At 44.5% G+C, this 70,924-nt stretch overlaps 1 protein-coding gene and 1 non-coding gene across 5 annotated transcripts; one reads left to right on the plus strand and one right to left on the minus strand.

Moving 5' to 3' along the window:
* Positions 1 to 901: 901 nt before the first annotated feature.
* Tbc1d31 (TBC1 domain family member 31) lies at positions 902 to 54,914 on the plus strand. Of its 4 annotated transcripts, XM_048457093.3 has the most exons (22): positions 951 to 1,138; positions 5,348 to 5,494; positions 7,439 to 7,554; positions 10,725 to 10,903; positions 19,649 to 19,800; positions 22,643 to 22,802; positions 24,761 to 24,961; positions 28,108 to 28,284; positions 30,564 to 30,643; positions 30,727 to 30,873; positions 34,644 to 34,777; positions 36,484 to 36,617; positions 37,203 to 37,382; positions 38,272 to 38,504; positions 38,993 to 39,145; positions 41,102 to 41,237; positions 44,367 to 44,459; positions 46,647 to 46,784; positions 47,910 to 48,104; positions 49,498 to 49,636; positions 53,143 to 53,238; positions 54,572 to 54,914. In XM_048457093.3, the coding sequence occupies exons 1-22, from the start codon at positions 1,062 to 1,064 to the stop codon at positions 54,703 to 54,705; spliced, it is 3,201 nt and encodes a 1,066-aa protein (XP_048313050.3). In that variant the 5' UTR covers positions 951 to 1,061; the 3' UTR covers positions 54,706 to 54,914. The 4 variants fall into 4 exon arrangements, with proteins under 4 accessions (XP_048313052.3, XP_048313053.3, XP_048313051.3 ...); XM_048457095.3 differs by lacking the exons at positions 53,143 to 53,238; positions 54,572 to 54,914 and adding an exon at positions 50,866 to 51,284 and having other exon boundaries at positions 902 to 1,138; XM_048457096.3 differs by lacking the exons at positions 53,143 to 53,238; positions 54,572 to 54,914 and adding an exon at positions 50,890 to 51,284 and having other exon boundaries at positions 903 to 1,138.
* A 5,321-nt stretch (positions 54,915 to 60,235) lies between these two features.
* Trnam-cau (transfer RNA methionine (anticodon CAU)) lies at positions 60,236 to 60,308 on the minus strand. Its single transcript has one exon. It is a non-coding gene; the product is annotated as a tRNA-Met (tRNA).
* Between the last annotated feature and the right edge of the window lie 10,616 nt (positions 60,309 to 70,924).

The following is a 70,924-nucleotide window of genomic DNA, read 5'->3' on the forward strand; positions in this document are numbered from 1 at the left end:
AGCCCAAGATCTGTTTCCTTACAGATGTTTTTACTCTATTTTGAAAAACCTCATTTAATTTTTATTTTATTATGATTTTTCAATTTATTTTCACATATGAGAAAAGTACAGAGAGATTTACAACAAGCAGAAGGTGGGTATCCCAGACAACGAAGAAAATCTTTGTTGACAGATTCTTGACACTGAATGCTGAGAGAATATATTTCCGTTGTTTTATACACCAAATGTGGGACAATTTGAGCTGAAACAAATTCTCAACTTCATACAGCACTGAAGTGTTATTTAAATTAAGTTTTTCTCTGCAAATTAAGTTAGTATGCTAAGCACGCAGGAGAGTTACACATAGTAAGCACTAGATAAACACTTAGTGAATTTTGCAAGAAAAAAAAGATTTCTGATGTCGATGTATCTGGTTCTTGACAGCTTTGCTTTTCTAGATTGTAACTGGTAGACTGTAAACCATAATATGGGCGTTTCTTGTAAATTTATACAATTAAATCACGATGGCTATGGCCAAAAGAACAGAATATTTAGCTAGGAGGTTCTGCAGAGCCTAGAAGTTCTAGGAAAGGAACTCTGTAAATTCTCAACATACTTGTCCTTTTGCTTCTGCATTAGTTGTTTCCCTAAACCCCTTATTCTCTAAATGCAATTTAGAACGGAATGCAGGAGGCGGGCGTTCTCAGGAGAAAAACACTTCCGTTATCTATTTGAGCCTAGAGAGCAGGTTACTAGTTTTGTCTTCAGAAAACTACGACTCCCAGAAGCCTTTGGGTCTCAGGTTTGGAAGACGCCTCAGAAAAGGGGTGGAGTCTAGGGAAGAAGTCGTTGGTCGATCCCATTATCCTGAGTGGAGGGACCACCGGGGCGGATGTGGACGATGTGCATTCTGATTGGCTGTAACTAGAAAGGGCGTCCGCCGTGGGATTGGTACTGTCTTCGGGGGGTGGAGACCTCGCGGCGACCGCTCGAATTTCCCGGGTTGGGCGCGCGGAGCCTGCCGGGAAGCTCTCGGGACGGTTACCCACCCGGCCAGCAGTGGTCCCGAGTGGGGTTTCGACATGCAGAGCACTGACCTGGGCAACAAGGAGAGCGGCAAGATATGGCACCGCAAGCCTTCGCCGGCCACTCACGACGGGTGAGGCCGCGGGCTGTGGGAACCCGCGAGGGGGCGGGTCTGCGGGAGGCTGAGAGGGGAAGCGTGGCGGTGGAGTGCCGGCCCCGGGGTTCTGACTCTGGCCCAGCGCTGCATCCCTGGGTTGGGACCTCAGGAGGAGCAAGTAGCTCCGGAAGCCATTTAGGTTGCAGATGCGTCCCAGGTTCTGGTCCTGGGTCCCAGGGAGCGGGAGGAAGGAGGAGGCTCTTCGATTTATGCAAAAAGAGTTTACAGTTCTGCTAAGTGCCAGACTCCGCCTGCTTTGGTTTATTAATGACCGTTTCATCCGGGAAGAGACTCCAGGAGGTGATGGGAGCAAAGAAGGCAATGCACACCTATCGCTCCGAAAGCCGAAACTCGCCATCCTCCAGTCATTGCACACATCTGTAATGTTGAGAGCCTAGTGTGGGCTGAGCACTGTAGGACGGTGCTGGAACAAACCTAAGTTCTGCAGTTTACACAGAGGGGTGTGTATCGCGGGGGCTGTCAACTATGCGGGGGCCTTCTACAGCGCCTGCGCTTGTTTTAATTCTGTTTAGAGCTGTCCGCTGGGTTTGAGACTCGGCCTCTTGTGTGACGTCAGAGGGAGTCTTTGCCCCAGTGATACATTTGTTTGGTTTCCCTTGGTGCATGTCTTAGTGTTTCTGACTCCCTTGGCTTGCACGGACTTCGTGATATCACTTTGGGTTCAAGTCTCGAGGTTTGTTACTCCAGAGACTTTTCTGTTTATCTTTTAGTTGCTCCCCCAGAAATCAAAACATGTGTCTTTGTAGGCTGAAAACGCAGTTAAAAGTGTTGGGTTAGCCACTTACTTAACCACCTGGCCACTTTGGTTTCTGGTGGTTGTCCACCCTTTCTTTATCAATGCGATTGACCCACCAACCTATTGAATAAAAAAAATCTGGTCAATAGTGGAGATTCTTCAGCGTTCTCATTTCCAAATGTGAAGTTTGTTTAGTGGCACACTCTACCTCTGGCTTCTCTAAAACGTCTGAGAATTGTAGCCAACCTACCATTTCTTGCTGTTACAATCTAGATATAATCTTGCTGTTACATATCTAGGTAGGTATGTAAGATTGAAAAACAAAAAAACAGGCTATTTATTAATGTGCTTCTATGAAAACACAGCTTTCTTTTATTCATTTAAATTAGTGGTTCTCAACCTGTGGGTCAAATGGACCTCTCACGAGGGTCACCTAAGATCATTGGAAAACACAGTAGATATTTACATTATGATTCATAACAGTAGCAAATTTAGTTATGAAGTAGCAATGAAAATAATTTTATGGTTGGGGGTCCCCACTGTTTTAAAGGGTCACAACATTAGGAAGGTTTAAACCCATTGCTGGGTCAGGGAGATGGTTAGGTAGGTAAAGGTGCTTGCTGCACACATCTGGCTGCCTAAATTTAATCCCCAGAGTTCACATATTCCAGCTTCCTGCCTGCTGCTGTGTTAAAACACACTGACCAAAAGCAGCTTAGGATAGGAAAGGGTTCATTTCATTTGGCTTACGTTTCCAGGTCACAGGTCATCACTGAATGAAGTCAGGGCGGGAACATGAAACAGAAGCTACGAAGGAGCACAGCTTGCTGACCGGCCCTCTGGGTTAGGCTCAGGTAGCTTATTTGAAATACAGCTGAGGACTCCCTGCCCACGGAATGGTGCCACCCAATCAAGTCAGTCCCCTGCAGACATGCCACAGACCAGTCTAATCAAACCCTTCCTCAGCCGAGGCTTTGCTCTCAGATGACCTCCGCTTGTGTCAGATGGACAAGTAAAACTAGCAGGCGTGCACACAACTCTGCAGAGTTGTCCTCAGCCTCCACGTGTGCTGCATGGTGCACATACCCTGCACGTTGGCAATAATTACATTTGTCAAATAAAAAAAAAAAGTATTGCTGTGGGTTGAGAGAGACAAAGATGAGTCAGAAGATTTGTGAAGTAGTTCCAGGTTTGCCAGCCGTATCCTCAGAGCAGGAAATCAACCCTAGTCACACTGTGTTAGCCTGAGCACTGCCCTTGGTGACCTAGTTGCATTTGCTCTACTGTTATTTTGCCCCTGTTGTTTGGTTGGTTCTTGGTACTGGTTTCATTTGTTTGTTTCATTACATTTATTTGCCTGTTTTATTGCATGCCACAGTATACGTGTGGCAGTCAGAGGACAGCCTTGGGGAGATTCTCACCTCCCACCATTTTTTTTAATGAGATTTAATTTGTATTAAAACTCTACAAGAGGCTGAAGAGATGGCTCAGGGCTTAAGTGCATTGGCTGCTCTTATGGAGGATCCAGGTTTAATTCCAAGTTCCCACTTGGTAGCTCACAACCATCTGTAACTCCAGTCCCAGGAGAATCTAGCACCCTCTTCTGGCATCTGCAGGCACCATGCCTGAGCAGGGTGCTCAGACATACATTCAGTCAAAAGACCCATACACATGAAACAATTTTTGGTTTTTGCTTTGTTTTTCAAGACAGGATTTCTCCGTGTAGCTTTGGAGCTTTTCCTGGCTCTTGCTCTGTAGACCAGGCTGGCCTCGAACTCACAAAGATCCACCTGCCTCTGCCTCCCAAGTGCTAGGATTAAAGGCATGCACCACCAATGCCCAGCTAAGTAAAACAGTTTCTAAGAGATTCCAACGATAAAATCTTCATGATAAATACTATTGTTGAAATAAAGAAGGTAGTGCTGGCCAGAGGGCACAGAAGGTGAGGGAGTTGGCCACCAAGTTTGACCTCTTGAGCTTAAAGGCAAGAACTGATTCTTACAAGTTGTCCTGTGACCTCTACATGCCAGGCATGTGCACACTCACGCATGCTCATGGGCACACACACACACACACACACACACACACACGTACTGTTTTAAACAGGAAGGGATTGTACTGGTTCAAGACAAGAATGAGTGGCAAGCTTTGTTCTAGAGATAAGATCTCCCTGTGTGGCTCAAGGTGAGTTCAAGGCCTCCTGCTTCCACCCCGAGTCCTGGGATTATAGGTGTGCACCACTGTGCAACCATATATATATATATGTGTGTGTGTGTGTGTGTGTGTGTGTGTGTGTGTGTGTGTGTGTGTATGTATTGAAGAATCATTTTGTGCTGCAAGCTTTTTTTCTTACATATTTGGTGTGTGTGTGGAGGTCGGAGGGCACCTTGTGGATGTCATTTCTCCCTCTGTCATGTGGGCCTGGGGGTCAGACTCAGGTCACCAGGCTTGGTGGCTCTGCCTGCCAAGCCATCAACTCTGGCCCAGTGCTGTAAGTTTTATAAACAGTTTTTTAGCAACTTTATGGCACAAGAGTCCTCAAAAAATAGTAAATTTAAACAAATATTGCTATACATCCTTCACAAAGTTTGCCCATGAAAGTAGTGTATGACTATTAACAACTATACCAAATAGAACAGTAGAGTAGGAGAAAGTGACCTATGTCCCTGTTCTCTGCACACACCTAGCAGTGTTTATATGTGTGTATCTTCTTCCCATGTGTACACCTTTTCTTTTGCACTTTTATTTTAATTGTATGTTTGTGCTTGAATTTATGTATGGGCAATTTAAAGCTCATGGTTAAGATGTTTGAATTTTCACATAACTTTAATGCATGCTATGTGTTTCTATGCAATAATATTGAAGAGTAAACTCCATTTCTTACCATTTGAGAAGTGTGATTCATGGGGGTTATGAAGAAGCAACTCAAAGCACTCCACAGGCATGGTGAGAGTGTGTTGCGTGGTGAAGTCAGGTGCTGGAATGCAGTGAGGAGCAGGTCATCCTCACAGCACATACCCGCTAGGGTATTGTGTAGTCTCTTAGAGGCAGAGATACAGCTCATGCACATTTAGCTCATTTTGGAGCATTTTATATTACAGAGACAAACTCTTAGACCCTGCTGCCTGTTCACCATAACACATACTGTTAGTATGTATCTGTAAATGACGGGATGACAGTAACCTTGTCTGTCAGTTATTCCTAGTGTCTCGTTTCTTCAGTTCTGACAGTAAGTTTTAGAATAATTAATGAATAAATGAATGCTAGCTTCTCTCATAATAAGTGGCTTTCTGAACTGTTTAGAAGTCGTTAAATGACGGACTCTAGGGAAGAGAAGGGAGAATCACAGGAAGCCCTCAGTAGAACCCTATGTGTAAAAGCTGGTATGTGATGGAGAATGTAACATTTAGATTGACGTGTTTCGACAGAATTATAGTGAACATCATTCACAGCACTTCTGAATACCATCCGAAAGTTCTGCGGTTTTTGAATGTGGCTTTTGATGGCTCAGGCGATTCCTTTATTGCTGGGGATCACCAAGGAAACATCTATACTTTTGACGTGCATGGAAACAGGTAAGCCCAGATGCTTTGGGTGTGGACCTTTCCATTTAGGAAGTTACAGACTGTTGACTAGTTACCTACCACTGATTTACAGAGCACTGCTGAATTCTTGGGAAGCTACTGTAAGCCCTGATGGAGGATGGAGGAAACAAGGAATAAAGATTTTACAAAGTCTCATTATGTCCCGATTGGCCTTGACTTGCTGCAGTCCTGCCTCACCTCCCCATGGCTGGCAGCCACCATCCCGACTGCTTGCTTTTTCCTTTCATTAAAGAGAAATTATATTGCATTTTATTTATTTGGTGTGTGTCTGTGTGTGTGCATGCACGTCGTGCCGCAGCTTGCACGCACAGGTCAAGGATGACTAGCGCAGGTTGATGCTCGCCTTCCCGCGCGCAGGTCCCAGGGATTGAAATTGGCCCCTTTACCACTGAGGTATCTTGCCAGCTCTACTTGCTTTTTTCTTTTATTTAAATTTTTCATTGCTGCTAATTTATTGTTACGTTCTGGTACTTCGTTGGGCAATTTAGAAACTTGATTTCCCTTGAACAGTTTTGTTGTAGTGTATAGATCTAAGAACCACAAAAAATTGCCACCGTCCTCCTTGCTCTTCCATTTAGTGCAGAAGCGACTAAGTAGGCTCGGTCTCTAAGAATCCAGGAAGGTGGGAAGGGAATCACTGGCAACCGTCTTCTTGTTGTCCAGCACAGTGGTCTCTTCAGCTTCTTGTATATAAAGACTAAATACTTCCCTCCCCCCGCCCCCAGGCTTCAACTTACAGCTCTTCTGTTTTACCCACCTGCCTGATCCTTTCATCCCTGTCTTCTGGCCTCAGCCAATGTCTGCCCTGTACTTTGTGTTGCTCAGGCACCTGCCCTGGGATTGTCCTTCTGTATCCCAAGTGCTCTTTTTAATAATCTCATCCCCAGCAGAGCCTTGAGTGCTTACATGACCAGATATCATGTACATGCTATAAACTCCGATTTTACTTCTAGAAATTACTCAGTGCTTTGCTTTCTGATAACCACTAGCTACTAACAGCTCTTGAACCTTCAAGAAGTGACTAGAAAGATTCGGAGTGTAATGCTGGCATACACATTTGAGTTTGAAGACTTAGTGTAAAAAAGAAAATTTGATTATTCAGGTTTTGGATATTAAAATTAATTGTATCTTTTTCTTTACTGTGACATAGCTCCTAGAAAATTTTACATTACACATATGGCCCATGTACATGTTTTTTTTTTTTTTTTTGACAGCATGGCTCTAAATGTTGTACAGGGCCCTTATATTCAGCGTCTTTAAGATAACATTTAAGATTCCCTATCCTCAGGCTTGTGCCCTTTTCCCTATGCTCAGAAGCTTAATATTTTATAAATGAAATTCTAATTGTGTGCCAAGCTCTTGTAAGAACTCACTATGTATTATTTCATTTGATCACAACAAACTCTTAGGATTCCTATTCTTGTCTTTCTTTTACACTGATTCCTTCTCTTCCCCCATGGTTATTGCTTCCCAGGTCTCTTTTGGCTTGACGTAGCCTCCTCTGTGTCCCTTCCACTGTGTGCCTGTGTCTCTGGCTGATGTAGCTCGTAACTCTACAGTAACCTTTCTTCTCAGTACCTCTGTCTGTTGATTGCCATTGCTTCTATAAACATCTTCCCAAAGACTTGGCCGATTGTAATTCTGCTATGCTGAATTGACAGAGGCTTAACAATGGCTTCCCAATTGTGGCAGTAGAGTCCAGTCTCCCTAGCATGATTCTGAGAGGCAGTCCAGGCCCTGGCGTTTTCACATGATGGGAGTGCTTTCATCGTTCACAGTGGGTCTCTTAAACCTTCCTACCTATTTTTGGCCCACCATTTTCTGGGTCTCATTTTCTGCCCCAAGGACTCTGCCATTGTGCAGTTTATGATCACTGGAGGAATTTCTGACACTAATGCAGCTGTTTCTCAATAGGTTTGCTCTTGTTCAGCGAACAGCGCAGGCTTGCACAGCTCTGGCCTTTGATCTTCGCAGGAAGTCTGAGTTCCTTGTGGCGTTAGCTGACTATTCTATTAAATGTTTTGATACAGGTAAGAAGTTTGTCTTTTGAAGCAGAATAAAATATAGGCTAACAGACTGTGAGGCCCTTACCTGTCTGTGTAGTCTCAGGAGCAGTCTGATCAAGAACACTCTCACTTCAGATAGCCACAGTCTGGGGTCCATGGGCCATTCCTGCTTCAGGTTAGCTGCTCCCAGAGTCAGGGTTTCTAGTAACATAGAAAACTCAGGGGAACTTAGGAAAGCATTGTACATGTGACTGACTGCAGTCTTCTATATCATATACATTAGAGCCAGCCAGTAGGAGAGATGCATAGGGTAGTGCCTGGGAGGCTTCTAAAAGGATGCCTCTGTCGTCTTCAGTGATGAGTCCCAGCATCTGCATGCCTTGACGTGGCCAGTTCTTGCTGAGGCAAGGGGTTCACTCGAGCTTTGTTGTCAAGAACTTTCGCTGAGGTTCCGTCACACAGACTGAATTGACTGAATTATTGCGCATGTGTGAGTGTGAGGGCAGTCTGACGGTGACGCCTCTCACCCCATTATTGCCAGGGTGGAAGCATTGCCTATGTGGATGAATTCTTTTTCCAGTTCCCCCACCTTCCTAATGCTCAGTCTGCTAATGTTGCTGGTCTTTGTGGTGAGACCAGCCCCAACTCTGAGCCCTTAATGGAAGCCATTTATTTGTAACTGAAGGACGACTGAGTAATGAAGATATTTCTATCATGTGGGAAACCCCAAGAGTTCAAAGATTACTTTCCATGAATATGGACAAAAATGAGACCTCTCTTTTGAGGCCAAGTTTCTTACTATATAGTTATCCCCAAAAACCATGAACAAACAAACAAATAAAAATCCCATAAATTTCATACCACATTACTTACATTTTTTAAGTTGACATTCTGGAGGATTGTAGACTAAACCCTTTATTCTTCAATTGTAAGTGAAAAGAAAACAATTTTAATTGTATTTTTTTGTTACTAAATAACTAAATAACTGATGGTATATAATATATATATGACTTAATAATAGTGACAGTGAACATTTTATTGTATTTATTCTTTTCTAAGGACTATTTTCTGAATTTATATGTTCTCCTTTATTTTCATTCTAATAACTCACTGAGGTGGATATCGTTATCACCATTTTGCAGATGAGGAACCTGAGGCAGCAAGATAACTTGACCAGTGTTCCAGGTTTATAAAGTAAGGCAGCCAGAATTGGAACTTGGAATGTTTATAGTGCATTCCACCTGCAATAAGCAGAAATAATTATCATTTTTAGTAGTGGCTAGAAATCCAGTCAACACTGCTGGGACAAAAATTGTTTAAAAAGTTATATGCTTACAGTTAGCTTCTTTGGATGCCACCATTTTCTTCTGTCTTATCTCCATCTTTTTATAGCCTTGTTTCTCTCATTGAACCTGACACCCCATTAAGTTCCTTAGATGCTGTCTCCAGTTCCCAACTTCCTAGTCACCTTTTCTTTCTGTTTGTGGCAAATCCTGCTTCCTCACAGAATTCATTAACAGATGATGACTCTTGTGCCTCCTACACCACGATAACAAGACTCTGGTCTCCGAGGTCGTCAAGCCCCCGCCTGCCGTCCCACTCTCAGTAGCATGTAGAACTTGGGTTGAAGCTGGAGAGATGGCTCAGGTGGCGAAGTTCCGGTTTTGAGGCATGGGCACCTGAGTTCAGTTCCCATAATCCATATTTTAAAAATCCCAGCATTCGGGAGGCAGAGGCAGGCAGATCTGTTCCAGGCCGGCCAGGGAACAGGACCCTGTCTCTAAAAACCAAACAAACAAACAAAAAAACCTAGAGATTGACAAGGAAGTCTGCTGTGAGAGCAAGTCTCCTAGAAATGACAGGGAAGCTACTACACCCATGATACCTCAGCTATATGGCTGCCTAAAGAAGACCTGAGCAATGACAACACGAGACAGGCTATCCGGAAAGGATGTATCTCTCGGGCTCCACCCTAGAGACAAAGAACTGCAGCGCAGTTGACAGGCTTCTAGTTTTCTACTGTGAGGAGAAAAGAATTGCACTTCATATAAAAGGGGAGGGGCGATACTGAACAGGAAGCAGTGGCTTAAGTGGAACTTATGGGAGGCTCCCAGTGTGGTTGTCCCCTTCTTCATTTCACTGCGGGCCCACAGGAAGGAGGGAGAACAACCGCAGACAGCCGGCTGCTGTTTCCCTCAGGAGCTCGCTGCTCTGTCTTCAGTTCTGACCTACTTTGTTTCCAAGATTTATATCTCACTTTCTTTCTCTCCTTACTTCCATTTTTCTGGGAGGTAGAATTTGGGGTCACAAAAGTAATATGATATTGATGATTTAGAAACATTCAAACAAGTGTGAGAATAAAATAAAATTCACATTTAGTTACTCAGTGGTAATTATCATGAGTAGTTTTGCAATTTTCTCTACCAGACTGTTTTCTTTGTTCACACACACACACACACACACACACACACACACACACACACACGACTACCTCAAAGCCAAAACACTTGTTTATTTGTTTGTTTATTTGTTTGTTTATTTGTTTATAGTGCTGGAGTTTTGCTGTACAGCCCCCACTGACCTGGAAGTCACTGTATAGCCCAGGCTTCAAGCTCAGAGCTCTTCTGCTTTAGCCTGCCATGTGCTGAGATTATGGGCCACAACACGTGTGGCCTAAATTCATTTTAATTTTTATTATCTGTGTGGCTTGATTCACTTATTTCTTTTGAAATAGGATCTCTCTGTATGGTCAGAAATGGCCTCATAGTCACCATGTTTTCCAAGCTGACTTCAGGCTTACAGTCATCCCCCGACTCAATTCTTCCAAGTGCTCCCAGGTGACAGGTGTGTGTCTCTGTGCCTGGCAAAATTAATTATTTAAATCAATTTTTTTTAATCTAAGTGTGTTCTTTGTGCCTCAAACTATTTGTAAACTGCAACATAGAGCTGTTACCACGCCACGGGACTCAAACTCTAGTGCCCCTCAGTAGGGCTCACGAGATCTCCATGACTGTACGCTGCTAACACTCCTGTGGTAAATGTTAGCCGCAGGCTGCCAACTTTACATGTGTTAAAGGACATGCCTTTATGTCCCCGGTCCATTAGCTGAATCAGTCCTTGCATGGTGTTTATGTACAGTGTTTTACTAATCTATGACTGACGCTTTCCGTGTAACAATTTCACTGTCCCCACAGTCACCAAGGAGCTGGTTAGCTGGATGAGAGGGCATGAATCGTCAGTTAGTTCCATCTCTGTGCACGCATCCGGGAGATACGCCATCACTACTTCCTCAGACACTGCTCAGCTCTGGGACTTGGACACTTTCCAGAGGAAAAGAAAGCTGAACATCCGCCAGTCTGTGGGGATACAGAAGGTCAGCGATGGTGGCTTGTGCTCCTCCCACCGGTTATCGGTCACGGGATTCAGAGGGGACTGAAAGTAATGATTCGCTGTCTCTTCAGCGGCTGTGTTCTCACCGCACAGCCCAGGCAGAAGAGTTGGGTGTAGCTATTGCTTACGGTTATGATTAGAGCACTGAAATTTTTCTTTTGAATTATTATAGCCGTGAAACTTCCACGGTTGTAAGTGGGAGATTTTAAGATGTTTTAGTTTAACCCTTTTCCAGTTTGCTATGAACAGCTCTAAACATGCAGCAGATTTATAAAATCTCATAGTGAAATGGGTACCTGTCGTCTAGAGTCCTTCATTCACATGTCACTCCACTGCATAGTTTGTTACATGTTAGTGTATGATTGATCATCTGGTCATTGATTGTTATTTATGTGTTTTAAAGTAAATTTAAATTTAAATGTGAACATCATTGTACTTAAGTACTTAAGCCTACACGTTTACATATGAAATGTCTACACACTTTTGGTGAGGGTGTCAGATGCGAATGCGTGTGACCTGTGGGGTGATCCTTACTGTTGCGTGAGGAATTTTCATCATACCCTTTTTTTTCTTTTTTTCTCTTCCCACAAAGAAGATGAAATGTGCTTTTTATTGAGGATTCTGTTTTTGGTTTTGTTTTTCGAGACAGGATTTTCCAGTAACTATGGAGCTGGTCCTGGAACTCGCTCTGTAGATCAGACTGCTGGTCTCAAACTCACAGAGATCCTCCTGCCTCTGCCACCCGAGTGCTGGGATGAAAGGTGTCTCCCCTCCCCCGTCTCTCTCTCTCTTTATACATGTCAAACGTATTAAATTGAGTCTATATCTAATTAAATCTTACATGATGGAAGCCCATACAATGGGAATGACCAAAGCTGTCCTTGCAACACTGTGTTCATTTAATTAATCTAGGTGATTTCCACTAATATTTGGGTTCAGAATTAGCTAGTCTTAACCAAACAGTAAGTCTTAGCTGTCTTATGATTTTTGCTGGTAGCAATGGCCACTTGCTTCTTAAATTTATAGGAAAAAAATAACATGAGAATAAAATCTCTGCATAGTGGACCCAAATTTTTTAAAGAGTAAGGTGACCAAAAAAATATAACTTACATTCTATTAAGCATCCAGAGGGAAAACCAAAATAAAGCAGGGCAGTCAGCCATCAAGGTCTATCAAGTAATTAGCGTATTAATCCCCAGAGTGAATGGTAGCCCATGAACTGAGGGTTGGATAGAGGAGGATGGCATGCTGAGAACAAGCCAGTATTGAGTATTGCATACACAAACACTAACTTGAAAGTCCATATGGATATAGCCAACAACCACATGTGTTGAATTCTTTTTATTTTATTACACTTCTTTATGTTATTTTCTCAGTTCATAATTATATAAACATGTAGTAGGCTACTTTGCAGGGAGCATTGTCTCCTGCCCTCACTACTCAGTCGTCATATCCGTTCATGGATAGTTCCGATATCTTCTTATTGCGGTTTGGTTTATCTGTTATAAAACTCATATAAACTGAACTATTTGGTATTGACTTATATAAGGCCTGTTTTATGTATTTTATTCCTTTTATTCACTAACTAGTGTCTCATGTATAAATATACCTCCTTTAAAAAATTCATTTATTTTGTTTTCCATGTTTAATATTTTTCTCTGATTAGCTCAGTATTGTTTTTTAGTAGTATCTGTGTCTCCTGTAGATTAATTGCTTTATTTAGGCTATGTTGTAATGTGATGCTGCCTTTATTCTCTTTGTTATCAACATGAGCAGCTAATAGTGCATGTCAGCCAAAAATTTATCATGCGGTCTCCATGGAAATCCCAGAGTTCTTTAGTGTGCTTTTAATAATTAAAAAGAAGATAGAAGTTGTAGGCAGCGTGTTCATTAGGGACAGGAGGTCTTAGTAGGTCTTCCCCTCTTTAATTGCTTTAGCACTTAAATTGAATTTTAAATCCCAGAGCATAAAGAGGAGTGGGAGTGGAGCCCTCAGTGGAGATGATGTGCAGCAGGACAGTAGCCTCTGCTCTTAGCTCCGGATTTTAGTAAGTGTGAGAATCCAATTAGAGAAGGAGAAAGAGAGAGACAGTGTATGTATGTGTGTGCTGTGATGCATGGAATATATAGTAAGATAATAGAGCACCGTAGTCTCTAAGTTACCAGCAAACTCTTTCTTTCCAAGAGAGATAGTTGGGCAAACAAGATGGCTCAGCAAGAAACGCTCTTACCTGTAACATGATGGGTCCGGCTTGTTGGGGTAACTGTACCTGCCCGGTACCCCACAGCCACAAGTCCCAGAGAAAATCAATCACATAGAGATCTCTCTAAGTTATAAAGCTGATTGGCCCATTAGGTCAGTCTTCTTATTAACTAATTCTTACATCTTACGGTAACCCATAATTCTACTCTACGTTAGCCACACGGCTCAGTACCTTTCTCAGTGTGGCAGCTACATCTTTCCTCTCCGGTGGTCTGGGCAGAACTGGGAGGAACCTCCCTGCTTCCCAGAATTCTCCTGTTCTCATTGCATCATCTCTACTTCCTGTCTGGTTTTCCCGCCTATACTTCCTGCCTGGTCAATCAGCGTTTTATTAAAATACATGATTGACAGAATACAGATAATTCTCCCACACCACTTACCACCAAGCTTAATGACCTGAATTTGATCCCTGGGACCCACAGGATGGAAAAAGAGAACTGACTTCCGCAATATGTCCTCTCACCACCATATGTGTGCTATCACATATGTGCACACACAAACACATGCACGAAAATAAATATAATTTTACAAAAGCAAAGTTATATAGCCCTTTAAAATGAAACATTCAAAAATATAAACTAGCCAGGTATGCAGCCTATGCCTGTAATCTCAGCACTCCAGAGCCAGAGGATTGCCACAAGTTCAAGGCCAACTGATTGCAGGCCAGCCATTAAAAAACAGATTGACTAAATAAATAAGGTCTTCCCTCCTGGGCTATGCAAAATTTGGAGATGTCCAAATAGTTTCTGCTTCCTGATGTACAGTGTTGGAAATGGAAGTTAAATGTAACCCAGTCTTCCAAAGAAAGCTTTAATTGTGATCAAATTTTTACTGACAGGATATTTTTATTCCAAGTTTTGATTTATAATTTAAATGGAGCCTTTATTTACACTGATGGTGCTTTCACTATGAAGTTAATGCCATAATGGCGCTTTTACTCTAAACCAGCGTCCCGTTCTGATTTTCTGTGATGCCAGTGTTTTCAAAGATCACTCACCTCGGGAGAGGCCTCACAGCCTGCACTGGTCCCACCCTCATCACTGTTTAACTTGATTCCTGTCCTCCTCATTTCTTAGAAGCAGGAAGTTAGTCTAAAGGCTTGAGTAGATTCCTGGTCATCTTCCCCACAAGGTCTTTCACCCAGTGTAAGATCATAAAAGTAGCTGTGCCTACCTCAGAGCTGACTTGAGTGTTTAAGGTGATCATCTATGGAGGGCTTTACACAGTGCTTAGTAAAATTGGTGTGTGTGTGTGTGTGTGTGTGTGTGTGTGTGTGTGTGTATTCATGTACATACGTTTGTATGTATTTGGGGCAAGTTAACATAGTCTAGGCTGGCCGTGAGCTCACTGTGTAGCTAATGAAGACCAGTGTGCTGGGATTACAGGCATGTCACCAGGCCGTTTATTCAGTGCCAGGTAGGCAAGCACTCTACCAACTGGGCTGCACCCTGAGCGTCTCTCTCGATGTGTCCTTTAAAATCTAGATAATAATAGTATTTTTGTTTTGAGCTGTAGATGCACAATTCTTAGTCCTAATAATTTTAAAGCTCAGAGGTGTTTAACTCAGTTTATGTCAAAATGCGATCTGACCTTGGTTACCTGGCAACCTAATCTGAACTGAACTGGCATAGCCTGGAGCGCGGATGAATCTGAGGATGAGCTGCTGGCCAGACCACATCCTGTTGTAGTATGATACATGTATGTATCATATCACAGCACCTTCTCAGTTGGTAATAATGCTAATCTGAAACATCTCTGCTCCTAAGATAAGTCCAGATAAGTGACTGTAGACCTCCGATTCCAGTGTTCTTTGTTGTTCTTTCCTGGGGGTGGGGTGAGGTGGGAAGTGAGCCTAGGGCCACGTGTCAGGCCAGTGCTCTGCTAGGAGCCACACCTCCCATCTCTCGTGCCTTTGAAGGCTGCTGCTCCAGCCACGTGTCAGGCCAGTGCTCGGCTAGGAGCCACGCCTCCCATCTCTCGTGGTGCCTTTGAAGGGCTGCTGCTCCAGCCCTCTTTCCACTGCATTTGTATGTAGTGTACAGCAGCAGTTAAAAGTCAGCCAGACACCGTGGTGCACACCCTAGTCTCAGCTGCTCCAGAGGCTAGGACAAGATGACTTTTTAAGTGTAATGCAATATTTTTTAAATAGATTTTGCATCTAAGTGTTGATTGTGTGTGCATGCATATGCACAAGCATGCCATGACGTACATGTGAACTCAGACGACAATTTTCAGGAGTCATTTTTTTCTTCTGCCGTGTGAGTTCTGGGAATTGAACACAGGTCATTAGTTAAATGAAGGCTTGGTGGCAAGTGCCTTTACCCTTAGAGCCAATCCTCTGAAGAATTTTGAATTCAAAGCCAGCCCAGGGAATTTAGTGAGAACCTCATCTTAAACAAAAACGAAAACGGGGTAGTAATAGAGACCAGTTGTTGAATACCTAGCTTACAGCTAACTCGTTCCCTCCCCCTTTTCTTTCTATGGCAGAATCTGACTATGCAGCCGAGGCTGGTGTAGAGTTGAAGTGGGGTCCAGCTGGCCTCAAACTCTTTACCTTCTTACCCTAGGCTTCCGAGCGCTGAGGCTATACAAGCATGCTCCACCAGAACTGACTTAATAGCTATTTTTCATATAGCTGTTTTTTTAATAATAATTCTTAAAGGCATACTGCTTTCCAATAATCAGAATCGTTAAGTAACTCGCCCAGCGTCACATGGGCTGTAGAGCGAGTGGTTCTGATGTGAATCCAAGCCTGACTTACCGCAGAGCGGCCCCTAGTGCTGTGCTGTGGTTTAATGTGAGCCCGTCACAGGAAACATAATGGACACGGTTTTAGAAGAAAAGTGCCATTATGAAATTAACTTCGTAGTAAAAGACCCGAAGTTTCTTTGAGAGTTTTGTGTATCAGTGTAAATAAAGGTTCCGTTTCAATTACAGGAGGTAAACTAGTTATACCTCTTCAAACTAGTAACTCTTGGTTCTTGTGACGCTGTTACAGTCAGTTCTTCAGTTAGGATTTGGGAATATGTCCTTGGATTCGTGATTATCTTTGTTTGATATATATATATATATATATATATATATATATATATATATATGGGAAAATTCTTTATGATGTCTATCAGAAATGTTTCATAACAAAGGTTCTTGTACGTCAGTCTGTATACAGTGAACACTGCTTAAAATATTTCTGTAAAGTATTACACCTGGCTTCCCCTTTGCTACTATGACTGTCCTGGATTGTTGGTGTTGAATTGAGGTCTCACTCTTTAGCCTAGGTGTTCTTAACTTGCCATCCTTCCTCAGCCTCTGCTTGCTGGGGTTATGAGAATGTGTCACCATCTCTGGCTCTGGTTCTGTCTTTTAGTTTCCCAGTGCTAGGGATCAAACACAGAGTATTGCACATGGAAGGAAAGTCCTACCCCAGAGAAGGCCAGAATCTCTCAATTTTTAGTAAGCATTCATACACCTCCCCAGACTGACCAGAAAATGCTGGATTGAGTGTACTTGCCTCCCAAAGGTGTGCATGCTAGGATGTGTCCCAGAGACGGCCATGTTGGTGCCTAGCAGAACCTTTAAGATGGTCTACCCTTAGAGTGGTGGATCTCAACCTGTGGGTTGCAACCCCTTGGGGAGTTGAATGACACCTTCATAGGGTTTGCGTATTAGATATCCTGCCTGCAAGGTATGAACATTATAGTTCATAGAAGTAGGAAAGTTACGGCTATGAAGTAGCAATAAAAATAATTTTATGGTTGGGGGTCGCCACAATATGAGAAACTATATTAGAGGGCCGCAGTGTTAGGAAGGTGAATTGGATTAAATATTCTTGAGAACTCTGAGAGAAAGAGGAAAGGCAGAAAGAAAAGGTGATGATGAAGTTAGAGAGAAAGCAAGGAAACCGTGCTGCTGGACCCTCTGGCTTCCTGCATATCTGCATGGTCGCTCCCTCTGCAGGCCTGCCGCTGTCATGCTGCCTGATGGTGTAGCCAGAGACCCACCAGATCCCAGCAGGAGCAGGACTGTGCTCTCCGCCCTCCAGAACGGTGAGCTAAATACTTAGCCAACAGTATCTTGTCATGGCAATAGAAAATGACAAATACAGAAAGCTTAGAGTTTTCATACTCCACAAGGAAGCAAGTCTCACCCCCCCGAGCTCAATTGTCCCCCCTCCCATGCATTTTGTTAATTTTTTTGAAGTTTTTTTCTAAGTACTTAATGTTGTCAGGAGATGACATTATCTAAATAATAATGACATGTTTCATTAGGAACAATTTTATAATCATTAAAATCTAGCAATTAAAATCACAAATCTGGTAATGAATAATCATGCAGGCAATAATCTTATCATAGCTATTCACCTAAAATAGAAGTTGATGCTCATTAACTTTTAAGCCTTTGCTTCTCCCAGTAGGAATAAACTTTATTACTTTTCTACAAAAAAATGACTGCTAATTAAAATAAGAATTTTCCGAAGTCACTTTTTGACACCAGTTTTGAAAGTGTCTTAATGTGTTCATTATGGATTATAATATATGCATTGCCAGTTCTTGCTCTCAGTCCATGCTATAAATCTTCTCACATAGTAAGTCTGTATCAGAAGGTCCAGGGATGGCCTGTGGCAGTGTGCGCCCAGCACAAGTGAGGAACAGGGCCCTTCCGATTGGGCTCTGTCGGCATCTTAGGTACTTTGGTTAGGCTTTCATGTGTCTTATCAACAATGACCTTGACTTTTATGTTTCATATTCCTTATATACATGTTTATGTGTAGTGCATATATATGTATTTGTGTGTGTGTGTGTGTGTGTGTGTGTGTGTGTGTGTTTTATGCAGATAAGTCCAGAGGGTTATATTGAGGCTGTCAGTGATCAATTTCAGTATTTTGGGTTTTGTTTTGGGGTGCCAGGGATGGAATTCAGGTGCCTGTGGCATGCTAGACAATCACTCTACTGTTGAGCCACAACCACACACCCCTGGCCCTAGCAAACCTTTATATTCAAAAAGAGACATTGGTTAAAGCTTATGTAACAGAAAAGGGAGAAATAGAATAAAAGATACCATTTCCACTGTGTGGCGGTGTCTCACACCTTTAATCCCAGCAGAGGCAGGCGGTTATATAAATTCAAGGCCAGCCTAGACTGTTACACAGAGAAACCCTGTCTTGAAAAAACAGACAAATAAAAAACATTTTCAGCTCTGCTTTCACCCTCAGTTCTCCATTAAATAAGTGACATGTCTAGTTAAATGTGGTTGTATATACACTTTGATTTTACGGGAACACATAATATTTACATTTATCCTTACGTTTCTAGTGATTCCCAGAGGACTTACTCTTATAGAGTAGTTCACTGGTTCAGGAGGGATGCTATTAAGGCCTATGAGGCATGTGGGACTCTCTTGTCTAGAGAGACCATGATGGAGCCTTTCTAGGCTTCCACCAACATGCAGTATTAGCGTGGTTAATGTTTTTAATAGTGTTCGTATGAATATAGGGTCGGAATCCCTGAACGGTGTGGGTGTTCTGAGAGGCATTGTTGAGCAGTTTTGTTGTGTGAACATGCTTACACAATCCAGATGGCACAGGTCAGTGACTCTGGATGCAGCCATGAGGCATGTGAGCACAAGGTGTCTGGAGCTGCTGCCAGTGTGAAGCAGCATGCTCAGAAAAAGTGGGAGGATTGTCTGAAGTGGTGACTTAAAGTGGAGTAGATGTGTGAACTGGAAACAGTCATGCTTACAATTACCATGTTAGGCCCTGTACATTATTGCATACACTGAATGCCACTGGCGTTGCAGGTTTGTTTACACCAACATCATCATAGATGGTGTTTGTTTGTTTGTTTGTTTGTTTGTTTGTTTTTGAGACAGGGTTTCTGTGGTTTTGAAGCTTGCCCTGGAACTAGCTTTTGTAGACCAGGCTGGCTTCAAACTCACAGAGGTCCGCCTGCTTCTGCCTCCTGAGTGCTGGGATTTAAGGCGTGCGCCATCAGTGCCTGGCATCATAGACATTTGAGTAGGGAGTTGTGCTGCAGCTTTACAACATGCTGCTAGGTAATGTAGATTTTCATCTTCATTGCATGTTTGAACAACAGGCGAATGACTGTATAGTACATGTGTACTTTATATATGTATATAAATATGTTCATTAGTGTAAAATATTTGATTCAGAGGTATCTAATTTTCATCAGAGGCATCTAATTATTAGATATAAGCTGACATATTTTAAATTGTTATTGAGAATTTTGTGTATTTCATCATTGTAGTCAACTTTTTAGTTGAAAGGGTTTGCCATTTATTTTTATTTATTATAGTTTATGAAATACTGGTATTATACTATCATATATTAAGATGTATTTTCTCAGTGTTAGACGAGATCAACTTAAAAGAAGAAAATAACTGTGTATAGTTTTAAATTTAAGAGAACTGTGTGGACCCAGGGTGAAAGGTGACCTTCTCTGTCTCTAGGTTTTCTTTCTCCCATTCAGTAACACAATCCTCAGCTGCTTTAAAGACAACTCCATCTTCGCTTGGGAATGTGATACTCTGTTTTGCAAGTACCAATTACCGGCTCCACCTGAAGGCTCTAGCATCGTATACAAAGTGTTTGCCGTGACCAGGTAATAGGCATTTTTAAGAAATTTAGTTTCTGTTTAAAAATTCTAAATTTCCGTTTAGGATCTTGGGGAAAATCCTTCAGCTTTAGATGTGATCTGCAGACCTTTGGCTTTACTTTATCATGCAAACTTTGGCTTTTCAAGACAGGATCTCCCTGTGTAGCCCTGGTTTTCCTAGAATTAGCTCTACAGACCACACTGCCTTGCCTCTGCTTCCCAAGTGCTAGGAATAAAGGTTTGCGTCACTACTTCCTGGCTATTGTGCAAACTTTTGATTATATATAAAAATGGAGAACCTTGTGGACTCGTCAACTGGACAGGTGTCAGCCAGCTCTGGTCCTGTTTCTGTCTCTGCCCATTTCCCTGTTGTCTTGTTTAGGAGCCAAGCTTACATGAATCATTTCATTGGTGAACATTTCAGTGTGTCCTTCTACCTTTGGGGAACACAACCATACTGTTGACGAGGTTTCTGTTTTGCCCAGTTCCCGCAGTCATTAAGTCCCAAAGAAATCACACAGAGGCCTACATGATTATAAACTGAATGGCCCAGTATCTCAGGCTTCTTATAACTCTTATAACTTATATTAGCCCATAATTCTTGTCTGTGTTAGCCACATGGCTTTTGTACCTTTTTTGTTCTGCGAGACAGTCACATCTTACTTGCTCTGTGTCTGATTTCCTCTCTCTCTGGGTGATGACTGCAGAGTTTCTTCTTCCCAGAATTCTCATTGCCCCACCTCTGCTTCCTACCTGGCTACTGGCCAATAAGTATTTATTTAAAACACAAGTGACAGGGTACAGACCATTGTCCCACAGCACTTCCCCCCCTTTTTTAAACAAGAACTCTGAATCGAATCTCCTTTGTTTAGCTTTTCTACTGACCATTGTCCATAACAACTTGTAACCAACATTCTAAGCAAAGACAAATATGCATAATCCATTTTTTGGGAATGTAGGCATAGTTTTTCCAGGCTACTTCCTGCTGATTGAGGGTGCTGATAATCTTATGGGAACCTAAAGAAAATTTAGAATTGTGATCAAGTCTGACTGGAGTATCCTGTGAGGCTTGATCATCTCAGGCAGCATCTTGAATCTGTTCTGGATATAGAACTCAGACATCTGCACCATCCGTTCCTATTGAAGATTTTTCAGAGGGTCTTCCTTGATCAAACCTGATTTTTCTAATCCAGAATGAATCCACAGCCTCTCATTTCCTGTAAAAACAAAAGCAAAACCTCTTCTCCAAAGTAACATACCTTTTGACTTATATTTTAAAGTCAAGATATTTTCAAAATATATATGTTGGATTAATCCAGCAGCATTTATAATCAAATGTCTTTTAGCAGCTTTGCTCCTTCCTCAGCCATCAAACAATTTAAAGACAATACAGTAACATTCAGTATCCAGACTCTCTGAGTATTTTTCATCTTTACATGGCTTTATTTTAACCTCTATTTCTTTTATTTTTATTTTTAATTCTTGACAGAATTTCTCTGTGTATCTTTGGCTGTCCTGGAATTTACTCTGTAGACCAGGTTGTCCTTGAACTAACAGATCAGCCTGTCTCTGCCTCCCAAGTGTTGAAATTAAAGGTGTGTGCCACCACACCCAACTACTCTCTTTTTTCTTTTTTCTTTTTTCTTTTTCCTTTTAAGGACTTTATCCTTTTTTCCCCCTAAGCCTACATAAACACACAGTAAACCATTTAGAGGTTTTCTTTATCTTTGAATCTATCTTTATTATATATCTATCTTTTTCTGACCACATGAGTCTTTAATTTGCTAAGCAATATGGCTAGGATTAAAGCCATGGCTTTGATAACTGGATCCAGCCTATTCCTTAGCTTTTTTTCTGAGGGTCTAGCCTCATGACAGAGGTACTGGCTGGAGCCATGTTTATTACCACAACTCTATGGCATTTCAAGGTCCGTGCCACCACCAAAAAGTTTGCAGTCAGCTTTTCATCAACATCATTTAAGTGTTTTGTGGCAGGACCTCTTAAAAGAGCTGCAGGGTTTTGCAACTAAAACTGAGTCATCAAGCCTCTCTTAAATGAGAGCGCTTGCCTCTAGCAAGCAGAGCCCACCCAACTCTGCTTGGGCTGCTATCAAGAAGCTGTGAGCCTGAGCCATCCTGTATGGTCCACAGGCCACATGTAGCCTTCCTTTCCTCAGGAGTGTAAATAGCCATGTTCCCAGAGTCCAGAGGTGCCTGAGGTCAGCGTGACCAGTTGACCTCACAGCAGACTGCAGACAAGCACTGCTGCACACGCTGCACATGCCGCACACTCTGCACATTGCTGCACGCGCTGCACACGCTGCACATGCCGCACACTGCTGCACACGCCGCACACTGCTGCACACTGCTGCACACGCCACTCACGCTGCACACGCCGCACACTGCTGCACACTGCTGCACACGCTGCACACGCCACTCACGCCGCACACCGCTGCACACGCCGCACACCGCTGCACACGCCACACACCGCTGCACATGCCGCACACCGGGCACACGCCGCACACCGCTGCACACGCCGCACACCGCTGCGCACGCCGCACGCCGCACACGCTGCTCACGCCGCCGCACACGCCGCACACTGCCGCACACGCCGCACACTGCCGCACACGCCGCACACTGCCGCACACTGCTGCACACGCCGCACACTGCTGCACACGCCGCACACTGCTGCACACGCCGCACACTACTGCACACGCCGCACACGCTGCACACTGCTGCACATGCCGCACACTGCTGCACACGCTGCACACGCCGCACACTGCTGCACACGCTGCACACGCTGCTCAGCTACTCTTGGTTCCTTACTGGATTTGTATTTTTAAATGTAGAGATGGCCGAATCTTGGCTGCTGGAGGCAAATCCAACCACCTGCATTTGTGGTGTTTGGAGACCACACAGCTCTTCAGAATCATCCAGATGCCTACTAAGGTCCGAGCTGTTCGCCATCTGGAATTCCTTCCTGACAGCTTTGATGCCGGTTCCAATCAGGTTAGTAACAGAAAGAGCCAGCTCCGCTTCCAGACCCATGTTGGATCTGTTGTTCAGGTATTTCTCTTTTTTAATCATCCCTATTCTTTGAAAGTTTCCACATTTATACAAAGTATGCTAACCTTGTCCATCCACACTACCTCCCTCCAGCTCCCCATAATGCCCCCACCCCAGCTGCATCCCAGCTTCATCTTCATCAGCTCCTATGCCACCTATAGCATGGTTGACACAATTCTAAAATTTTACCTAATTTTTGTGTGTGTGTGAGGAGTCCAGAGTTGAAGAAAGAATTCAGAATCTTGTGTTCTTTAGTATTACTAATAAATAATTGCTTTAACTTTAAATTGACAGTCACAGTCATGAATTTAAAGTTAAATTCATATGTGTTTCATGTAGTTTTACACACACATGTAATGTGTAAGCACATGAGTGTCTTACTTGTTTTACTTAAGATTTCTGCATCGTTGATTCATATGGTTCGAATTGTAAAGCTTACAAATAGGTGTTGGAGGTAAGCCCCGTCCTGTCTCCTGTTTGTGCGGTTATTCCCTCCTCACCTGCACTCTCTGCACACACAGCCTCCTACTGTGCGGGACAGTTGTCCATATTCTGTCAATTATGTTTTAAATAAACGCTGTTTGGCCAGTAGCCAGGTAGGAAGTATAGGCGGGACAACCAGACAGGAAGTAGAGGTGGGTCAGTGAGAATGGGAGAATTCTGGGAAGGAGGAAGCCCATTCCTTCCCCAGTCCTGTCCCAGCCACAGAAGAAGGAAAATGTGATTGCCTCACTGAAAAAGGTACCGAGCCATGTGGCTAACGTAGATAAGAATAATGGGTTAATATAAGTTATAAGAGTTAATAAGAAGCCTAAGCTAATGGGCCAATCAGTTTATAACTAATATAGACTTCTGTGTGATTCTTTGGAACCTAACAACTGTGGGAACCGGGCAGGACGGAAAACTAAGACATTATACCTTTTTCTTAATTTGGGAATTATTCTATATTAGTACAAAATGTCTTTCATGGCTTTATAATATTTCATATTCTTCTTTATCTGTGTTTAAATCAGATGTGTTTAAATAATTTCTCTGTTATTGGGCACTTACTATATTCTTAGTGCTTTTTGTTATAAATGTTGCCTCATTAGATAACTAAATTTTTGCAAATGTCATTTTCTCATGTCATATTTGTAGGATAAGAACCCGAGAGTTGAAGTCATTTCAGTTATCTGTAATTAGGACAGGGTCTTTCCAAATTGCTCTCAAGAGCAGCCTGCACCTGCTGCACACATGGAGCGCTGTGCCCCACCAGCGAGCCAGTGGAAGAGCTTTTCCTGTTATCACCGTGCAGCAACACGACTCTGGAATGGCAAAGAGTCGTGTGGTTATAGTTGTAGCCATGGCTCCCAGGCCACAGGTCCAAGAGGCTTTACCCATGTAATGCTTCCAAATCATATGACTTAAATTTACATTATTTTCCCATTGAAGACTAGCTTCCTACTACTATAACCCATAATCTCAGTCCATTCACCAAATATCAGTTAGAGTGGCTGAAGATTGGCAGGGAGTGGCGAGCCTTCACCAAGAGCACATGTGCCTCTTTCCTCCCTCTGAAAGCCAGTGTGGAGGTGAGGGTCAGCACCTGATCCTGTGTCTCAGTGGAGGTGGCCTGCCTGGGGGAACCAAAGCCTTCCATGGTTTCCAGGGGTGTACTCCATACCATGTCAGAGTCAGACACATCCACGCGAGCCATCATTAGTGGATTCAGAATGCATAATGGCTCACTAGAATTGAAGTGCCCTCTTAGAAACTATATAAAATGAATACATTACTTTTAAAATATGTTTGCATGACACACATATAAATGTACACACTTATAGCTACTCTCTCTTTGTGTATATGAACTTTCAGACATTGGGCTCTCAAATGTTACAGTGTCGTCATTTCTTTCTACTCAGGTTCTCGGTGTGCTGAGTCAAGATGGGATTATGAGATTTGTCAACATACAGACTTGTAAACTTCTCTTTGAAATTGGGAGCGTTGAAGAAGGAATTAGCTCATCAGTAATTAGCCCACATGGTCGGTACATAGCATCTATTATGGAAAATGGAAGTCTGAACATATATTCTGTCCAGGCTTTAACACAAGAAATAAACAAGGTGTGTCCTCCAGTAACTGACTCTGCTCTCTACACTTCAGCGTTGTATCTCCAAGGAGGAAGCACTTCCTCTGTGCTGTTCCCTAACTTCTTTAGGACACGTCTGTTTTTCTGGATATACTCCCTGGCTCTGAAGAGCTGCATCTCCAGCTCTGATTTCTCACCAGGCTCCTTCTCAGCTAGGTGCACACCTCATCAGTGTCCCTGTGATCTCTTTTCCAAAGGAGGCCTTTAATCCCAGCGTCTTTGTTTCCATCCCGCTCTGTCTGCTCACCTTGTAGGTTACAAACCTTGGCGCACTATGGCTGTTTCTGTTATTTCCTAATCCAGTCTCTGCTAAATCATAAGATTTCTTAAGTTTGAGCTCTGTCTCTAGCCACCTATCACCTATCATCTTACCTATCACCTAGCTGTCAGTTACCTCCCATGCGTCTCTCCATCATCTTATCTGCCCAGCATCTTATTATCTGTCTGTCATCTGTCTGTTAATCTGTCAATCGTCTGTCTTTGCTACCTCTCTCTATCTTGGTCTTTATTCACTAATTCTGAGTACAGTAATTTAAACAAATTTCCTAAAATCAGTCCTCAGTGGCTATTCCTCCTATCAATCCATCTTCTACATGACATTTTTCTAAAATAATGTTTTCTTCATCATTTTTTATATAAATTTAAATTTTTTTATTTTGTACACATTGGTGTTTTGCCTGTAGTTATATCTCTGTGTGATGGTGTCCAATCCCTTGCAACTGGAGTTATAGGCTGTTGTGAGCTGCCATAAATGCTGGAAATTGAACCCGGGTCCTCTAGAAGAACACCCAGTGCTCTGAACCGCTGAGCTATCTCTCCAGTCCCTCGTCATTTTGTAATTTAAGATGTTTAGTGTGTGTGTGTGTGTGTGTGTGTAGGCAGGCACACGTGTGCCATGGCATGTGTATGAAGGTTAGAGGACAACCCTCAGGCAGGGTTCTCTCTAGCGGCTACATGGTGGGATCCAGGGCTAGAACTCAGGCCATCAGACCTGTGTACAGTTGTCTCTCTCCTCTGAGCCACTCTTCTGTCTTATGATTTCTTAATATTATCTTGATGCATTCATTCCACGCTCGTTTAATACCCCCTGGCCCCACTCCAGCTGAGTAGGACCAGGCTTTTCCTGCTTTATCTCTCATGCTACAATCAAAGTATCTTTCCGAGTCTGCACAGAATCATGAGTTTTGCATTTTACATTTTGGGCCTTTTTGTTGTGATTTTACTGCCTCACCCTCAAGAATGGTGCTCAAGCTCAGTCTGGTTTGTCTTAAACACAAGCAAGCTGTGCTGTGCCTTAAGGGAAAAATATACCCTAAACTCATGTGGGCGTGCGTTCTGGTGCTATTAGCTGAGAAGTCAGTAATGTAGTTTTTTTTTTTTTTTTGGTTTTTGGTTTTTCGAGACAGGGTTTCTCTTAAGCTTTGGAGCCTGTCCAGGAACTAGCTCTTGTAGACCAGGCTGGCCTTGAACTCACAGAGATCCGCCTGCCTCTGCCTCCTGAGTGCTGGGGTTAAAGGTGTGCACCACTACCGTCCGTCCGGCCAGTAATATATTTCAAATAAGGTATCTTTAAACAGAAACACATATCAAAGCAAGGTTATGTGTTACAAGTCAGTTGATGATATGTAAATGAGGCTCCCTAACTTTTTAAAACTGGAATCAGTGGTTCTGTTTCTACTAATTCAGTACTTGGGATAATTCTATATAATTATGTACTTGAAATGACAAGACTCATCTAATAGATGTGTTCATGCATGTGTATATTTGTGAGTATGTATTTTCTATCATATAGAATTATAATCTGTTTCTTATATATAATCTATATTACATAAAATATGCAATTTTAGATGCCATAGCTCTGCTTTTTTGTTGGAACCTTTAATGTATGTTATTTTTTTAAATCACCAGTCTATTAAGTGCTCCTGTGGAGCGTCTTTAGCCTGTTCATTTGATTTCCCACTACCAACTAAAGGAGGTGGAAGGAGACTGAGTCACCTCCTGGTGCTGCTGTGCACCCAGCCCACTGAGAGCACAGCGAAGGAAAGCTTGCTCCAGAGTGGAATCGTCTTTTACTTTTTGGGCACATTGCCCTGCGTCTCTGTGACTGCTGCAGCTGCATGAATGTCTCACCGCTTTTCCTGTACAAATCTTGACTTACCTGTGCCCCTTTCTCCCAAGTTTTGCTTCATTTTCTCGTCATTAGAGAATTTCTGATGTGATTCTAATGAAGTCAGTGAATTCTTACTCACTACAGAGAGGAGTCGAATTCAGTCCCATGTCCAGCTCTAGCCTTGGGGGGATTGTGCTTAGAGCCAAGGAGGAGGTCCCAGCAGGGGAAATAATTTCAGAATAGAGGCTTAATAAAAACTTAGAATGAACTGAAACTAGAGAATGAACAGTTCAGCAATATTAAATCATTTTGATGCCACCCCGAGATGAAGAATTACATCATGGAAGGGGGCACTTTAGAACTTGGCCTGTGTGACCTTATTTGCTCATTTCCTTTGAATAAGGAAGATCATCTGATTTCAAAAGGAGTGCCATTTATGAGGAAAACGTTCTAGTGAGTCATTTCAGTTTGAGTAAGTTGATTGTAAGATTTTCCCACTTGAGAGCCCCCCAAAAAATGAGCCCTCGGGTTCTGAGTGGTCTTGCCTAGCTGCCCTCTTAAGCAGTTGATGCATTAAGGGACTGACAGCCATCGCTGAGCAGACCACGGTCTTTGACCTCACGCAGTGCAGGGGACCCGGTGCTCCCTCGGGATTTCCACGTGAGCCCCGAGCCTGTTAGGGTGCTCTCCTCTGCATCCTCCTAGGGTGTGTGTCTGACCTGCTGGCTGTGTCATCGGCATGTGCTGGTCTATCGTGCAGACAGAAAGTGGTTTGGCATCGTGCTGTTTCAAGCCTTTTTGGAATAAATTCTACTTATTGATGTTAATTATGTATGTTTATTTATTCTTTAAAGGAATTTAACAGGCATATGCTGTATACAAATTAAAGCGTGCTATTCAAGTAAAGTTGATGAACTATGTATTAATAGGCCTACTTTCCGAGGATACCCACTGTGGCAGATACATGTAGGTACATAAATACATGAAGCGTTTTTTTTCCTCCTCTTCAGCCACCTCCTCCCTTATTCAAAGTGATTGAAGATTTGCCTAATAACACACTGAGCTCCAGTAATCTTAAGATGAAAATGGTGTCAGGAAGAGCACAGCGGCCAGCAAGATCTAAAGAGAGCAGGACTCAGACTAGAACACTCAAGCGCGACCTGGCGGGTAACGTAGAAAACAAAGAGGTAAGAATGCGCTATAATTCGACTCCAGCTTGCTGTGACCCTGCTGTCGCCTCAGCTCGTGATTTCAGGGCTGGTGTGTGGCTGGTGATATTGGAGGTGTGGTAATCTGAGGGAGATGTGCTGTAGCAGCCTACCACGGTGGCACACACCTGTAATTCCAGCACTTTCAAGGTAGAGGCAGGATCCTGAGTTTGGGATCAACCTGAGTTACATAGTGAGATGCTATCTCAAAACAAAACACAACAAACCCTAACAACTGAGTTCCATCTTTGGAACCCACACGGTAGAAAGAGAAAATCAACTCTGGCAATTGTCCTTTGATCTTCACGTGTGTTGTGGAATACACTCACATATTCATATATGTGCGTGCTAAGTAAATAAATGTTTCTAAAAGATGCTTTAAGTGAAAAACACATGCAGTAAGAAAGTAGGAAAGCCTGGAATGTAAAATATCTTACGAATTGATTTTATATTGATTATGTGTTAAAGTGGGTTATGTTGAGTTAAATAAGTTATATTATGAAATTGATTTTTTTCCTGTTTCTCTCTACTTTTATTAATGCTCTTGTTAGGAAATTTTAGATGCCATTTGTGACTCTTGTTGTATTTCTATTAGTGCTGCTGTAGAGGTCATAACGGGAAAAAACAGGAAGCTTGCTTTTTACACGGCCGCTCTAGAGTCTGTCACTGTACAGCCGATAGTAGGATCACTCTGGGAGAAAGAGCTCAAAAAGTTTTGTTTTTTAAAATTTACTTGAGTGTGCGTGTGTGCATGCATGTGTGTGCGTACGCATGAATGTGAACTCGTTGAGATCAGGACAACTTTCAAGTCAGTTCTCTCCTTCCACTGTGAGTTCCCAGGGTCAGACTCAGGTCACCGAGCTCGTGCAGCAGGAAATTTTGCCAAAACACTGAGCCATCTTATTGCCCCCATGTTCTTTTCTAAAATGATTTTTCTGTTCTTTTTTTAAATATTTTTTCTGCAAAGCATATATATTATTTTGAAATAGAAAGAAAATATAAATCTTCATAGAAATGTTTAACATTATCTTCAAGGAAACTTTTTTTTTCCATTCAAAAATTTACAGTTCCTCCCCTCCTCCCATTCCCCTTCCACTCCCCCACTCACTCTCCTCCCTCCCCCTCCTCCTCAAGAGAGGGCAGGGAACCCTGCCCTGTGTAAAGTCCAAGGCCCTCCGCCCTACATCCAGGACTAGGAAGCTTTGCATCCTAGTAGACTAGGGTCCCAAAAAGCCAGTATGCGGAGGTGGAGTAGAAACAAGTCCCAGTGCCATTGTCCTTGGCTTCTCAGTCAGCCCCCATTGTCAGCCACATTCAGAGAGTTAGGTTTGATTGCATGCTTTTTCAGTCCCGGTCCAACTGGCCTTGGTGAGCTCCCATTAGATCAGTCACACTGTCTCAGTGGGTGGACCAACCCCTTGCGGTCCAGACTTCCTTGCTCATCTTCTCCCTCCTTCTGCTCTTCAACTGGACCTTGGGAACTCAGTTCATTGCTCTGATGATGCACATGCAAAGTACACAGTGAATTTTCACCAACTAAATACACCCAGGCTACCAGCACCCACATCAAAAAATGGAATGTTACCACTCCCTTCTAGACTTTGCCGTTTGCCTCAGTGATAATATTCGCTGGGGAGAGTGAGTATTAGAGAGATCTTTGCATTACACATATGTACTAAGTATGTGTTCTGCCTCATACCTTAGGCTCTTGATATACCATAGGTTTGTTTAGTAAATACTATCAGTTTTCCTAAGCCGTTGAAGTAATCCTATCCTAACACAGTAGAGAGTTCTAGTTATCCCATCTCTTCAGTAACACTTGGTATTTTTCACATTAATTTAAATAATTTTTCTATTAGCACTTCAGTTATAAAACTTACATGTATGAAAGAACATATAAAGCAGATTCCAGGTGTGTTGGTTGGTGTCTTCCTTCTTGGTGCTTTGTTGGGGGGGGCAATATAAGTGAATGTCATATGCTGTGTATGGCTATACTTGGGGGGTAGGAGAGAGGAAGCATGGGTGGAAGGTCGGGGGCATGAATATTTCTTACTGTATATCGTGTTTAGTTCTGTTGGGTTGTTTGAAATAGGAGCTTCCTGTAGCTCAGGCTGGCTTCAGACTCATGACCCTGCAGCCCACTCTGAGTGCTGCCTACCTGCACTGTGCCTGTGTTCTGAAGTCTGGTGGTCACTGTGGACTAGACTGCCATGTTTTCAGTTGCACAACTGTCACTTACTGATGCAATCTTTTTGTAGAATGAATTGTCAGAAGGATTAAATAAAAAACGTTTGCAAATCTTATTGAAAGGCTATGGGGAATATCCAACAAAATACAGGTAAAACTCGGATTCTTTCATTCTAAGTCGGTTTTATTCAAAGCAGGGTTTTTTGTTTATTTAAAATTAAATTTTTGTTTCAGGATGTTTATTTGGCGTTCTTTGCTACAGCTGCCTGAAAATCACACTGCGTTTAGTAGCTTGGTGGATAAGGGGACTCATGTGGCTTATCTCAACCTTCAGAAGAAATACCCCATCAAAAGTAGAAAGCTACTGAGAGTATTGCAGAGGTACGCTCAGCACATTGCAGCCATGTAGGGGATGGGACCCAGGAACTGTGTGTTTTCCAAATCCTCTTCTCATAAAGTATTGCTTGGCCCTTGTGTGATATGTAGGACTGTTTTAAAATCAAAACACACACATCATGTATGGATGTTAGTTTGTGCTATGTTCCAGATATGTATGGTTATTTTAAAAATTAAACATACACACATCATGTATGGATGTTAGTTTGTGTTATATACCAGAAAATCATACTCTCTCCGGTAATCTAAAGGAACAGCGTGAAGTAGTGGAAAGAGCTTGGGATTTAAGACGAAAGACCTAGTGTTGACTCTTTATTCCGTCATTTAATAAATGATAAAAGGTATCTTTCCTCCCCATCCTTAAATTTTTGGCAGGAAATGGAATGGGAGCTAATCACCCCAACATGGAGATTATTGGGGTGTTTGAAGAGAGTGTCACTTAGAATGTTTACAGCGGTGTCTGGTTCATAGTAGACACATGGTAAATGCTAGTTGTAAGCCCTTACATCCAGCTGCAGCCCACCCCTGCATGGGGCGGAGCACAAAGCTGTGAGCTCACGTAAAACATTGGAAGATTGCTTTTTCAGTAACTGTATTGCACAGTTTTCAGGTGTGAACTTTGTAGGTGGCATTGTGTCACATCACAAGGCTGAGCACAAACGTCTTCATTGCTAGGTAAATGTGGATTTAATTTATGTAAAGAAACTAAGGCACAGAGAGATTGGGTAATGTGATTTGGTCACTTTTGTTAGAGCTGGAGTTGCTCCTGGTCTCTAAAATCCAAGACCTTTCTTCAGAGTGAAGTGTTTCTGATGAGAAACCGCAAGCTTTTGTAAGAGTAGGACCCCATAAAGAGCAGCCTGTGCGTCACTAGCTGCAGCAGCTGCCGTGAACCCTCTCGCTGCAGTGTTCCTCCCTCTCCGCAGCAGCCACTCTGCTGCCTCCCTGCACATGCATGCACATGTGTGCTGAGTGTTTGCATGTGTGCCTTTAAAGACTGGAGACACCGTGCCTCTAACCTGAGCATGCGCACTGCCATTGCCATTGACAAGAAGGCTCCTGTACCGCATACCCAATCAGCATCCCACTACTGACCGACGTGGGAAATGTTATGGTAAACTTGTTCAAATCTGAATTCAAACAAGTTACACATACAATGTTTGATCAACCCCGCCCCCTTGAAGTCTCTTTTATTTTTCTATTTTATTGTTTATTTGGCATTTTGGAAGCAGTGTCTGTGCATCCTAAGCTATCCTGGAACTTTAGTCCTCCTACCTCATGAGAGCTGGGAGTCTGGGCGTGTGCCACCACACCGACCCCCTGGAGCCCTTTTAATCTACAGATTCTCTTTGTTTCACTGGCAATGTGTTTGGTGAAGAACCAGGAATTACCTTACATACTCTATCACAGATTTTCTGAAGTTTGGTGGTTTATTCCCTTCCTAGTGTTTGCCCTATTTCTCTTTATCCATGATGTACTCGCCACTGATGAAAGGTCCTGACAAGATAGGACATGACCAGGCTGTGGTGGCGCATACCCTTAATCCCAGCACAATAAGTTTCAGGACAGGCTCCAAAGCTACAGAGAAACCCTGTTTTGAAAGAGAGAGAGAGGGAGAGAGAGAGAGAGAGAGAGAGAGAGAGAGAGAGAGAGAGAGAGTGAGTTAGGGTATGAATTTTCTCCACTTGGGTTTACTGGGAGACATCATAGGTGGTTTGTTGCTTCTGTTAGGAGACTCCCAGTCCCTGGTCGCTTCTGTCTTGAAGGTGTCCTGGTCGTGGGCGATCGTCTTCTAGATCTGTCGTGTCCCGGAGATTAGCAAACACTAACCATCTAGCTCTGTCGTTCCTTCTCTTTTATTTTGTGGAAAATTTCTACAAAGAAAATTTTCCAGGGGTTGGGAAAATGGCTCAGTTCATAAAGCACTTGCCCAAGGACCCGAGTTCAGTCCCCAGTGAATCCCCACAAAAACCTGGAGTCAGCATGCATATTTGCAATCCCAGTGATGGTAAGACGGAGGCAGAGACAGGCAGGTTCCTGACAGCTCAGTAACCCACTAATTAGTCTGGCTCAGTCAGTGAAGTTCCAGAACAAGAAGAGACCCTGTCTCAAACAAAAAGTGAAGGACACCTGAGGACCACAGCTGAGATTGTCCTCTGGTTTTCTCTCTTGGGCACTTGGGCTCCCTCACACACATGTAAAACATACATACAAAGAACAATAAGGTTCCCATCATCAACTTTTTTTTTAACCAGTTTTCAAAATAGCAAATTAATTATCTTAGAGTGCCCCAAATAATAAGTTTATACATTATAAACTAAGATTTAAACCTAGGCCTTTTCAGTGGGCTGGGTCATGAGAGGACTGGCATTTTACTTGTTTGCTAGTTTTCCTTTGTAGCCACCCTGTGCAATAGATAGCTACAAAGTGAGTTCTAGGACAGCCAGGGCTATTCAGAGAGACCTGGTCTACAAGGTAAGTTCCGAGACAACAAGGGCTACTCAAGCCCTGCCTCCAAAAACAATAATAATAATAATAATAGTAATAATAATAATAAATTTCAAAATAAGATAAAAAGTTTAGCAGAAATGTGTATGAGTCTGAATGAATTCAGAAAGGGGATTTATTAGAACGGCTTAAAATCTGTTGTCCACTTAGTCCAATGCTGTCCACCTGTCTACCAGCGGGAAGTCCAAGGATCCAGTAGTTGTTCAGTCCGTGAGGCTGGGTGTTTTAGTTGATTTTCAGTATGCACCAGAGTCTTGAAGGCTGTAATGCCTGTGAAAGAATGGACTTGCCATCATGAGTGAGGGCAAGCAGACAAAGAGAACATGCTTCCTTCTTCCTCGTCCTTTATATACACTGCTGCCAAAGGAGGGGCCCAGGTCAAAGGTGGGTCTGCCCACCTCAGAGATTAAGAGTGGGTTGTCCCACTTCAAATGATTTAATTAAGAAAAAATCCCTCACAGGTGTGCCCAGCCACTCCCGTTTTAGTTATTTCCAGATATAGCCAAGTTGACAACCAAGAATATCCATCACACAGTGTTGGCAAGGCTGTGAAAAGCCCTAAGAAAACAGAGATCCCTTCCCGGTGTCAGCGGCAGTGTACACAGACATCCGTGGAGGGTAGTGGAGCGGTGGCTACTGCAATGACAGCTGTGCATATCTTATGTGCTTACCTGCCTGTTGTCCCTCTTGAAGAAGGAGCATCTGTAATCGTATTCAGTGCAGCATTGTTTAGAAAAGCAGAAAGACCCTAAGGCCCAAACAGGAACCTTATTTAAATAAATGAGATTACTCAACACCAAGCTCTCATAGCACCAAGAAAACATCATGAAGATATTTATGCTACATAGACTTATGAAAACGTTTCAAGTATTAACTGAAAACTTCAGGCACAGAACACATACTTATGTAATACCACTATTTGTATGGGGTTAAGTTCTTCTGTTGGTGATGAGGACAGATTGGGTTCTGGGTTTTGGTTTGGTTTTGATGGGGTTTCACCTTGTATCCCTGGCTGGCCTGAACTTCACAATGTAGACCAGGCTGACTTTGAATTGCCAGAGATCTGCCTGCTTCTGCCTCTCCATTGCTGGACTCCAAGGTGTGCACCGCCACCACCCAGTGCTTCTGACGAGTGGAACTGCCTGATGGGGATAAGAGAGAAGGCCTTCACCAAATCCAGATCAGTTACTCAGACATTTTTTAATAATGCTGTCCCTTTCTAGTTTTTTTCCTTTTCTCATTTCCAGAACCCTCTCTGCGTTAGCTCACTGGTCTGCGATCTTCAGTGACACACCGTATCTTCCACTCTTGGCCTTCCCATTTGTAAAATTATTCCAGAACAATCAGCTCATCTGTTTTGAAGTTGTTGCTACTCTCATAAGTAAGTACTTCATGACTGCAGAACCAAACCGAGAGTGGGGCCTCACGTGTCTTCCTGGTGTCTTGGCACCTTTGCCACACTTAGGGAACCTAGAGCTCTTTATTTTTGAGTAAAGAAGTTTGGAACAGTCAAGTTTAGAGCAGAAATAAACACGTCAGCCACTTATACGTGGAGAGTTGGAGTTTTTAGACACTATTGTTGCAGGCTGGACTCGGTTAGAAAGAAGCAGGTCTCGCACTAGGTGGGGATTGGTTGTTTTCAGAGAACCACTGTCCAGTGGAGCCCTTTGCACACAGGACCTGCTGGTTAGTGCCCAGGTGCTGGCTGCTGCCCTCTCCCCCACATCTGAGGCTTCTAAAGTTGAGCAATTTGTATAACGCACTGTTCTCGGTGTTGGACTTTGATTTGCTCATCTCCCCTCGTAGCCACCCTGTGCAATGGCTAAAGCTATCCCCTTTCTGCAGATGAGGCCGAGGCAAGAGGACCCACGTACTCGGGCTAGTCAGGGCAGTCTGCTCCAGTAATTCACTGCGTGTGTCATTCTCACAGCAGCAGTTAAAGAGGTGGAAACCTTGCCAAGATGTTGTTTCTGGCTTAATTATTAGCTCAGATTCAATGTATGGCAGTAAATGAAGAATAGAATTCTAGAATTAGAAGACCCTCATAGACAGTATAATGCTCTGCTATTGAAACCTCTGCTGTCGGTTTGAGATGGTCGGCCATAACATCAAGGAACACAGCTTAAATCGCTGACGGCTCATGGTCCATTGTGGGAGGGGAGTCACGGCAGCCGTGTCCACAGGCTGCAGCAGGAAGTACCCACTGGTGCTGATGCATCACACGCTCTCCCCTATGCCTCCAAGGGCCCCATCATGGAGCAGAGCCACAGTACTGATGGTGGCTCTCCTCGTCTCATCGAGACCTCTCTGGAGATGTCCTCACAGACATGCCCAGAAGTTTGTCTCCTGGGTGATTTTAAGTTCTGTCAAGGTGACAATAAGGGTAAAGCAAAACACATAGCCCTTTGTTAATCAAAGACTGAAAATACAGGAGTCAGTAGGAAACAGAAGGCCCAACATGTTGGATTAGGAATGGTTTGGAAGTGTGTGTGTGTGTGTGTGTGTGTGCACGTGTTTTTATTGGCACATTTTCAACAACTGCTCAGAAGAAATTGGCAAATTCTCTTTATGCCTAAGTTACTATATTAACACCATGGAGTTTCATGTTCTAGAAACTAAACATATTATCTCTTCTTTATTCATGAGCATATTGAAAAGCAAAATAAAAAAAAATTATTTCATAGGGGCTGATGGAACTGGGCTGCGATCCAGAGGCTGGGGCAGGTGGACCACAAGTGCAAGGCCTGCCTTAGAACCTATAACTAAATAAATGAGTGAGTAAATAGCCTGGGGTACAGCTTAGTGGTAGCTTTGCCTAGCATGTATAAGGCCCCTGTGTCCAACCCACAGAACTAGAAATAAAAGCGTTCCAGTGCCGTTGCCTGTAATCCCAACATTAGGTTGGCTAAGACAGGAGCATCAGAAGTTTGAGACTAGCCTGGGAATATGAGCACGTACATGCATACATACATAGATACACACACACACACACACACACACACACACAGTGAGACTGTCTCAAAAATTCTTTTATAATACATAAAAGTATTTAAAGACAAAATTTCTGATTATTTTTTTCCTTTGTAGTCAATTGGTGTCAACATTGGTTTGAGTACTTTCCTAACCCTCCCATCAATATTCTTAGCATGATAGAAAATGTTTTGGCATTTCATGACAAGGAACTGCTGCAGCACTTTATAGAGCGAGATGTAACTTCCCAGGTAAGAAACAGAGGGACTTTAGAATGACATCTTTATTGTGAGAGCCAGGATTGACTTTGCTATGGATAAAGCAGTATTTTCCCCAATGACTAATGAAAGATATATTCTACTTTGTAATTTTTATTTTTAGATTAATTTATTTGTGTGTGTGTGTGTGTGTGTGTGTGTGTGTGTGTGTGTGTGTGTGTGTGTGTGCACGCGCATATACGTTTATGGGCTTGTGTGCAGGACTTACAATTGGGTTATCTAGCTTGATGGCCAACAACTGTGCCTGCTGAGCTGTCCGGCCGCAGTCTGTACTTTTAACAATTCACCATTCTTCTTTATTAAGTTGCCTTCCTGAAAGTCTATGAAGAGAGTCCAGGTAGTTGCTGAGGGTGCAGTTCAGTGGTCAAGCACTTGCCTTGTGTGCACAAGGCCCTGGGTTGATCCCTGGCCTGGGGTAAAGCAGACCTGTTGCCCAAATTCACAAAGTTCTTTTTATAATTAAACACTGAATATATTTACTGCATAATTTAATTTGCCATTGACTCTTTTGACTCTTGGATTATCAGTGTGATATCCATCGTTTCTTGTTTGCTTTAGCTGTACGCCTGGCCTCTCCTTGAAACTGTGTTCTCAGAAGTGCTGACAAGAGAGGAGTGGCTCCGCTTGTTTGATAATGTCTTCTCCAACCACCCTTCCTTCCTCCTGATGGCTGTGGTGGCCTACAATACCTGCTCTAGAGCACCTTTGCTCAACTCTACTCTTAAGGATGATTTTGAGGTAAATACCCATCCATGGAGAAGGTTCTCTAGACTGGAAATATGGTCAATGGTAGAGTGCTTGCCTAGCACACACAAGGCCCTGGGTTCTATCCTATCACCCACCAAGTCAACAACAAACCCCAATCAAGAAGTTCTCAAATCTCATTTGTTTATTCTAAGAAGTACATTTCTTTACTGAGAGCCTACAGGGTCGGGCATTGATGTTAGGTGGTGGAAATGTAATAGATAAAATGCTGGACCACATCCCTGGCCTCGTGATTATTGACAAGCGGGTTGTTATAACTGTGCTGTTCTCTCCTTTGTAAAGAGCATTTAACACTTGATTGTTGCTTGTTCTTTGAATGATCTCATGCGTGGCTTCTTTGGTCTGTGTTTGTCCAGAAATGTGTATAGGTAGAACTTGAGAGTTTTACTGTGCGCAGCCAGTTTCGAATTTTTGAGACAATGGCTTGTTATGTAGCTCAGGCTGGCTCAAACTCAGCCTGTAGCACAGGCTAGCCTGGAACTCACAGCAGTCCTCGGCCTTTGCCTCCTAGTGCTGGAACTATAGGCCTGAGACCTGTGATAGCAGCACTAGGAGGCTGAGGCAGGAGGATCACAAGTTTGAGGCTAGTTTGGACATTGTAGCAAATTCTGCACTAGCCTAAACTGTTCCACAGTGACAGAGAGCCTCCTCTTCCCCTCTCTGTGCTCCCAGGACTCTGGCTTCATAGCTCAGACCTCACCCAGCTAGTGTTTTCCCCAATCTCTTTAAGGCCAGTTGCTCTGTTTCTCTTGCCCTGTGAATGTGCGTCTCTGCATCTCATGGTGTCCTCGTTTTTACTGCTCCTGCGTAATAGCGAGCTTTACTGCGTAAACTCTGATTTAAACATCAAGTTTTCTTACAGTATTTTTTTCACCATCGGAATAACCTGGACATAAATGTTGTAATTAGAGAAGTTTATCGTCTCATGGAGACTACGCCTGCTGATATTCATCCAAGAAGCATGCTGGATGCTTTTGTTGCATTGACCAAAGGGCAATATCCCATATTTAATCAATATCCAAAGTTTATTGTGGACTATCAGACACAGGAACGAGAAAGGATCAGGAATGATGAATTGGATTTCTTGAGAGAGAGGTAATCATGTAATCATTCTTGATATAAACGAGACAGGCTTGATATAAATAAGAAAGACTTTTTCTTCAGGTTATTTTTATTTATGTGTATATATGTGTCCCTGCATGGGCTTGTGGGCACTGTGTGTGTGCAGGTGCCCATTGAGACCAGAGGATAGCAGATCCCCTGGAGTTACAGGTGGTTATGGATGCTAGAAATCGAACCTGGTCCTCTGCAAGAGCAGCACACAATCTCAACCTCTGAGCCTCTTCTCCAACCCCAAGTAAAAACTTTTAGTGAAAAGTCAGTTTGAATTCTAAAGTATGTTCATAAAATCCAAATTCGAAGACTAGAGGTGTCTTCAAAGATGCCTAATTCCTCCTGTATCTGAAAATAAACCACATAGTGGACTTTCAGCAGGTCCTACATTTTATATCTTGGTTGTTTTGAATTAAATTACTTCACTTTCTTGTTTGTGTTTTTCTAATAATAAATATTGTCTACTTCAGGCAGACAGTTGAAAATATGCAAGCTGAAGTCAATGAACAGAGAGCTGAGGATGAGGCTTGGTACCAGAAGCAGGAGCTGCTTCGTAGAGCTGAGGAGACGAGAAGAGAGATGCTTCTGCAGGAGGAAGAGAAAATGGCCCAGCAGAGACACAGGTGCAGTCCTCGTGACCCAGCAGGGACACAGGTGCAGCCCTCGTGACCCAGCAGAGACACAGGTGCAGCCCTCGTGACCCAGCAGAGACACAGGTGCAGCCCTCGTGACCCAGCAGAGACACAGGTGCAGCCCTCGTGACCCAGCAGAGACACAGGTGCAGCCCTCGTGACCCAGCAGAGACACAGGTGCAGCCCTCGTGACCCAGCAGGGACACAGGTGCAGCCCTCGTGACCCAGCAGGGACACAGGTGCAGCCCTCGTGACCCAGCAGGGACACAGGTGCAGCCCTCGTGACCCAGCAGGGACACAGGTGCAGTCCTCGTGACCCAGGACACAGGTATAACCCACTGCCATGGGAAACTGAGGACAGGAGTCAGATAAGTTCTGTTCCCTTGCCTTTCTTACATAGAAAGAACACTGTTTGTAAAGTTACCCAGTGTAATTTCCATTAAGCAAATATGTAAGGCAATAAAAAGTGCATATGCAACCTAAACTTTATGTAGTAAAATTAATCCTAAAGCAATGTTGAATCTGGCCCCCTGCATGAATTTTCAGATGTAATATAAGCGCTAATGTATTTTGAAAAACTTACGTAATAGCAGTGTTCACTCTAAGCCAGGCATGATTCATGCCTGTCATCCCAACACCTGGGGAGGCTGAGGCAGGAGGATTGCCAGTTTAAGGTTAGGCTGGGCTTCATAGTGAGGTTCCAGACTCGCCTGGGCTACAGAGTGAGACCTTTTCTCTGTTTTGTTCTTTTTTAAAAAAATCATTCTATGTTAGGCAGAAATGCTTTGTAATAGAGTATAGGAAAATCACTCTTGGTGCAACGTAATTTTTGGAGTTTTTTTGATTGTTTTTGAGACAGGGTAGACCAGGCTGACCTCAAAGTCACAGAGATCTGCCTGCATCTGCCTCACAAGTGCGTGGATTAAAGGCGTGCGTCACTACCACCCAGCACAATGTAATTTTTAAAATTATGTTTAACCATAACTATATGATCCAAACAAATTGAAACATAAATCGCTTATCTACTTATGCATTTAGAACCTTGGCAATGCCAAGTGTGGTGGTGCATATTTTTAATACCACCATTTATAAGGCAGAGGCATGTGGATCTCTTGAGTTCAAGGATAGCTGGGTTGCATAGTGAAACCCTGTCTCAAAGCCAGCAAACAAATAAGATCTTTGACAAGAAGCTGGAGAAATGACTCAGTGGTTAAGAGTATTTGCTGCTCTTATATAGAACCTGGGTTTGGTTTCCCGCACCCATTGGGCATTGACAACCATCTGTAACTTCAGCTCCTAAGAGTCCAATGCTTCTTATGACTTCTGCAGGCTCCAGACATGCTTGTGGTACACATACATGCATGCAGGCAAACACTCGTATACTTAAAATAAGGTTTTAAACTTTTACACTTTGGCAAAGGTGGAAATCTCTTGCCCAAGTTTCCCTAGTACTGGGGAAACAGGTGTGTACCTCACACACACTTGGGAAATTGGCTTCTCCCCGTCTTTGTTGAGTCTTATTTCTCCGGGTGATTTAGAGCAATTGCAGAACTGATGACCTCCACTAAAACTACAAAGGATGTGGGTGTCCTGCTTGATGCCATTGTAATGATTTTGTGGTGATCCTCTAGTTGAAGAGTATCACTTTACTGAAACGATGTGATAACATTTGGCTGCAGCTTGCTGTTAGAACACTGGCCTTGCATGTAAGAGGCCCCTGGACTCCATCAGGGCGCTGGGAAAGCGGCTCACAGGTAGACTGTTGGAAGGTAAAGTTGAAAGGATGGCCAGTTGCCCTCACCATGACCCTCTTGAGTACTGGCTTTGTTTCTTGTAAGCACAGTTGTGTTATAGTGGACAAAATGTATCCAAATAGCACAAGCAACTCAATGGTAGAAAAAAATCAAAGGTGTGTTGGAGAGTGCTTTGATATAGTTTGTTTTTCAGGCTCGCTGCTGCAAAAAGAGAGCTGAAGATGAAGGAAATCCACTTGCAGGATGCTGCTAGGAGACGCTTTCTCAAGCTTCAGCAGGGTCAGCGTGAGATGGAGCTGCGCCGGCTGGAGGACGAAATCGAGAGAAAGGTTCATCAGCTTTAATCTTACTCAAGGTCTCCCTTTAGCCTCATGGAACGAGCACCTTCAAATTACGTAATGGTGCTGGAGTCCGTGAAAATACTAAAACAGCTCCCCCAGTTTTATTTCCTTAACATTCAGCTATCCTTTGGGAGTGGTCCTCAAGACAAGGCTTCCCTGTGTAACAGTCCTAGCAGTCCTGGAACTCTGGAAGTTGCTTTGTGACCAGGCTGGCCTCGAACTCACAGAGATCCACCTGCCTCTGCTTCCCAGGTGCTGGGATTAAAGATATGCACCACCACTGCCTGGCTAAGCTATCATTATACCAAGAAATTAGTCAATTTAATGACTGTTTGTTTAGAAGTGAAAGCCTGCCAGATGTTGATTATGAGCTGGGGGAGATATTCTTCTTTATTATAAAAATTCACATATGATCAATACAGAAAGAATTCCAGTCCAGAACATCTGGAGCTAGAGAGCTGGCTTCCTATGCTTCCTCATCTCTCTCTACAGCTGAGATGTCTGGAGTGTTGGTGTTTTACGTGTGTAAAAGTGATTAGCCATGGCGAACTCACCAGTGAGTATAGCCACAGTGAAGAGAAGCTGTTCATAAAGACAACATGGAAAGACATTAAACAGTCTTTAAGACATGGCACAAAAATAGAAAGCAAATGAAATTTATATAAACACGAGAAAATATAATTACTCCTCTACCTTTAGAAACAGGAAAAGACTGCGTAATTAACCATTTTCTAAAAACAAAACCCAGGTTAGTCTCTGCAGATGAAATGTCTCCCGATTAACCGTGACATTTCTAACCAGATAGGCTCCAGCCTGTGTTCATTCCCCTTTGCAGTCTCACATAGCTGTGTTTGCCCTGCAGTGTGTGGCTGGGTATAGCCCTTCTCTGGTGTAAGTGTCTTCAGCTGGCTTTTACCCTTGCCTCTTAAAAATGTTAATAGTGTCATTTGTTTTTAATAGTATCTTAATTTTAAAATTATTTGCAAAGTGGGTAGTTGTATCAAAAACCTTGTGACACTCAAAGCCTAAAATATTTACCCTCTGTTGCTTTGTAGAAAAGGCTTGCAGGTGTATCTGAACATTGACTGTCACGAGTGAGTTAGGGACCTAGACAGTGTGCCATTGCCCCAGCACCGTTTGTTGTTAGCGCTGTGCTGTGTAAAAGGAACAGTGGGCTGTGTTCCACCCGGATCCTGGCTAGCTCTACCTGAAATAATTACACGGAAACTGTATTCTTTTAAACACTGCTTGGCCCATTAGTTTCAGCCTCTTATTGGCTAACTCTCACATCTTGATTAACCCATTTCTAATAATCTGTGTAGCACCACGAGGTTGTGGCTTACCGGGAAGAATCTTAACCTGCGTCCATCTGGGAGAGGAGAGCTATAGTGTCTGCCTCATTGCCTTCTTCCCAGCATTCTGTTCTGTCTACTCCACCCACCTATGTTCTGACCTATCAGGCCAAGCAGTTTCTTTATTAATTAGCCAATGAAAACAACAGAAATACAGAAGCCTCTTCTACACTAGTGCTGGGTAACATTGTTACTGCATAGACCCACTTGTCTCCTCGGTCTTCACCTTCTTTCTTCCTGTCCAACAGCACTCTGGGTGACAGCAGTGGTGACTCTTTAGCCTGGCCTTGTCCTCACTCCTTGTTCTTCTGAAATACTTACATTCCAAATGGAGAATCCCATTTTTCTGGGTCCTTTCTCTCTTCGATTGAAATTCTTCTCATTAGGATTGTATTCAATTTATCTTGGAAACTTAAAACCTAGTTTCGATAAAATATGTCTTGTAAAACATTTAATTTAATACTTCTTGTTTTGTTTAGGGCTAATTAATTTTAGTTGGCTTTTACACTCTGCAGTTCTTTTAAATTACTTCATCCAGTGAATCAAATTAATAGCTTTGTATTCCTAATAAAAAGTATATATTCTTTCCCAAAAGTGGTCCATGCTCAGAACTCTGATGTCTTTATCCCAAATCCTCTTGACATACAGTGAGGCGTCCTGATTCTTCTAAGCAGCAGCAGAGAGACCCTGCATGTCCTTCCGGCTGCCTGTTCCTGTGCTGTGCTCTGCCTCTGCCCCAGCTCCAGCAGGGGCTATGTATGTGGCTGTGGACATCTACACACAGACCCGTGTGATCTTCTTGTAGAGCTGTTTGTATCTCTGAAAACTCATAATCAATGACTGTGCCCTCCACAGAGAGTGGTGCTCTCCTTCCACACTCTTCTCCTCTGCTGCCAGGACCTCCCCTTAGCTAGTGCTTTCCCCGTAACTTTCTCAAGGTCAGTTGCACAATGTTTATTTCACCCCTTGAGTATGTGTCTCTGCATCCCACGGTATCCTTATTTTTACTGCTGCTTCTCTTGAGAATTTAATAGCATGCGTTTTAGTCAACAGGTATTTGGTAGTGACCAAAATTGCAGCCATCCAGTCCTTAAATGTTCGCTGAATGGATGATGGGGATTAACAGTCGGACAGTTGATTGGCTGTGGTTTTGTTGTTTTGTTTTCCAGATACACATCGTTTACTCTCTTCGCTCCCTTAAAAATAACTGGGTCTGTAGGCAGCCAAATACTTAGGAAGATGCTGTAGAAAGTCCCTTACCCTACTCCTGTCTTACACAACTGAGAGCCCCAAGTAATCAGACTTGGGGACAGTGAGCTCCATTAAGCACGATCTCCATGCAGAACACGGAGCAGTCAGACAAGTCACAAGAAACCTGAACTTACCAGTTGTCAAGTCAATTAAAGCTTTTTTACAATTGAATACGTTATTTTTATAAGAGTAAGCATTGCTTCTCTCCACCCTAACTTACAGTTGTTGATTTTCCGTAACTGGGAACTGGTTGCTGTAATGGGGAAGAGCTGCCACCTGCTAGTCAGTCTGTCTACGTGGGCATATGGCAGCTGTGCATGCTTTTTAAAAACACAAGCTTAACCCAGATTAGCCCTCGATTCCGAGAGTATGACTGTGTTACCAGCTACTCTGTTTTAAACCCAGTTCCTGGTGATTGCTGTTAATGGAATACCCAGATTACAATATTATTAAATCTATGAAAAATAGTGCTGTGAGTTCATAGGGACCTTGTCAATTTGTAATTTGTTCATAGGTACAAATGAGAGATGAAGAAATTGCTGCCACGGCCAAAGACCTGGAAATGAGAGAGCTGGAGCTCGAATTACAGAAGCGACTTTATGAGAAGGTAGAGGCCAGCGGGCATGGGAGGAGCACTGTCCTTCAGCCCCTGCAGACTGCTGGTCTGTGATTTATATTGTGCATTTTATTTACTCTTGAAGCAGACTATCATGTCACCCAGGATTGTAAATTAGCGGATGTCGGAATGTGTATGTGCAATGCTTAGAGTCACGGCTCTCTGGCAGTGCAGTCAGCTTTGGCCTCAGGATGGCTTCCCATTTGCTAAGGGAAAAGGCCGACAGGCCTTTATGCAGCAGGGACTGAAGTCCCTTATCTGAAGACCTGAGCGAGCTTTTCCACCCTGCGCAGTGCACGGTGCTCAGAACCCAGGACCCTCCCAAATCTAAGCGGCTGCGAGTTGAGCATTTAGATAAGGGAGAGTCTCTGAACCTTCGGTAGGAACATGAAGCAAGAAATATAAATCTAAATTGCCTGGAATTAAATAGAAAGCATGTGGTTAGGGTATATGTTTCAGTTTTTATCATTGAAAAAAATTGTTAATGTAAGTTTTTATTTGAGAAAAACATTTTGTTACTCATCCAGTATTAATTAGCACAGTGTGATGCAAGTCTCTTTCTGAATGGCTGTAGATCTTCATAGTTATCATCTGTAGCGGCTGCTGTTGAGTCACACATTATTTAAACTTTAATGTTTGGGCCGGAAAGACAGCTCAGTGGGCAAGAGCCCTGACGGTTCTTCCCGAGGACCCAGGTTCAATTCCCCGTACATACACCGCAGCCAAAAACCATCTGTAACTCCAGTTCCAGGGTGGAGCGGGGTAATCTCCTGCCCTCTGTGGCACTCTGTGCACACATGTGTGCTCTTAAATGCACGCAGGCACAACACCCACACACATAAAATAAAAACAATAAATCTTAAACTTAAATGCTTAAATTGCCTACAATTTTTAGTAATAAACGTCTTTGTCATCTTTGTACATGTACCTTTTCTGTATGTAATTGAAAAATATTTTTATCTTTAGGTAATTGTGAAGGTAGTTAAGCTTCTTGTACATCATTAGAAAAATCTCTGAGTGAAGCAGTAGCTCCCGGGTCTTGAGCAGTGGCACAGCAGTGACTCCGGCCCCAGGGCATTGCACATGCGTGGTACACATACATCGTGCAAGCAGAACACTCATGCACATTAAATAATTTTTTTTCCTTTAAGAAAGAATTCCTGGGGACTGGAATTTCATCTTATTGTTTTATAACACTGAGTACTGCTCCTGCAGAGAACCAGAGTTTAGTTCCCGGCACCCATGTCAGGTGGCTCACAACCACAGTAACTCCAATTCCAGGACCTGTGAGGACACCTGTACCACACACACAGAGACAAATTTAAAACAAATCTTAAGGTAGAACACAGGCCCCATGTTTAATCCTAATACTGTAAGAAGAAAACTCATATCCTTAGCAGTGGTTAGTGCGGCCGTTGGCACATGCGGTTTGTGTTCTGCCTTTCTAACTTAGACCATCCCTCGTGCCCCAGCCACTGTTAGCACCACCTTTCATGTCCCCAACTAGTCATCTGGTTCCATGTCTACAGATTTATCTAGCCTGGATATTCCATTTCAATGCAACATGTAGACAATGCCTTCTGTGACTGGCTTCTTTCATTTAGCGTAGTGTTTTCAAGGTTTATCTATGGAGTAGCATAATTCGGTGCTTTACTCCTTTCCATCGCTGGGTAATGATAGCTGTGTGCAACAAAAGCTTCTGTCTCTGGTGAGCCCAGGGGAGCTATTGTGCACACCCTCAGCACGCAGCCATGCAGCTCACAAGTCCAACTTCGCTTCACTCTCTGATGTGTGAAACTGCAGTGGTACCCGGAGTGAGAGCATGGGGTCCTCCCAGGTCTGCGCACACAACCCTTGACTTGTGATTCACACATGGTCTCCAGGAACGGCCACCCATGGCTGCTGTGTTTCAAAGGCTGATGCAGAGCCGGGGGTGGGCTGGGCATGGACCCCTTCTTCCTGAGCCATGTTCCCCAACGTGCCACACACCTGTTAGCTGCTAGAATTCAGAAGTTGATTCTGAGCATGCTTGCCAGTCTCAATGCATTTATGGAGAAGTTTTTCCAGGTCCCTGCAGTTGTCAGTGAAGTCACCACTGTTTCCACTTTACTCTGATAAAGAGACAGTTACAGTTGTCCTTGGGGCCTGAACAAAGCGAAGTCCCTTTGTGTTCAACAGAATCTTACTAGAAGTCAAGATGCTATTGCAAAGGAAATTCGAGATGGTGCGGATGCCCATAGGCGCAAAGTGGCTCTTGAAGAACACATGTTCCAGAATCTACTAGAAACCAGCCAGCTGGGGAACAGGACTCGGAGGGTGAGAGCCTACTCAACTTGAGGTCCACAGGGGGAGCTGAGAGCTGGCCTTCTGAGAGCTTGCATTTGGAAGTTTTTGAAGTTGCATAATCCGTTTGTTTATTTTGTTTGCCTCGGTCCTTAGAAGCCCCAGGGCTTTGTGTTTATGGGTTGTTGGCTGCATTGGCCACATGCAGCTGACATGCCCTTTGAGAGAATGTTAAGGCACATGAGGAAGCACAGGAGAACTAATAACTTGCACATTATTCTGTCCTGCTGTATTCTTCTCAGGAATTGTCCCCAAGAGCACAAAGTCACAGAGCCTCAGGCCTCTGCTTGGTGTACAAGCCAGGCTTTCCACAGCATCTCTGGAAATGCACATCCAGTAACATGGGATGGCCAAGTCGGGATTGGAAACACTGGTGTGAAATGAGGGGCTTGAGCCAGATTTGATTCACAGTATATTGGTGAAGCCTTCAAGAAAAAATTCCAATTATGTCTTATGAAGTGCCCTTTCAGAAATGCTAGTTTAAGTGGACTGAGATTCGACGTAATACATTCAGAAAGAACTTTCTCTGAGGTCAATCGATTTAACATAATACTAAGTGTGTGTGTCCCAGACTGGCCCTGTTCTGAAAATCAGGGATGGTGGAGGCTAAGAGGAACCTTCTGCACCAGTCTCTTAACGGATTCCTCTGAGATACTGTATTGTTTTGTTTCTCTTACAGGTTTTTTGTTTTTGTACATCTGAAAAGGGACTTTTTCTAACTGCGTTTGAGGGTGTTAAAAGCAGAAGTTGTTGAATCTTGCCTTTTGTCTAACCTGGGAGTTCCCAGTTTTGGCAGGAATCAGAGTCACTTAAGGAGTTAGGGTTGTTTTGAGAGAGGGTCTCACTACCTAACCTTGAGCTGGCCTTGAACTCACAATCCCATCCCGCACCTGCACCTGCCTCTCTAAAAGCTTTTAAACTACCTCAGCTGACCTGGTGATGAATTTAATTGGTTTGTGGTGGGGCCCTGAAGTCAATTTGGTTAAACACCCTGAAGGCTGTACCACAACGTCACGCAGCCTAGCAGACTCTGAGACACGGCGAGTGGACGTCCGTATCTTATATGACTTCCCCTTGTTTCTGAAATTTTCTTCTTAGGAAGTTGAGGACAGTTTGGCTAAAGCTGAGCAAGCCTGCCTCGATGCTGACTGGCAGATCCAGGCTTTACACAAGCAGCAATGTGACGACCACCAGCGCGGCCAGGGCTACCAGGAAGTCGCCACACTGCTCCGGAAGAACAGGAGGAGGGAAACGGAAGTCCTAAATGCCATGATGAAGGAGGAAGCTAAGAAGGTAAGGGAGACTTACAAGCGTCTTGTTAGTGTGCTAAGCCAATCTCTTCCCTTGCCGGCTGGACCCAGGTCTTTACTAATACAAGGCAGGCACTCTACCACTGATTAGTCCCCCTCACCCGTTAAATGATCACGATATAATGGGCTATACAGCAATACCACTTTTGGGTATATACCCAAAGGATGCTCAATCATACCACAAGGACATGTGATTAACTATGTTCATAGCAGCATTGTGTGTCATAGCTAGAACCTGGAAACAATCTATATGCCCCTCGACTGAAGAATGCATAAGGAAAATGTGGTACATTTACACAATGGAGTACTACACAGCAGAAAAAAATAATGACAACTTGAAATTTGCGGGCAAATGGATAGGTCTAGAAAACATCATATTGAGTGAAGTTACCCAGACCCAGAAAGACAATTATCATATGTACTCACTCATAAGTGGCTTTTAGACATAAAGCAAAGAAAAACAGCTTACAAATCACAATCCTAGAGAACTTAGAGAACATTCAACGACTAGAAAGAAGGTTGAGATATGGGGCGGTACCCAGAACACTGAAATCGTTGGCCACAGGATCATAGTGGGGGAGCCCTCTGTGTCTGAGGCAAGGGTTGCTGGCACTGACTCAACAGACGGTGCCATTTACTTGAGGTAAAACAATGCCTTTGAGAGTGGACCGTGAGTCCTTGTGCAGGTATCTGCTGCACAGTCCTTGTATCCAGCATCCTGGCCTTAAAGTCACCTCTGCTGTGGTGTGGTCTTGGGAAAGCTGGCTGACTCTGCCCTGACCAGTAAGGGGAAATGATCTCTGCTGCCTTTCTGGCCTCAGAGTTTGAGATTCTTTATGTCTGTATTTAATGAATTGATATTTTAATCCCAAAATTTGTATGTGTGCTTCCATGTAAAGACTGTAGCATTTTGGTGTGTTTTAAATTCACTAGTCATCCTCTGAACTCATCTTAAGATGAATTCTCTCGTTTTATAGGGGAAAGAGCTGGGACCGGTGAAATCACCAGACTTCTATGATCAATGTGTGTTCCAGAACCGAGCAAATAATTAACTCTCTGAATTTTGTAGTCTCTGTAACTTGGGCATAGCATTTATGTTAAAGGAGACTAATTCCCATTGTTAGGAAGCTAGCTTAGTCTGGTGAGGCCTGAAACCTGTACAAAAGAGTTGCTACTTCACTGCTAGCAAGGCCTGCCCCTGTTCTTGGGGTTCTTACATAGCTATAGGCCACCGCAGACACCCCAACTTCCACAGTACCACACAGGTCCTGTGTATTTCTCAACTATGAAGGAGAGTTAGTAGAGGAGACGGGGCTCACTCCACTCACGTGTTCTGTTTGCACTGTCTGATGGTCTTTTGTCCCACTCGTGTGCAGTGGAAGGAAGCCGAAGAAAAGGAATTGCACTTGGGATCAGAAAAGAGAGCCTCTGCCCTGTCGGATGCCTCTAGAAAGTGGTTCTTAAAGCAGGAGACGAGTGCAGCTCTGGAACATGGTAGAGACCTGCTGTGTGAAGGTGAGTGTCCGTGGGTGTGCTACCAGGAGTACATCTCCAGGCCGTTTTGTTACTGTCATTAAATTGTGCTTGACTTAAAGGGAGTAGCACTGTTTTGGGGGAGAGGAGTAGGCTGGGGGTAGAACTGATAAAAACAGAGTGTCTGAGCGGGGGTTAGAGGTTAGCGGTGGAGGGCTTGCCCTCAGCTTAGTCCCAGCACAGAGCCTGTCAGACAGAAGACAAAGGAAAGTCTTGATGCCCTGTCGAGCTGCTTTGCTCCAGACGGCTGTACTCTCTGATATTCTCTTAGTCTTCTGGAATCTGGTGTGTCCCCAAAGAACTATTTCTAATTTTAGTAAGGATATGTGCTTTGCCAAACAATTAGCTCCAGGCAACAGGGTGTCAGAGTACCACAGGGATCCTCTAGGGCCTAACTGTTAGGTTTTAGGATAAGGCTTGCAACCCTATCAACTGAGAAATCAAAATTGTATTGGGCTACTGAGATGACTGAGCGACACAGACCCCGGGCGCCACCCCTGATAGCCTGAGCTGGGTTCCCAGCATTGCATGATGAAAGGAGAGAGCTCACTCCACTGTTGTCCTCTCACCTCCACGCTGCACTGCGGCACACATGTATACACACCTGCACAAAATAAATAAGTGAGCAAATAAATGTGATTTTAGATGAAAATTATAATGTCGCTTTCTAAAGTAGAGTCCAGATAGAAGTTTTCTTTTACTGCATTTTCTACTGTCAGTCTTTTGATAGTGTATGACTTTAACCTTTTAAAGCAACAGCTTCGGGCTAAAGAGGTGGCTCAGAGCTTAAGGGCACTAACTGTTCTTCCAGAGGTCCTGAGTTCAATTCCCAGCAACCACATGGTGGCTCACAACCATCTATAATGAGATCTGGTGCCCCCTGCAGGCCTACAAGGATATATGCAGACAGAACACTGTATACATAATAATAGATAAATCTGGAACAAAAAAAGAAAGCAACATTGCCTTAAAAAAACAACTTAACTTGAAGGTTTATATGTACTGTATCAATATACAGTTTGCCTGCTTACAGTATATAGTTGAGTATGTGTTCAAACTTGGTACTGTGATGTATACCTGTAGTCCAAGCACCCAGGAAGATGAAGCTGTCGTGAGTTTCAGGTCTGTTTGAGCGACACAGTGAAATTTGAGGAGAGAGAGAGAGAGAGAGAGAACAAATTTATTCATACAGTGAAATCTGATTCTACTAGAAAAAGGAATGTTCTATGCTTCAGAATAGTTGACCTTGAAGACCGTATGTCTAGTTAAAGAAGTCAGACATGAAAGGCTGCCTGCATACTGAGAGCACATCCGTATGAAGTCATCAGGAAGGGGACAGCTCTACAGAGGGGAGCCGACGGCTGGTGCCGGACCGTGGTGGGGAAAGGACTGTAAAGGATCTGGGAGTTCTCTGGGAAATGATGAAAATGTTCTCAAATTAATGATGATGTTTATAATAATTTTGAATGTATTAATTATATCAAACTATTCACTTCAAAAAGATGAACTGCCCAAGTGTGGTTGCACATTATGATGCTCCCAGCATTTGAGAGGTAGAGGCAGAAGGATTGGAAGTTCAAGGCCAACCCACACTACTTGTGTCTGTCTCAAATAAATGGAAGCATAAGAATTTTTGTGGATTTATTACCCATTGTTTCTCACAAACTTTAAGGAGCATAACTCAGCCATGGAATGAAGTTGCCTGCCCTTGTGGTCTTATTAAGGTAGCTACAGCAGAAAACCCATGCCCATGGATGGCTGTATATGTCTTGGGCCAGGAAAACATGTGCCAACTTCAGGAGTCTCAGCTACAGGACAGGTGCACTTGGGGCCTGGCTCAAGTTTCTAGGGATGAACACAGCCACAGATGGTAGGGTGTCTTGTGCTCAGTTGAGGAGTGGGGTCCCAGTCTGTTATCCAGCTAGCTGCATGACACAACCTGGGGAGGAACCAGGACTGCTCCTGCAGCGAGCTCCAGGCCAGGGCTCAGGAGTCAGGAGAAGCAGGAGAACTGGTGGGCACCGTCTGTTCCTTTTGCATTCGTGGTATATGTGATACCAACTCATTAAATGAATATTAAGTCTTTGAAATTAAGAGTCGGGGGCTGGGGAGATGGCTTAATGAGTAAGCATTTGCTGAGCTACCATGAAGACTAGAATTCAGATTCTCCAGCATCCAGGCGAGTGTTAGGAGGACGTGGCAGACCGCCTGCAATCCCAGCGAGCCAGAGGGTTGAACTGAACTGGATGAATTTGGCAACTGTGGTGCAGTGAGAGACTGCCTCAGTGTAGAATGTGGTGGAAAGAGGACAGCCAGCACCAGTGTCTGTCCTCCATACACACACGGACACGTGTGCTTGTACATCCACATGCCCATGTACCCACATGGGAAAGAAAGATGAGTCCCCTCTGGAGCCTTAAGGAATATGCTTTGAAGGAAGAAAGTGTAGGCACTTTATTTTTATCCTTAAATGTTCAGATTTGTTATGAGCATCTTTTAATAAATTGCAGATTGTTTTAAATGCACATATACAGAACCGCATTGGTGGTGATGCTCTGACTTAGTGGGTACAGTAACTGGCTCTCGCAGGCAGAAACACACTGGGGATGCCCTAGCTTGGTGGGTGCAGCAACTGGCTGGGCAGAGTAGGGTTGAAGTGGTGAGTCTGCTCAGCCAGTGCTTGAGATTCTGCTGCAGGCAGAAGAGATGATGGTACTGACGGTGGAGGGAGGACAGATTCTAAAGGACCTTGCTCTCAGACGTGGGGCAGTCGGGTTAGGGCGGAGGGACACAACTGAAAGGTGAGAGAGTGGTTTTGTGGTATTTTGTGCTGGGTACATGTGTATGGCTGTGAGGGTTCTCTCCTTCCACTGTGGTGTCCGGGGATTGACTCTGGTGAGTTTGGCGGCGATGCCTTGACCTGCTGTCTGTCGGCCCTGTCTGAGGAGAGCAGCTACTGCACAGCCGCGCTCCCGGGGCTTTGCTGCTGCGCTCGCTACTCTGGTCAGGTCTGCTGCTTCTGATTCTGTCTGGACTGCGGTAGCTCACCAGGCTAGCCACCCCACTGCCACCGATGCTCACGTGGTTCTCAGGGACCATTTGCTAACACATTCCATAATCTCTATTAATATTTGGGATCACCACCCTGACATCTTTTACAAGGAAGGGAATCTGGAGTCTTGTGTGTGCTGGCCAGGTGCTCTACCACCAAGCCATGCTTTTAGCCCCAGGTGCCCACTTCGCTCTCTGTTGGCCTTTTGTTTTAGTTGATGTTCTTACAGCCATTAGCAGAGCTTCAGTGCAGCTGCCCATTCCTGACGCTGCACTTCTGCTGTCTGCCAAATGCAGCAGTGTTCTTCCCAGAGCAAGAAAGGAGGGAAGGGGCTACTCACCACTCATGCAAGACAGTTTACCACACATGCACGGTTTGTCCTCAATAAATGGTTTCCGCTGACTCTCGCACCTTTTCTTCTCTCCGCCCTTTCTAGAAGTGCCCTGGTTGCAAAGGGAACACATGTCCTCAAACTATTTGTCCCAAACCTCACAATTAAATGGTGTTTCTGAAATGGATTCCTCTACACAGAGTAAGTCGGTAAATAAGGAAGACTGTGGTTTTACTTTTCACAATATTTAAGCAGCGTGCAGGCTAAAGGAGCCAGGAGAGCACAGTGGATGCTTTCCTGGGCACTGGCCGGAAGAAGCACAGAACATGAACAGCTCTGATGGGGAAGGCGGGATGGGGAGCAGCCCGAGACAGAGATCACGTCACTCCATTTCTTAAGCCCGTCACTGATGTCCCAAAACAACCAGGGCAACACTGACTAGACAAGTAACATGGGTCCAGCATCCCCACCCCGAGTCCTCCAGACTTTTAACTAGCTCTCCAATAAAGCTGTTGTATAGATCAAGGCAAAATTTGATTTTTTTTTTAAGGTCCTTGAGCTCTCTTAGAAGATGAGCTTTATCAGAACCATTACTAATGCCAAGTCTTGAAGTTCTGTTACCATGTGAAGTATTTTTGCTGAGTCCTGTTGTGTGTATCCGTAAGTTCTATGTCAGAGTAAGAATTAAGCCAAGGATCCTTTAGGAGGCCAGTGTCCTAAACGTAAGAGGTTCACAACTTGTCTCTACCCTGACACCCCAGAATTAAACCTTTTCTTTTCCTCAGACTTCAGTGTTTTGTTTGGGGAAGACGAGGTTCAAGGTCTTCCCCAAGCAGCCCCAGCACTCCAGCTGCAGAGCAGCGGGGTTCGCACAGGCACACGCTGGAGTGGATGCATAGGCCCGATAGTCTCTCTGCACTTCAGAGCAACCGGGAGGAGCCAACTGAGCTCGGTTATTTGGCAGCAAATTGAAAACACAAAAGCTGCCTTCCTTTGAGGGATGAAAATCATTCTCAGAAGCTGAAGCTATTTAAATATGTAAAGGGTGCTCCCGCAGTTCTGATTCCAGTGCTCCCAGCCCCGCATGCGGATGAAGCTCTATAAACTTGAGCAGGGTGTTACTCTAGTCTTGATCCCCCGTTCGCCACTGCCAGAACACCCCTATTTGGAGAGGTTGCTGTGGTGCGCCTTGCAGCTCCTTCCCATTGAGCACCGCGGTGGGATGTGCGCTGCCCTGCAGAGCTTGGCCTCCCGCAGCTGTACATCTGATCCACACCTGTGGCTGTGCTCAGGGCCAGCAGCAGTGAGTTCTCTGCTGTCGTTCAGTCAGTTCAACAACAGCAACAAAAAAGCCACTTGGGTGGGAAATGAAGCCACATAGAGCAGGGGGATAGGGCTGGCTTTTAGTTCAAGAAATGTTTTTAGGATATTGGTTTTTGTTATTGATTTTTATAACATAATTCCAATGAAGGGACGTACTATATTAGTACATCAGAAAACTCAACTGATAATAACTGTAAATTTTGTATTCAAGCTTTTTCAAGTAGGAAAACAACAGAATGGAACCACATGGAACATGATCTTCTCAAGAAAGTACGGAATCTTCGCCAGAGACTCACAGCCCAAGCTCGGAACAGGTGTCAGCCCCCTCATCTTTTGGTGACGTAGAAGACATTTCACCATGAAACAACCCAAGAGATACCTTTTAAATCAATGGCATTGATTTTTCAATTATTTATTCTAAATTTTTAGAAAGCTCAGACTTTTGTATAGAGAAATATGTCTATAAAATTATGTTTTCTATTGAATTATAATGCTTTGGGCTTGTAAAGGGCTTCTGCACTATTTCACAATAAATGCGTTTGGAAACTATTAAAGCCAGCTTGTCTTCTTTCTTAGAAAGACCAGCACAGACTTCAGAGTCTTTAGCTGATGAAATGGGGTGTATTTTAAAAATAAAGAATAAATCAAGAGCAGGACTTCGTGGTCAGGGAGGCTGCGGAGTGAGTGCAGGCGCATGCCCCAAATCTGAAGGCCTGAGTTCAAACCCCTGGCCTCACAGGGTTTCGGAAGGAGGGAACCCAGTTGTCCTCTGACTTGGGTGCCCATCATGAGTAACAAACAAGAAAACTGGGTTTGCTCCAGCAACAAGCAGGATGGGGTTAGAACCCTGCAGTTATGGGGTTGGCTGGATGGCAGCCTCCTGCACTGCACTTGTGGACTGTGGGGCCTCTTTGTGTGACCCCACCCTTCACAGCACCATCTGTGGCTCAGCTTCTCCAGCCTCTCCTGCCCTCTGCTGACAGCAGCCAGGACCACACGGCTCCACTGCAGCGATTCTCCCTATCATCCCTGCAGGACCTGTGAGAATCAGTCAGCAGGTATCTGCAGTTCCTGGCCCACTGCTTGACTTACAGTGTGTGGCGCTCCGCTGCGATTCTGTTTTCTGGCAGGGTCAGTAAGGATAATCTTACTGTAACCCAAATGCATTTGAGAAATGATTCTTTGTCCACAAAGAAGCACGGTAGTAAAATACCACTCTGTCTTTGTGCACAGCTTGGTTTCCCAGGAGCAGTCCTGCGCCTGGGCCTTTGCAGTGATTACAGTGTAGGCATTTGATGGTGTTTTGCCGCAGAAACAGGATAGAGAATGTAGAACATGCTGGACACTAGTGAGGAGCCAGCTGGCCCGAAAACACTCACGTTCTGAAAAAACTGTGGCTCTGCTTGCCACTGTCAGCTGTGTACAGCAAACATGTCACCTCTTAAGTCCTTTAAAAGAAAAGGATTTATCTGTGTGTGTGTGTGTGTGCCTGTGTGAGTTTGTGTGCACTACACGCGTACAAGAGCCCAGAGAGGTCAGAAGGTGTCAGATCCCCTGGAACAAGAGTTCCAAGTGGTTATGAGCCATCCTGTAAGTGCTGGGAACCCAACCCAGGTCCTCTGCAAGAATAAGTATCATAACTGCTGGGTCATGTCTCCAGTCCCTTTTATGTCATTTTGATCAGAATTCAGACCTACTCAAATTACTATTGTAAGTATGTATATGTGTGTTTGTGTGTGTGTGTGTGTGTGTGTCCTTAGACATAGAATTGTAACACCACGTTTTTTAATGTTTCCATCCTTGTAGCAAAAGGTATTAAAGGACTACTCTTGCCCAAGAAGTTTTCTGTTGCATTCTCTTGTTTTCTGAATCCTGTAGTCATCTTTTCAGACCCTTGCAGAACAGCCACATGCTCTGAGTTGGCATCCCAGCATGTGTCACGTTTAGTTAAATATATAAAAGACGTCTCCAACTATCTCTTCCTGCTTCTTAACAACTGCCCATAGTCTTACCCAGGGTTTTTTGTTTGTTTTCTTAACTGTAGGAGGAGGTCCCACTTGTTCATCCCAGTTGCCCAGGACCGAAATAATCACACAGAAATTGTATTAATTAAAACACTGCTTGGCCAATTAGCTCTAGCTTCTTATTGGCTAGCCCTTATATTAATTCAACCCATTTCTATTAATCTATATATCGCTATTTGGCAGTGGCTTACCGGCAAAGGTTCAGCATGTCTGACTCTGGCGGCTCCATGGCCTCTCTCTCATTCCGCCTTCTTCCTCCCAGCATTCCATTTATTTTTCCCCACCTACCTAAGTTCTGCCCTATCAACAGGCCCAAAGCAGTTTCTTTATTCATTAATGGCAATCACAGCATACAGAGGTAAATCCTGTATCACCTCCTCTTTCCTGTTTAAATAAAAAGGAAGGCTTTAACAGTAAAATTATATATAACAAAACAGGTATCAAGCAAGAATTACAGTTACAATATTTACATCTATTTTATCTTTTATTATAACTAAGGAAAAAAAAAATATATATATATATATTCTTCAACTCCATCAAAGACTCCAGAAGGATATAATATTACCTAAGTAAACAGGAAGTGCATTGTAAGCTACTTTCTTCCTGATCCTGAGTGGGCACACAAACACCCGAGCCCACAAATGCCGTTCAAATGCTCCATAGCCATAGTTTGCCCTGGAAGCACAGCCCACGGCCGGGAAGCTGCCGTTATGAAACCTCAACTGCTATCGCTGAATCAGTAAGACCTCTTTTAAAGAAACTGCGGCACCTCACCAGCACCCAGCAAGAAGTGGTGTTAAACCCTGTATTTTTGTTTCTAGAATTCCTTTTTAAGCTTTCTCGGGTTTTATGTGGATTTAGAGAGCCACGTTGGCGCCAATTTGTCAGGCCCTCCTCCTACACATTTTTGGACTTTTTAAAATAGTGTAGATTCACAGCAGCAGCACTCAGGCGAGAAGACACTCTGCAGCTTGCTTGGTTGGTTGACAAAGTTGACTCAATATTGGCCTCTGTTTGGTGGGATGGAGATGCCAACATTTTTCCGGCTTGATCCAGAGCCTAGCTCCTTAAGCTGTAGGTCACGATGCTGTATGGAATCCTGTCACTGAATGTGGGGGTCAGGAACCTTGGACGACAGCAAGGCGTTTCTGCACATGCAGCAGCCAAAGACAAGCCCAGTATCAAGCGCACAGTGGTTCTGGGGCTTATCCGCGTTGCTTCGCGCAGCATCACTGCCGCCTCCATTCTGGAATCACACATGCACCTTACACTGTGCATTACGTCATGCCACGAAATACCAAAGATCTCTGCTTGAGACATCTGGGCTCTGATTCAAGATTACTGTATGCTATAGATTCCAAGGTTTTTACTGTGCATGCTGAGGGTTTTTTTTTGTTTTGTTTTGTTTTGTTTGTTGTTGTTGTTGTTGTTCTGAAAATATAATGGCTTGATTCCAGAAACAGACTTTTTTTGGTTTCGGTTTTGGTTTTGGTTTTTGGTTTTGGGGTTTTTTTTGTTGTTGTTGTTTTGTTTTGTTTTTTCGAGATAGGGTTTGGAGCTTGTCCTGTAGCTCTTGTAGACCAGGCTGGCCTCGAATTCACAAAGATCCTTCTGCCTCTGCCTCCCGAGTGCTGGGATTAAAGGCGTGTGCCACCGCCGCCTGGCAGAAACAGACTTTTAATATATTCCTACCGCCATTCCTCAGAATGCAAGCATCAAATTAGATTTTAAGATTGTATCATAGTTAAAATATTTGGTTTAAAATACTGCTGCAGCTATGGCTCAATGGTAGAGTGTTTGGAATCATCCCAGCAATGTCAAAATTACTGTTTGAGTTTTAAAAAAAAAAAATTTGGCTAGGGATTAAGTCAGAATTTCCAACAGTTTCTGAAATGGCCCAGAACATACTTTGGTCACTGTGTTCTACATATTTATGCAAAGCAAGGTTCTCAACATTAGCAATTATAAAATAGAAATATCATCAACTTTATGAGGTGGACTGTTCGTGCTCCTGCTTTCTTGAGGCAGAACTTGATAGCCCAGGCTTGCCTCACACTTGCTGGGTAGCTGAGGATGACTGAGCTAATCTTCGTGCCCCCACCTGCCAAGTGCTGCCGTGACGGGCTCGCACTACCATACCCAACAAAACATCAGTCAGCTCTGAAGAAGGCTGAAGACAGTCTGCACATTACAGTATCACGTTCTCAGCCGAGACTTCATTCGCTGTATAAAATTAAGTAAGGGCTTCCATCTTATTCGCATGCCAGTTTGCTTTTAATAAATGGTTAAGTTATATGTATACACAGAATTGCTGTTAAAAACTAGTCGTAAAGTGAAAATTGCTCCCTAGGACTACCAGGAAGATGGCGGGCAATCAGAGCATTCTTACTGTGATCTTTCAACACTGCCCCCCCCACCCCGCCCAAAACACAATCAAGTTATTTTTCAACTAAAAATTAAAAAAAAAAACTAAAATAAAATTGTGGCTTCTCAGTAAATTTTATTCATGTATTTATTTATATACTTACAAACCCGGGTCATGTAAAATTTTCTCAGGCCAAAAGGGGAAATGAGTAGAAAATCTTAGAAATCCCCAATGTAGACAATGCTCTTCAAAGCTTAGGAAGCTAGGAACGGAATTGTGGGTTTATGACATGACCCCACACACCTCCCAACTCCAGGCTCTGAGCCGAAAAGAAGGCCTTCAGTCAGGCATCCAATGGTGAAATCATCCGCCAACCTGAGAAACTCCATGGTGGCCCTGCTGGCCAAGAGCGAGGGTAAGAGGGTAGTCTGTGGTAGCAGGGACCCAATGGGCTTTGCAGTTCCCCAAGTCAGCAATGGGCAGCAAGGTGAAGCAAGACAGTCATAGTCGGGGTTCTTTGGCTGCTGTGTCGTCTCTAAGAACGAAGGAGAGCTAAACTGTAGCCCGGTGTATGCAGGAAAAAGACTCCAGACCCAGATCCCAACCTGAGTCACACCGTGGACCTGAGACTCAGTTTCCACTTACCGTAGTTCCCTTATCCCAGCCCCGCAACCTCTTGGCTGAAGGGGAGGGAGGCTTAAGGTCCGTGTTCGTTCGCTAAGTGTTCTCTAAGCCTTCCTCAAGGACTCTTTATTGAACGAAAAAAGAGGAAAAGCAAACCCCAGACCTGGCAGGGATTACTAGACTACGATCCGACTAACTGCGTATCACTACGAGTTGGGGCTCGGGGCGAATCAGGGAGTCTTTGGGGGAAGTTTGAATCCCAGGGAGTGGAGGGAGCCAGGAAACTAACCCGTGCCTATCCTCGGAATACCTGAATCGGCCACTGAGCTAAACACACCCCAGAAAATGACAGACTCCTCACGCTGCCCCCCACCCACCCACTGAAGAAAGGCTGTCACTCTGGGAAGAGTCCTCCCTGCCGCAGTTATCCCGGGCAGGGGTGCAGCTTGGAAGGTGGAGCGGGTTATAGTTGGCATACCCCCACATAACTTGCTATTTGACCTGTGGTGGTCCAACAGCCGTCTGCAGGAGTGGTCGAGGCCCCTGCAGTCCTCGAATCTGGGCGGGTCCCCACTTCTCTCCGCCCAGCTCCGGGCCCCTCGCACCGCGCGGCTCGCAGCACCCAGCAAAACTGTACACCCTCCCCAACCCGGGGCTGTCCTCGTCTCCAGCGATCAAAATTATTGCCAGCTCAAGGGCAGGGTCAGGATCAGGATCAGCAGGGCCAGGGTCGCCTAGAACGTGCCAGCCAAGGAAAGACAATCTCCGCGCTGCGGCCGCTTCGTGTAACTTTCAAACCTGGACAAGAATACAATTCGTTTCTGGCAAAGATATTTTAGGTCTGAAAAGATCAAAATTACTGTGCCCCGTGTGAGGATCGAACTCACGACCTTCAGATTATGAGACTGACGCGCTACCTACTGCGCTAACGAGGCACCTAGCGGCTGCTTCCGGCCTGATTATGAAGACTCTGCTCGAAAAGCGCAGCGCGCATGCTCAGAGGTTTGAGTTTCCTTTAGCTCTGTTCCCATTCCAGAATCCCAGAGGTCCCTGCCCCTTTAGGACGTGCAGACCTTCGCTCGTGTCGTCTTTATTCTCTCCTGTCCCTCAGTCCATCAACAAACACAGTGGGTTGCTAGCTAACGTTGTCCTGATAAGGGGGAGCATGGAAGAGAGAGGCCGTTATGAGCACAGTTTTGTGCAGAGTTTACACACTCGTCATCTTATGAAACATTTATTAGGCACCTACTGTGTTCCCGGCCTCGTTCCGGAGGCTGGGTTCTCAGGGACACTCATCCTGGAGCAACCGAGCGGAAGGAGCCTGCGGTAATAATTCGCAAGCGTGCGCGTGCAAGTGCACACTGTTCTGCGCCCCATTCCTACCCCCCCCCCCCCCAGCCTCCCAGTGCAGCTTCCACGTGGCTTTCTCCCGAGATCGCCAGCAGCTCGGGGTGGCCCAGCTCCGGAAAAGCCCCAGCCCTGGCACCTGTCACTCTCCAACCCACCCCCTCCGCCCCCACCCCGCCCGCCCCCTCCCCCGGCTCTTTCCAGATGCTCTTTTAAATTCTCAATGAAAAGAAACTTCACGTTACTGAGAAACTGTTGGGGTTCTTGTTCTCACTGCCGTTATCACCAGCACACAACTACTAAAGGCAAAAGAAAACCAGCCAGACGAAGGCCGGGATTTGCAAATTCCGCCACTCTCCTGATGGTGTTTGGTGGGTGAGGGGACTAGCTGCCTGAGTGTGTGCGGTTATTTGAGACAGGGTTTCCTATATCTATCTCAGTTTGGCCCGAAACAGGCTATGTGGCTGTGGACGGCCTTGAATTTCTGGGTTTCTGCCTCCACCTTCCAAGTATTGGGAGGTGTGTCGTGCCTGGCTAAAATTTAAATGGGAGTAGGAAGTGATCCTTGGTTGTGGAGCGAGAGCTGAGGCAGTTCAGAGAATGACAGACAGGACTGAGGTGGAGGGATGGATCCCAGCCCCAGTGAGTGGCAGAGGCCTTCCTGGGACCTCTGAGGAGTTTGAGGACGTTCACTGCCCAGTTCTGTTATGGGCACCCAGATTAGGAGAGTGCAGGCTGGGATGTGGAGGCCTGACTATAAAGAGGTGCAGGCTTTCCATGTGACTGCAGGCGCTAAGGCTGGTGGGAAGGGGAATCTCACCAATTTAGGGGGGAGCCCCCACATAGCGTGGGGGGGGGGTGGGTGGTCAGGTACTCACTACACCTAAGGGAGTGAACACCGAACAGCACAGAAGAGAGTTAGTTGTCCAGACTTAACCACGAAGGCCCCAGGCCTAGGAAACCTCGCCCGCCCACAGTTCACGGTGGGAAGCCCTCAAACTAGACCAACCTTGAGAATCCTATAGAGGGATTCTGCTCAGATTGGGTCTCTATTATAAACCTTGCTGGCTGTGGACAGATTCCAGGCAAGAGGAAGTGTGCATTGCATGCCAGCAAACCAACCTGCAAACGGGCCTGGCAGAAAAACCATCGCTGGTTCTGCGATCAGTTGAATAGCAGAGAACTGGAAGCTGCCGAGTGTCCTCCAAAGGGTGAAGACATCAGCCGGCAACAGGAACAAGTGTCAGTCTAGGCTGTGAGGGACAGCCAGGGAGGACAGCAAATACAGATCTGGGTATGGGTCACTTCCTTTGTTAGAAAAAGAAAGAAAGAAAGAGAGAGAGAGAGAGAGAAAGAAAGAAAGAAAGAAAGAAAGAAAGAAAGAAAAGGAAGGAAGGAAGGAAAAAAGAAAGGAAGGAAGGAAGAAAGAAAGAAAGAGAAAAACGTGAAAAAAGGAGGGGGAGTGGTTACTTCATGTGTTAATGTTTGCTCACTAAATTTCAGAACCAAATCTAAAATACTAAACTCAGTGATGGATCATAGAGAGATGGAAAATGCATAATTCAAGGCAGTTTGAATAAGAACGGCCCCCATAAGCGAATATTTGGTCCCCATTGAACTGTTTAGGAAAAACTGGAAGGTGTGGGATTGTTGGAGGAGATGTCCATACCTGGCCCAATCTTGAAATCTCCATCTTGCACGTAAGATGGAAGCTCTCAGCTACAGCTACAGCATGCCTGCCTGCTTCCATGCTCCCCACCATGATGGTCATGGATTAATCTTCTGAAACTGTAACCCCCAGTGTCCACTCCTGGCTGGATCTGAGAAGCATTTCCCACCAGGCAACCACACCCACCGCAGTCTCCTAAGGACCAGAGAGGGCAATAGAAACCAATGAACAGAAAACCCACCCAACAAAGACGAGACCTGACATCAGCACCTAGAATTACAATAATGTGAAACCCAGATGCTCAGATGCCAGTGTAAAGACACAATCAATAACTGCCAGGACAATGTGTCTCCCCTAGAGTCCAGCACATCACCACAGCAGGCCCTGAGAAATGCAAAATGGCTAAAGCATAAGACAAAGACTTTATTACTATATTAGAGATCCTTTTTTAAAAAAAATAGTGTTTTGTCTGCAGGCCAGAAGAGGGAACCAGATCTCATTACAGATGGCTGTGAGTCAGTGTGGTTGTTGGGAATTGGACTCTGGGCCTTTAGAAGAACAGCAATGCTCTTAACCTCTGAGCCATCTTTCCAGTCCTTAAAAAGGCCCTTAAAGAGGAGCTTCATACATCCATTAAGAAATCTACGGAAAAAAGAAACAAGCGGTGAATAAAATGAATAAAACAGCTCAGGACTGAGAGGGAGAAAACAAATTGATAAAGAAAACCCACACTGAGGGGAAAGTGGAGATGAAGAATGAAAGAACCGGGACCAGAAGGCCCAAGGCAAGCCTCACCAACAGACTACAAGAGGGGGGAGAAAGAATATCAGTCACTGGCTGTATGGTGGTGGCACTCATCTTTAATCCCAGCACTCAGGGGGCAGAGGCAAGCAGATATCTGTGAGTTCCAGGCCAGCCTGGTCTACAAATTAAGTTCCAGGACAACCAGGGCTACACAGAGAAACCCTGCCTCAAAAAACAAAAACAAAAACAGAATGTCAGTCATTGAAGACAAGATAGGAGAAATGGATACCTTGGTCAAAAAAATTGTTAAGTTTTAAAAAATCCAGACATAAAGCATTCAGGAAATATGGGACACCATGAAAATACCAAATCTGTGGATAATAGAAATAGAGGAAAAAGAACAAATCTAGGTCAAAGACAGAGAAAACATTTTCAGGAAAATCATAGAAGATTTTCCTAACCTAAAAAATGAGGTGCCTATCAAGGTAAAGGAAGCATACAAAACAGCAAATAGACTGGACCAGAAAAGAAATTCCCCATGGCACATAATAATCAAAGCACTAAACCTGCAGAACAAAGAAAATTTAGGGTTGCAAGGGGAAAAGACCAAATAACATGTAAAGAAAGACCTATCAGAATAACACCTGACTTTTTAATGGAGACTCTGAAAGCCGGAAGGGCCTGGACCAATGTTCTACAAACTCGAAGAGACCGCAGACGCCAGCCCAGACTACTACACCCAGAGAAGCACACAATAACAACAGGTGGAGAAAGAAAACATTCCATGACAAAACCAAATTCAGGTGGTGTCTATTTATAAATCCAATCCTGCAGAAGGCACTAGAAGGGAAACTTCAACCTGAAGAGGTCAACCACACCCAAGAAAACCTAAGGAATAAATACTATCAGGCCAGCCAATCAAAAGAAGAAGGGGGAAAAAGAAACCCACGCCACAGCAGCAAAATAATGGGAATCATCATCATAATAAATACTGCTTATTGACAACTCTCAACATCAGCGGTATCAATTCAATAAAATGACATGAACTCCAGAACAGACTCAAAAACAGAATCCATCCTGACCAAGTTCAAAGTCATTGAAACTGAGAGAGAGAAATACACTCAACGGGGGGGGGGGGGGGGGGGAGGGAGAGATCTAAGACAAGGGGAGGAGGGAGGACTTGAGAATAGCAGTGCAACCTAACCTTCACGTGGTGCTACGAGAGTGATTAGTTCCCTCCACCCAGCCTTACCCTTGACGCTAGGAAGCAGCACCCTCCCACAAAAGGGGAAATTAATACCTGGGGTTTAGGTGCATAAATGGGATCATACTATTCTTATTTCCACTTAGCAGTGAGCTGGGACTCTTCCTGGTGTCTCAGTCAGGGATCTTTAGAGGATAAATAGTGGCTTACAGGTTGTGGTCCAGCTAGTGCAACAATGGCTGGCTACCAACGAAAGGTCCAAGAACCCAGCAGTTCGGTCCACGAGACTGGGTGTCTTAGCTGGTCTTCAGTAGATGCTGGAATCCCGAAGAAGTGGGCTTTCATCGTCGGTGAAGGAGTGGTCTTGCCAGTGAGAGTGGGGGCCAGCAGGCAGAGAGCTGGGGCTCCATCCTCCCATGCCCTCTGTATAGGCTGTCAGAAGCAAAAGGTATGGCCCACATGAAAGGTGTATTTCCCCACCAGATCTGGATTTTAATAGGAAGGTGTATCTTCCTATTTCAAATGCTTTGCTTAGGAAAACAGTCCCACGGGTGCGCCCAGCTGCTTGGGTTTTAGTTAATTCTAGATGTAGTCAAGTTGACTACCAAGACTAGCCATCACACCTGGCAACCCATACAGCTCTGGCTTGATCTTTGTAGCTGCCTGGAGTGTCTAAAAGAGATCAGCAGGACCTGGGCACACACCCGAGAAAGGGCCCTATGAGGGTGCAGGAGGAAGATGGCATCTATCCACATCCAGTAAGAGGGACCCAGGAGGGAAGAGACAAGCCCCGGAGTCTCTTCAATCTATTCTGGGTCATTCAGACCCAGCCGCTTCAACACAGCAACGGAATCGGCTTCCTTTGTTCATGCTAACCACTCTGGGGCCCTATGTGATGGTGGCTCTAGGTGCCACAGGAAAGTCTCCTAATTCCAGACGTTCTAATTTTCATTAGCGACAAGCACAGCAGAAATACGAACGGTCCCGTGCAAATGTGTGTGCTGTGCGGGATCGTGGAAGACAGAACTTGTGGGCAGTTTAAAATAAAGACAAGTTCATTCCTGTCCTCTCACCCCAGGACAATTTTTCATCTACTCAAAGGCCAAGGCCAGGAGCTCAGATGGTACGAGCCATCAAGGTGTTTAGCCCCTCCCCCCTCTCTGTACTTTTGTCCAACCCACAGCTCACTGTCGCCATCTATTTGGCCGGGATTGTGAGTGGCTTAAGAGCCACCTCCAGCCTGGTCTTAGTTTTTCCTCCTACAGTTTGACTACTAGGATGGAGCAAGGACAGAGGAGTTGGCTCCAGATGTCTGCACCTCAGGACCTCCACCTCTTTCCAGCAGCCTCTGCTTCAACTGAGACTGAATGGAGCAGGGCTGAGAATGGAGGAAGGGGGGGGGACGTTATCGAGAAGGCCCTCAGGGCTGGAATTGTGCTGCCGTCCTCTGGGATATATAAAGGTCTCCGGGTCTCCTACAACTGGGGTGTGCAACCTGCCAGGCTGGCCTTGGGTAGACACCCAGGAACCTCATCTTATTGTTTTGGTGATAACAAAACCAAGGGAAGGGACGGGTGTGCAAGTATGTATGCATGCAAGTATGTATGTATGCAAGCATGTATGTATGCAAGTAGAAGGAGCAGAGGCATGGATACAAGGCGTGAGAAAGCAGACTGCTCAGATATGCCCTGTGGGAAACAGCCAGCAGTTTCTCTGCCAGGTGTCCAGGGCTTCAGAAGGTCACAGTACTCCCAGTCCGGGTTCAACTTGATGAATGAACAGCCAACCAGGCGGCAGCAAGCCATTACTGGCAGTGTCCAACCGTCATCACCTCGACAGTGGAAGAAGCACCCCTGCTGTCTGCCAGATGTCCCCAAGGAGCTCCACAGGCTCCATGTGACTTGAGTAGCCATTACTCATGCTCTATTGCCATTGACTTGTGTCCTGCCAACACCTCAAGGCTTCACTGCTCATGGGAGGAGCCGCATCCTCACGTACACAGCCAGACATCCTCCCTTGTCCCCGCTGGCCACTCCTGAGGCTTCTGCCCTGGAGCTAGGTGGAATTCCTCTGTGCTGTGCGTTCATAACTCCTGAGTCATTCACCATAGTTCAGGACCGTAGTTGCTTTGTTTTCAAGACTCATGTTTGGTTTCATGGTTTCTTTTCTTTCCTTTCATATATTCTTTTATATTTATCTCCCGCCCCCCCCCCCCCCGTGTGTGTGTGTGTGTGTGTATACACAGTACAGTTTTGGGGAGTCATATCTCCCTTTCCACCTTGAGAATCCAGGGGATGAACTAACGTCCAGCTTTTACCATCTGGCTGATCCATCTTGCTGCCTGACTTCATGGTTTCTTTTGTTTGATTGGTTTTGTTGATTTGTTTTCCTCGAGACAGGGTTCTCTGTGTTCCTGGCTGTCCTGGAACTAGCTCTGTAGACCAGGCTGGCCTTGAACTCACAGAGCTCCACCTGCCTCTGCCCCCAGAGTGCTGGGATTAAGGCCTGCACCACCACTGCCCGGCACTTCATGGTTTCTAAACTGCTGCCTTTGCTGGCAGTGGGGCATACTGGGCCTCTGTGGGGACTGAGAACCCTTGAGCATTTGAGAGTTGATTGCAAGAGATGTTTCTCTGCTTCAGAGACGGATCTTCCCTTGAAGAGAAGATAGGTTCACTTCTGTGCCTCCAGTTTCACGTGACTGAAGATACACAGGGTTGCACACTGGGACTCTTTTCTCCAAATGGACTTTCCCACTAGTTAACTATCTAGTCTCCATGTACAGATGGGCAGAACAACAAGAACCCCTAGCCGGAGAAGAAAGGGTTACATGCTCACCCGACAGCACCCTCCCACTCCACACCTACTGCCAGGTGGGACAGGTGGCGGTGGGTGTGGGCTGTGGGCGCAGCAGCCCTGGGGCCCAAAGCTGAGCCTGCTCCTTCCAAATTCAGACCCAGGATAGGGCAGGAGTTTTGTTCCAGTTCCAACCCATATAGCAGCAGTTGCAGGGGGCAGTGTCTCCTGTCACCACAGGCAGTGCTGGCACACAGAGCCATGGGGCCCCCGGTTCACAGAGCTAATGGGTGTGTGGCTTTGACATGCCAGCTCACAGGGCTGGGCTGCCCAAGCACCGTTCCTTTCCATTTCTATCAGTGGAATCGGCTCCCAGACCTTCCCTCAAACATAACACTGTGCCTGAAATTGCACAACTCCCCTTGACAGAGTTGCCTCATCTGCCTTAGCGGCCTTCCATTAACTTACTCAACAGTCAGAGAGAAAGTCTGATTACAAAGTGCCTCTTATTAGAAGGTCAGGGGCCCGGTAGGCATTCATTCTTGCTCAGCTTTCCCAGAACCATGGCACGCCAGCCTCTCCACATCTACGGCAGGCGTTCGTGGAGTGGCTGAGATAACGCTTGCAACCCTGAGCCTGTAAGTCCTACTCTGAGTCTAGATCTTTATCTCTGCTCAGCACACACAGGTAAACACACCACACAACACAGTTAGACATCAAAGAGCACATTTACGAAGCAAAATAAACAACCCATGAGAAGCCAAGAGAAAGTCCCCAGAAGAATGACAAAGGCCTCTAGCTCGATATCATCTATGGGGTTTCTTTCCTTCTGTTTTGCACAAGGGAATCCATGTTCGTATTTTGTTATTGTGTTTGCAAATTGTGTAACCGTGGTCACCAGCAACACGTGGATTTATTCCTTAAAATTTACACACTGGAACAGAGATGACCCACAGGGTAAAATGCTTCCTATGCAAGCCTGAGGAGCTGAGTTCAGACCCCCAGAAGTCACGTAAAGTCAAGCACGGTGGCATGCATCTACAGCCGCTGCCCTGGGGGTGGAGAGATGGGCAGATCCCAGGGGCTCCATGGCCAACCAGGATAGCTGAATCAGAAAATCCAAGCTCAAAGAGACTTTGAAGAAAAGATGGAGAAGAAACTGAGGAAAATATCCTGCCATTAACTTTGGGCCTCCACACACTCAGCAGGTGTGCACAAACTTGAATATATATATATATATATATATATATATATATATATATACACACACACATATACATGCACGTGCGTGTACATACACACACGTCTATGCATGAGCGATGTGGAGCAGAGTCTCATTCATTGCTGATGGGCATACAGATTAGTTCAGACTTTATAAGACAGCGCAGCAGTTTCTTACACAGCTATAAGAACATCTACCATGATACTTAGAAGTATTGTCCTAGACAATTACCTGATTTATATAAACTTTGTTTACATTAAATTCTGCATATAATTATTTACAGCGGTTTTATTCATAAACACTTCACGTGAGAAATAACCCAACGTCCTTTCTCTGGGAAGTGGATAAACAAACTATAGTATAACTACACAATGGAATACTACACAATCACAAAAATTAGCTGGCTACTGATGCCCAGGATGGGTGAATCACAGTGCGTTATGCTAAGCAAAAGAAGCCAGAAGCCAGATTCAGAAGTCTAAGCCTGTGTGCTTCTATTAATGAGACATTCAAGAACAAGCAAAATATTTTAGGAACAGACACCTGATTGGTGGTTTCCCAGGGCTGAGGAAGGAGAAGCTATGACCTTGGAAGGACCCAGAGATTTGAGTGGTGATGGGAATGTTGTTTGGTTATGGTGGTGGCTACACAGCCGTGGGTCTTAAAGCTCAGAGTAGCGCATTCAGAAGAATGAATTTTAGCACATGTAAGTAATAACAATTTTTTAAAAGCTCCTTGGTGTTTGGTAGGGAAAACTAGGTCTTTGTTCATGTCAGAAACCTCAAGGAATGGATCTGGAGTCAAAAGGTGGGAAACAAAAGACCCACTGAGTCACAGTGGGGGATTCTGGGACTGGCTCTGGGATTTTGTCAGATGCTGAAGATGGGCCCAAGTGAGACCAAACTAGAAGGTGGTTTCCTTGAAAATCAAATGGTGAAGGTTCTGTGGATAAGCGGGGCTTGGAGCACCTGGCAGGAACCCCCCACAACACTTCTCTTCCCCGCCCACTGCCTTGGCCTCCAGCAGATACGGCTTGGAGAACACCTCACCCTGCCCTGCCTTCGCTGGTCTGATTTCACGCAGATGGAATGGATTGGTGTTGACAGGGAATGATCTGCCTGTCTAATTAATATGCCAACTAATTTTCAATTTAATTGCTCATCTCGGGTCACCGGGTAACAAGACTCTCACTGCTACAGGCCTTGATGGGAAGTGGCAGGGGCGGTGCTGTTCTCCCAGGGCCCAGTCACAGCCTCTAGATCTTCCCAACCAGTAAACAACCAAACCCTGGACCCCTGAGACCCTATCCACACCAGCCGCCTTCTCAGTCTCTTAACCCTTTACTGTTTGGATAGACACTGACTCAATAGCTGCTTTGTGCTGATCCCTAGCTAGGGTAGACCCTTGGGGTGACAAGAAGCCAAGACATGCCTTGCCTGCCCCTACTGCCACCACAGATTTCTCAGTCTCCCAGAGAGGATTCTCGCTTGCATTGGTAATTACAAAACAGGTGTGGTTAAGACTGTGCCTGTAACCTCAGCACTCGGCTGACACAGAAGGGTCACTGCGGGTTTAAACCAGCATGAACTACATTCTGAGTTCCAGGCCATCCTGGACTAGAGAGTGAGACCCTGTCTCAAACACACATACAAAGTCTAGCAATTACTGAATCTGGTTGCAGGAAGGGACAAGAGCTTCAGAGAGAAATGCAGTCCAGACTCTACTATGGGGTGCTTGAGGAATTTAATTGATCTCTGCTACTGCCCTGTTGGCCCCGATATCATGTAGATTATCTCGTATTCTGGGCGTCTGTCATGATATCTAAGGCTGAATTCTCTGGTCCCCTATAAGCTATACTGGGAAATTAGTTCCCTGCTCAATTAGAGCTCTGTGATCAATGTCTGCCAAGGGTAAGGGATTGGGGGTGGGTAGCAATATTCATGTTTGCTGACTCTTCTAAAGGATTTCACTGGAAGATCAGGAGCTGGGGACAAGAGAAGTCACACTCAACATCATCATTTTTTTTAAAGAGCTGTTTTGTGGGGAAACAGGGAAAAAATGGTGCCTATAGGTCACAAAGATCTACCTCTCTCTCAAGGGAGACATTCAACCATTTATCAAGCTAACGCAGTTGAGGAGAGGGGGCAAGGACACCACATATTTCTTTCTTTCTGCCCTTCTCTCTCTGGGACTGAGAGTCTGTGGAGCTGGAAGAGTAAAAAGGGAAGCAGAAAGAATGGGCCTCACAGAGGAAGAACGGGAGCCTTAGAATCCCAGTGCCTGGGCTTTGTCACCTCTGAGCTGCATGATCCAGGGCCAGCTACTCAGTCTTTCTGGTCATTAGTTTCCTCTTCTGTGTTTTGAGGGCCAGCAACTCATCTTGCCCTCGATATTAGAGAGCCAGATTGCCTAAGTGTCCCATGATTGCCAAGTGTGGGAGAGACCACAGGGGTCGTTTTAGACAGTCCATACTACCCCTAGGCATGAATAGCAAATCCCGTGGGGTACACCCTCTATCCTAGGTCTGACTTACTTGAAGGGGGACTGGACTTAGGTAGTGCAGGAAATC

This window comes from Myodes glareolus, chromosome 19 (assembly GCF_982192425.1).
Source record: "Myodes glareolus chromosome 19, mMyoGla1.1, whole genome shotgun sequence".
In the NCBI taxonomy this organism is placed as follows: Eukaryota; Metazoa; Chordata; class Mammalia; order Rodentia; family Cricetidae; genus Myodes; species Myodes glareolus.

Excerpts from the sequence above, each read along its gene's own strand:
- Tbc1d31 (XM_048457093.3), top strand. The coding sequence starts at position 1,062 with ATGCAGAGCACTGACCTGGGCAACAAGGAGAGCGGCAAGATATGGCAC. Across the intron at positions 39,146-41,101 it reads ATGGCCCAGCAGAGACACAG|GCTCGCTGCTGCAAAAAGAG; the intron begins GTGCAGTCCTCG and ends TTTGTTTTTCAG. Across the intron at positions 46,785-47,909 it reads TGGGGAACAGGACTCGGAGG|GAAGTTGAGGACAGTTTGGC; the intron begins GTGAGAGCCTAC and ends TTTTCTTCTTAG.